This window comes from Vidua macroura, chromosome 2 (genome assembly GCF_024509145.1).
Source record: "Vidua macroura isolate BioBank_ID:100142 chromosome 2, ASM2450914v1, whole genome shotgun sequence".
Lineage (NCBI taxonomy): Eukaryota > Metazoa > Chordata > Aves > Passeriformes > Viduidae > Vidua > Vidua macroura.
Genome location: NC_071572.1, coordinates 105,581,056 through 105,653,144, shown reverse-complemented (window position 1 = coordinate 105,653,144; position 72,089 = coordinate 105,581,056). Strand labels below are relative to the sequence as shown.

Here is a 72,089-nt window from a genome sequence, read left to right as displayed (position 1 = left end):
AGAGCTGCAGTTTTCAAACAAACCCAGCTGGGTCTGGGTCTCAGAAAGTTTTTGACTTTGCAAGAATTTAGTCACTGAACTTGACTGAGCATAAGACCACTAAATCTAAATGTATAGAATGAAATTCAGACACCCTAAAAGCACACAATACTCTGACACCTTCCAATAATGTGACCTTTCTAATTGATTAAGTCAGAATATTGCCATGAATCCTCTATAATGTTTTTTTTTTTTTTGGTATGTGTTGGTATTATGGTATATGTTTTTTGCATTTCTTTTGTGTTACATATAAATGAAAAAAGGTCTGTATGTTTTATAAATTAAATATGAAGCCTTTAGTCTCATGTTCCTTTTTTCATGTCCATTTCTCAACAGATCTTTTCAATGAAGGCCTTGTTATTTATGTTCTTCAAGTGCTCGTTTGCTCCAGCTTTTATTTTCCCTCTGCCCAAGAAAAAAAGGGAATTTCTGCTAAGCAGCATAATTAAAGTTTGATTGTCTGTAAATTTTGCTCCTTGTCTTTTGGGTACAGTGGAATTCTATGTACCTTTTTGCTGATGCTTGCTGTGACTGAACGTATCTAACAGATCTACCAAAAATTATACATTTATGCATAAGAAAATTCTTTATTTTGGCATTACAAGGCACTGGAACTCACATCCAAGCCATGAAATATGGCAAGAGATAACAGATCAGTTTTGAGCTTATTTGACTATGATAACAAACTTCAGCTACATTTTTAGGATTGTATGGCATACAACGTTCAGCTGAATGGGATCAATGTCAGAGGCAGCTTGAGGCCCTGTCTCAGAGCCCTTCCAGTGTAAAGATACAATATATATGTTCCCTGGGCCTCTGTGTCATCCTCCTTGTACCAGCACCATTAATATAAGTGGGTAAATATATAACTTGCACATCAAATGGAGTCACCAGGGACAACGGCCAGATGGGGTCTTAGCTGAATAAACTCTCCTTCTCCTATGACTTGAAATAAAGCAAAATAAACAGCAAAGGTTACTTAGGGCTTTCAGATGGGATTCATCAACCTTACTTTAGCTTGTCCAGAAGTTAAACACCTGGTCGTAGATAGTTTTTCAGCCTGTTCAGGGCTAAAATGAATCACTGTCAAGAGGTACACGCACCTCCGGCAGGTGATTCATCCCTTGCCAAGGTAAGTATGTGATACAGATGTGATGAAGTGCTGCTGAGAGGTTCCTGACTTTCCACAGGCTCTCAAGGGAGCCCAGAGAACTCATGTTCTCTCATTTTCACTGCACCTTTGGATGTCTAAAGTTAGTGAGATGAATCTCTGCCAAACTAGCTTAAGAAAAGCACAGTAATGATATTAAATTGCACAGGGTAACTCTTTTCCTATGAAACCCAGAGGTAACAAGAAAATGTGATGTTCACCAAAGTTTGTCTTTTGCAATGACGCTGGGCTCTGCAGGGAGCTGTTAAGCACCTCCAGTCTCAGGGTTTCCAAGATCATCAAACCCAAATGAGCCAGAAATAAGCACAGCTTCAGAATCAAAATGATTCATCTATGTAGTCAATGTTCACAGTGGACAATGGGGTTAACATAATAAAATCTCTATGACTGTTGAAATGAGAAGAGAAATCTCTGTCTGTGTATTTCAGCCCTATTTATTAATAATTCACAATCCTTTAAAGTACTTTTATTCTACTTTGTTCTACTATTCCATGCTTAAGCAGAATGTAAAAGCATGTTCTTATGAAGAAAATTTGCTGAAATTAGACTAAGGGTATTATTTCTGACAGTTCACTAGAGTAAGGAAATGTGGAGTTAAGGTTGAAACGACATAGTTGATGCACTGTGTTCTGCTCAGGTACTGAGGCTCTTTTGGGGGTGGTTCCCTGATTGACCACAATGGCTGTAAAGAGAGAGAAATAGGGAAAATGAACAATCAGTTACATAGATGTAGTCCTCATTTGACTTTCAGATACCAGTTTTCTGTCCTGTTACTGTTATTCCCATTTGGAAACTGTTTGTATTATTTTAACATGCTTTAAATTTTGATACATATCCTTGAAATAAAATAAAAGAGTCATCTGGATTGTCAGAGAATTCCCAAGCCCAGTCAACATGGAAGGTCAGATCAATTTGAACAAATATTATTAATGCAACAAGCCAAGATTTATTGAACCCATGAAGCTGAAAAGACCTGCTGTGTTCTCCTGTGGTCTGTGGTGTCAAGCAGAGGTTAGATTTGTCCAGCATTCTGCTGTCAAACATGCAGCCCAGAAGTATGATACAAGAGGTGATGGTTTTGTCACTGGAACAGAACCAAAATCTCTGTTTCTTCACCAGTACAGAGAGGACTGAGATAGAATTCCTGTGAAAGACAATGGTTGATTTTTGTGACATTTAGATGAAAAAGCTGGTTGGTATTTTTAAAAAATTATTAGTTTCATTTTGGAAAATGGTGTTTTAGATGGATTTGTTAATCATCTTTTGGAAAATGTGTCTTTTGAGGGGCACCCCATAACTGTTTGACTCAGCATATTTTCTCTAAACATTTTCATTTAGTTTTGAGTTTTTTAAAATGAAATTTGAAAATGGTTTGCCATTAATTAAAATGGTGCTGTCATAACAGTTGGAATGGCAGCTATCATATATCTCCTCCTTTTTCTTCATTATGTGGTGTAGTTTTTCTTTTCCTTGTAGCTCCTGGATTTCATGGCATTCTAGCATGGACAGGTCCCTTCACGTCTACACTTTTTGTGACAAAGCAAACCGTCCTTGTGGTGAGTGAACCTTCTGAGCAGCTGACACCAGCTTACAACCTGTCTTGTGTTTCCAGCAAACATAATCTGAGCAAGCCTCTTTGAAACGACAGCATTTTATGACCTTAATAATTTAATCACATCCTTTAAGCTTGAATGGATCTGGAGTTGATAACTCGGAAATAACAAATTGCTCCACTGTTTCTGAAAGGACAACAGGGCACAAGTATGAGAAAAATCCAAGCAATTCAGTTGGTACATTCACTTTCATATTGACAGGCCAAAACACACTCAGGCTGCTTGCTGGCACCTAGAGAGGGAGGTTTTTGTGCCCTTTGCATCCTGCTCCTCAAGCCGGGTCCTCTGTGTGGTCTTCAGTGACCTGAGAGCCTCCATCACAACCCTGAGAGCTCAGCATCCTTCCCCTCTACATCAATTTGCTGCACCCTTTGTTAAGAGAACTGCTTACAATTCAAACCATAAAACAATTTGAATCATAAGCATAAACTGTCTGGATGTTTGTTCTTTAAGTGTAAAATCCTCATTCTTTATGGTTTTAGACCAAAGATGGTGGGGAGAAATGTTCTTTACAACAATGTTTTTTTACCTTACATTTCCCTGTAGAGATTTTTACCAGTACAATCCGTTTACAATCTCTTCATGCTGGTTCTTGTCAACTGACAGGTGTTTGGAAACATTCTCTGTGCTCTTATTTGAAATGAAAGCGACACATCCATGAAACATCTGTGACCAACTGGCTGCTGTGGGACGCAGGCTGACAGTGCTCCTTGTTGCCATTTTACCTCTCTGTAACACCAGCCTGAATTTTGCTGATCACACTCAGGGGTGGCAGAAAATCCTGTTACCCAGGAGCTTTGGGAGAGCTGCAGCCTTCAGCTCCTCATCCTCCTTCCCCTCTGGATGCACACGTGGCCTTGGCCAGAGACACGGACACTGCCGCTGCACACTGTGGATCTGGCTTCAGTGGGTTTTCTCCTAAACATATCAACCTCTCTAAAAACAACAACAACAAAAAAAGACCAATGTTGGCCATCTCTTGGAAACCATTACTATTTTAACTGTTGCTTCTCTAATTGTACATGAAGTGAGGTGAACTGTTGCCTTTTGGGGTATATTATTCCTCACAGGCTCTCAATGTATATTAATTTTCTCATTCTTTGTTGCCCCACCCAGAAGCCTTTTAGACAGCAAGAGTAGGGTGTATGTTAAGAAGAAAAAACACCGAGACAGACACAGACACAGACACTGTTTTGGTGTCTGTGTTAAAAAAGTAATGTTCTTTAGCTTTTTCATAGCTAAAAGAAACAGGCCTTTGTTTCACTAGAGTTTTATTTTCAGAGGACTCATCCATTTATTAAAATATTTACTATCTATGGGTACCCTTTAATGCTTTTTTTGTATTTTATTTCCAGTCTGATCTTAAGATTTGAGTCATAAAGATTATGTAAAAGGTAGGAATGACAAAATTGATTAATGTCAAAGTCCAATTATAAAAGGATGAACTTCCATGAGAGGAACAAGATACACATTATTTTGTGGATTTCTCCAGTTTATTTGATTTGGATATCTGATAGCAATAAATTCATTTTTGTTATGTTTTTTTTTTCCACACAAGCAGATGAGAAATGTTACAATAACCCTTCCTCAAGTATAGCCAGGCTTCTGTTCACAAGCAACACTGAAAGCAGGATCTCAGAAGCTACAGCCATGGAAGATTCATTCTGTCACACCAATGTTGAAGGATTTTTCCTGAGTCTAATTTTAATTAGTTAACTTCTCACAGAAGAGAGTCTGAAGTCATGTGACTACATGTTTTATAGGTCTTTTTAAATCTTTTTTTTTTTTTAATGTAAGCTTCTAACCTTAATAATTATTATTGATAGCTTGACCAAAGTGAACCCCAAAAATATAAGTAGCAATAGCCAATTTCATGCCTTTGCAACCAGACTTCTGATTTTTGGTTGCTAAAGATGAGCAAGAAGGGAAGCTAACTGAAGGCCAACTATAATATCATCTAATCAAAACTAATCTTGCAGACCTGGCACAGTCTGGATTTGGGCCAAAACACAAAAAATAAAAAGCTTTACTGGCAGTGATAGATGACCTCAGCTGTCAGTGTGCAGAGGGCAGACATTTCCTCTCATCATTTTTGATTTCTTGAAACATTTCTTTCTGAAGGCCATTAGATAATGCCATTTCACCTGAGAGGAAAGGCAGGGCCTCTGACTACAGCAAAAAATGGATGAAAACCTATTGACAATGTAAAATTTAAGAAGTAGTGAAGGGCAACCAAGTCCACATTATTGGCTTTTTGTTATCTGAGTCTCAGAAAGTGATCTTTTTTCATTATTTGGATGAGAAATGTCCAGGGATGTATTGAATTCCATCACCATGACTGAGATAATTCTGAGTGAGTCAAGAGAAAGATTCAGAAGAGTTTTTAAAAATGCTGAAATTTGCTTTTTTATGAAAACAACTCCATATTCACAGTTGGTACTAAGGCCTCCATAGCACTGTATATGAGTAATGCTTTCTCTCATCTTTAATTGTTTCAGAAATTCAGCACCATTCTGAAACTGTTTAGATTAAATTATTTATTGATTTATTTAGTTAATTAATTTTGTGTGTTCTAGAGCTATGAAAAATCTATACATAAGAAATCCCCAGTACTGCATGGAACTGTGACAAATGTGGAATGTTTTAGTGTTTCTTCTTAATACCTGATGTAGTGCTGCTTCCCACAAATAGAACATGCAAAACCTGTCAGGATCCAACGAGCTGTCTGTGATGTGACAGGCTCCTGTCAAAAGAGCATGTCCTACAAGAAGAGTAAGAATCCACCTATTCAGGATGCAAAAATCTTCTGGAGGGCCAGCTCAGGCCTGTGGACTGAACTTCTTCAGGGCCATAAGCATCCTCATCATCTTCAGCAAAACTGCATTTTGTGACTTCCTTTCTTTGGAGAATATAAGAAACTGACAAAGACGTGACAAGAAAGAATTCCATCACTGAATATCATACTGAAAATACAGACATAAAGAAGAATGTTGTGGTTTTGCTAACCAGTTTTTAACTTCCCAATGGATATTTAACCAATGTTCTAGATAGACATTCACTTCTCGCACAGTGCCTCATTCCTTCCTTTTAAAATAATTGCTAGAAAGATGAGACAAAATTTTTATTTTTTTCAACCCAGAGTTAAAATAACTGCAGAGTATTTGAACTGAAGTACAAAATGCTGGCTGAACTAGAAGAGCTATTAATTTATTTGCCATGATGGCTGAACAAATCTTTGATGAAGCCTATGAACTAACATCTGAGGTGAATTTGGACCATTTCCACCTTTTATTTTTTTTTATGCAAAATAATGTATGCTTTCAAATCTGATGAGGAGTTAATAGCAGATACTTAAGGTCTTGGCAGTGGATTGGTATTGTTTTCTTACTAAGATATTTTGTGCAATCTCATTCAGGAAGGCTTTTCCCAGCTCTGAGAAACAACTGAAATCCATGAACCTATAAAGAATAAAATTTATCATTACTGTATTAAGGATATGTTAAAGTGCAGGGCCAATTAAATATGTTTGAATAGGGGCAACAGCAGGTTGAAAGAGCAGTTTGGTATTTTGGAGTCCAGATGATGGAAGACTTACACATTTAAATTGGGGTGGTTTTAATATTTAACTGTGTAACTGTACATAGCCTCAAAGCTTTGCCTTTCAGGATAAAAAGTGTAAAGAAAAGACCAGTTTATTTTCTTGTGCTGTAACTACTTAAATAAGCCTGCAGCAGAGCAGGCTCTGGGGAGATCTTGTAGTAGCCTTCCACTTCCTGAAGGGAGCCCACAAGAAAGAGGGAGAGAGGCTATTTATGAGTGCCTGGAGTGGCAGGACGAGGGGGAATGGCTTCAAACTAACAAAAAGTAGGTTTAGACTGTATATTCGGAAAAATTCTTTCCTGTGAGGATGGTGAGGCACTGGCACAGGTTGCCCAGAGAAGCTGGGATGCTCCATCCCTGGAAGTGTTGAAGACCAGGCTGGATGGGGCTCTGAGCAAGCTGGGATAGTGGGAGGTGTCCCTGCCCATGGCAGCGGGATTGGAACAAGATGATGTTTAAGGTCCCTTCTAACCCATTCCATTCTAGGCTTCTATGACTCACATTAAGAGAAGGCACATGATTCATGAAGTCAGAATGCCATGTTCAATAACTACTGAATCATAGTTGGAGAATATATATATATACACACACACACACATATATATACCCCAATAAAAAAAAAAAAAAAAAAAAAAAGAGCCTGAAACTGGTGGCAAATATACATTTTTTATTAGACCTCACTTACAGGCTTTCTTGTTCAAAGATATTTACTTTGGATATGCCTTTATTACAGGTTTAGTATGAAATTTAGTATGAACTTCTTCTATACGCTGCTGAATGACAACTGTAACTGTGAAAAATAGTCTTCAAATAATTCTAAAAGTCACTACAATATTTCAATTCAGGAAAAATTCCTATCTGGCTGAAAACAGGAACTGATGTTACTTACAATATTGAAATTACTTTCTTCTTAATTTCGTTTTTTTTCTTCCTGTTTTTTCTTAGCTGTACTGCATCAATGCAACCTGAGATGTTCTATTAATTTTCTGAGATGTTGTGATGGCAATGCAAAGTTGATTTTAGGTTGGTATGAAAAAATATTAATAATTTCAGTAGAATATTCTGAACATAAGAAGAACATCTCATGTGGAAAACTGTGCTTTAGTGAGATGACCATGTTCTTAATTAATTACAATTTTTAACTTTTAACTTTTTATAAAGTATTAAATTTTTCCCCGTACTTTTACTTTTTTGATCAGTGCTAGATATATTTTTAGTTTTCTCCTCATGTATTGAAAAGAAGTATTACATGGAAAAAATTACAGTATAACACATTTTTGAAAATGGAAATGATAAGCATTAAAATTTTATCAGAGCTGTAACAAATGGTAGTGGTGCCCCCTAGCCAGTGGTTGGCTGTGTAAAGCAAGAAGCATAATCAAAACTGAAGTGTATTTAATCTCTGCTGCTGATCACTGCACAGCTTTAGCCTGTTTTCATCAAACTAATTGATGGCAAATGGAACAGATGCATGATGAGATTATATCCCCAATTTATGGCACAGTTATAAGAAAATATTACTCTTTTTAAATTTTCCATTACAAGTATTGGAAATTTAGAAAATGCACGGGGTTGGAATTCAAGCAATCTCTCCTGTCTGTCTAATGTATTGTGGATTTTTCTTATTATTAGCCTAAGCACTTAATTTATCATGACCCATTTCAGAAAAAAAAATAGTTTTGTTTGATGTATTTTATAATCAAATCCTTGGCATTGACACTTCTTAGGTTTGTTTCCAGGCTATGATTACACATTTAGCATATCTGAGTTACTATAACTAGAGCAGAAACAGCAGATCCAGAATATTGCTCACACTGCAAGAGGAGAGGGAAATTATGCAAGGAAGAACTACACACAGGTGTGATAACGTCCACTACATTCAGTCATTCATTATAATACCCTTTGTTCAACATCTGAAATAGTGACAACACCTTTAACATTTTGCATTACTCATGAAAACAAGTTATCTTCAGGCAACACGCCTTCAGTTTTTGAGCCCTTAATGGGAAATATATCTGCAGTATGTCCATGGCAACCAACTCCAAACAAAATAATGCAAGGGACAAAATTTTACTTCTGTAACATCAGGGGGTGGATTTGTGAACAACTATAGCCCCAGGGGAGATGGGGAATGTTAGAGCAGGAATACCTGAGATGAAAACTTGTGAGGGATCAGTGGCCTGCAGAGGGAAATACTTGAATGGGAACAGACAAAGCAATTCCAGAAGAAGGAGCTCCCATCAGGAATGATCCAGCCTAGGGAAGAAGGAGACATGGCCAAGCATAAGAAACTGGCCAGAGAGTAATTTTTTGGTGAGGATGAGGGAGAAATGGCAGTAGGGGAACAGTACTGCTGGGAGCTTGGGTATAGCAGCTGAATCCAGGAGCGATGCTGCACAGGGAGCTTGAGATGAGCAAGAACGTGCTGTGACACAGTGGGGAAAGGAACACAGGCTGAACTGGCTGAGCTAAACCTGCCTGCAATTATGGTTTGGACCATGAGCAGGGCAGGAAGACTGAGGCTACAGGAAAAAAAAATAACATAAAGGGCTAGAAAGGCAAGGCAAACAGCTTTGAAGTACAGAGTTAGGTGACAGGCAGAATTAGGAGTGGTGACGTGAAAGGAAAAATAAAGAAATTATCAAGTCCAGGGAGGCAGAAACTTGGTAAAGCAGGTCTGTTTACCACAAAAACAGATTTATCAGAAAATTAAATATGTGCTCTTCTCTGACATATATTCTTCACTTTTCTTTAAGCTAACTTTGTTTTAGCACATTCCCCAACTAACAACAGGCAGAAATACAAAATTTCCGTATCTCAGCAACTTTCAGATCCCAGGGAGTATCAGTAAAACCCACTGCTGAAGAAAATGTTTACTCACAGGATAAACAGCTGACTGCTACTATCTCTTTCTCTACTGTTTAAGTGGCAGAAATCTGTGCATGAGAAGGTTCCAGAACTGCTTAATACTCAGGTATTAAAGTGCTGCTCAAAAGTAGAATTTGTTTTAAATTTGCCATTATTAACAAGCTGTCTCTCTCACACATGTGCACATACTCTACACTGCAGAGAAATTTGAATCTTGCAAATTAATCTCCAAAACTGTATGTAAACTTCAGCACTGAGATTGCCCACATATGAAAAGCCTCTAGAAGGTGACTATACTGAGGCAAAAGTACTTGGCAAATCTTTGTTCAATTTAAACTGAAATAGCTGGAACTATTCATCAAAAAAAAAAAAAAAAACTTCACAGCTTATTGATTAAGGTGTATTAATAGCCATTTGCCTGAAAGACAGACAAAGTCCAGACTGAAAATACAGCATATTGCAGTTTTAATAAGGTTACACTCACTAGTGATTTCACATTTTTCCCCTTCTCCATGGAACCTGTCAGCTTCTGCTCTCAAAACCCTTATCCTTTCACACATTGTTATATATATAAAGGGGATAAGACAATATATAAAATCCACTTTAGTAAAGGTCTCCCTTCATCCAGCATTACTGCTGAGATCCTTACACTGGCAGCAGTTTACCAAAGCACAGGCAAAAATCAATTTTAATTAGTGTTTTTGGCTTTAATGAAAAGTGATTACAGAACTGGCATTTTAGTTAATACTGTTGAGATTTATAGTGGGCTGATGCTAATTAATTTTCTGTTGAATTGCTGTGGGCAATGAATAACTGCAATAAAATGGCAGACATGCTGATAGCAAAACTCTATCAGCACTTCAGAGCTTCTTAACAAAAGGGAGCTTAATGGGTTGCAGGTATAATTTACATTGCTTCTCATAAACTGCACATTATTGCTTCTTTGTAAAAGTGTTATGAAGAGCCAATTTTATGTATTTTATAATGAGAGCAATGTCTTTTCCGACAATTTGGTGTCAGCATATGCAAGCCTTCTGTAGAGTGTGATAATAGTTGAAGAACCTCTGGATAGGAAAGATATTATCAAGTCAGAAAATTAATCTTCCCTTTAATACTTTCCTGTTATATATTGTTGTTATTCTACCATTAATTTTAGTGTTTTTCTCTGTAGAAAGATACAATTGAATAAGACGCTTGCCTTTAGACTTTGAGCAATGTCAGAAGGACTACAATTTGTTGTGGGCTTCAACAATGCCCTCTTTAGAGGGATCTGATTCTACTTCAAGCCTCCAGGTACTATCCTAAAGCCTATGGCTTTGGGAGTGTTGGACTTCAGCTAATTTTTTTCCAAGCCACAGTAGAACCGTCACATCCTCTCCAACTTCAGTGCAGTCATTATTTGTGACATGTACACATCCCCCTCCTGAGTCAGGAGACAACTCTTCAGACACCCTGCATCAAATTCCAGCTGCCCAGAGGAGCTCATGTGCAAACCTAGGAACCCTGTTTGTTTTCCCTGGAGCTGGAGCAGTGGAATGAGCAAATACTGATGGAGCACTTGTGTGACTGACTTCCAGGAAGGGCTAAGCCATGGTGGGGTGGCAATGTGAGCAATGGGGCATGCATCTGCTTGTAAGTGCAGGACAAAATAATTGCTCAGGAAGGAAGGAATGGTTTCTACTCCAGACTTTATGGAGATATTATGATGCAGGCCTCTGTCCCTGGTGAAGGAAGTGCTGCCAAAAGTATTAAGAAAGTAATGACTTCCTCAAATAGTGAAAGCAGGTGGAAACCCTTTTGTTTTCCTGGTCAAAAACACAGGCAAATCTCTCTTTTAGGTTTGTACTAGCATTAAGCTTTTTCTGGTAAGTATAAGGAATGGAAACTTTCATAATTTCAAACAAAATCTAAAATGTTCCTTTGAACTTTTTGGCTCTAGTGTCTGAGACCTTATAAAATGCACTCAAAAAGAAAAGTTTCAGAGGGAAGTCATGGGAATTGCCACCAAATAGAGAGAATTATTTTCCCACCTTCAAAGGCAGGTCCAGCTGGAAATGCCTGTCCCGGACACCATTTAACCCTTCTAACACATATGAAGGAATATGATGAAATTGCATCATGTACTGCTTACCACAGACTGTTTCAGACAGGAACACTGGACATTTTTCACGTCTAACAGAACTAGCAAAAATGGTTGCATCTTGTCTAAGGTAGGTAGCTTTTTATTAATGGTAGTTAAAGTTTTAATAAAACAATATATGATTTAATTATGATACTTATAAGAACATCCTAAACATATTTCCTTATTCTTTCTTGTAAGTATCAGAAAGAATAAAATAATACAAGCTGCTAAAGCTATAAGGTGTAGCTTTAGATATTGTGATACATGTGATGGTAAAATCTTGGAGACGATAAGGATACTAAATAGTGACTTCTAACAGAATTAAGAAGGTACCTAAGCATATTGGAAAATCTTTCTGCAAGCCCTAGATTTGAAGCAGAAGCAGATGAGATATGTCTTATATGCAGTTTTTTACAGTGATGACTGGTTTTATTCTGGTGTAATAAGGAAATGACATTTATGTGATTACTCTCTGTGTGCAGGCATATGTGTGTCTATTACTACTTTCCTTTTAAATATCTTCAGAATCTCCTGTTCAATTCTGATCAAATATGACAGACAAGAAGATATGAAGCTATTAAGTTCCTACAAGAGGCTGAATAGGGACAGGAGATGCTACTTGTCTACAATCAGTAACCCTGCTGAGGAAAAGGCTTAAGCGTGAGCTCACCCTTCAACAGGCATCACAGCATCATAGTGGAGAGACTTTGAGATAAAAACCCATCAGGCATCATTAGTTTTAATGCTCACACACTGACTTGGTTCTCCCCTTCTCCCTGCCTGCCCAAATACGTGAAAATTGGCTGTGGGCTGTTTTCTGCTTTGTTTAAATAATATCCATTTGCAGGCCAGATGACACATTAGGCGCTACATTAGTCTCCATGACTGCCACTATAATCTTGAGGGCCAGATTGTTGCTCGCTCAGGATGGATGCACAAATGGGGAAAGGTTGTGTGCCACTCTTCCAGTATGTCCCTTGCTACAGGGAGGTGGCAAAACAGCTTTTATTTGGTCATGCAAAGCTGCTCATTGCTAGCATACCCATGGCAAAAAAAAAGTAGGAAGAGGCTAAATCCAACATCCCAGCCATACTGACTCACATTCAGATTGTTCACTATTTCATTATTAAGCTGGTGTGAAATGAAACAGTTTTGTCTTTCATCTGAACAATGCTATCAATGCATTTGTTTTCAGCAGTAGAGAATCATGCAGTAGCAAAAAATGCAAACTGTCTAAAGGTTGTGATGGTACTTGTGATGTGGGGATGCTCAGTCACCTTTTTCACAGGAAAAATAACATTCACTAGCATATTAGTGGGCTTTAGTTAAGAGGTATAGTCTCTAAGAAAGGTGTGAAAACTGGAATCTTCCTTACAGACTGAGTAACAAGCAACTCAATGTATTAAAATTGTCACATAAACATGAAAATGAAAGACTCAGCCCACGGTAACATTGTCACTTGAAGCTGAATGTTAGATTTGATTAACATCCACTGCATCACTAACAAGCTTTCTAAGTACTGAAGCTACTTTCATATGGTAGGAGATAGCACAAAGCTGGTGTGCTTAATGGTTTAGATTGAAATCCATTACCTCATGCATTATTCCAGAAACTACAGGCTGTCAGTCTCTCACTGGCCTGGTACAGTTATGGAGGAGATTATTCTGGGAGGCATTGAAAAACACCTGGAAGACAACACAGCCATTGATCACAGCTGGCACAGATTCATGAGGGGAAAGTCCTGCTTATCAAACCTGCCTTCCTTTTGTGGCAAGGTAACCAACCCAGCTGACCAAGGGAAGACAGTTGATGTGATCTTTCTGGATTTCAGTAAAGTTTTGATCCTGTCTCTCCCAGGATCCTTCTGGGTAAAATGGCCATCCCAGAGCTGGATAGACACAGCATGGCATGGGTGAGTGACTGCCTCACAGGTCGGGCACAAAGGGTTACAGTGACTGGGGGGACATCAGACTGGTGACCTGTCACTGGTGGGGTTCCATCCTCAGCCCTGTGCTCTTCAACATCATAATGAATAACCTGGTCACAGAACTGGAAGGGATACTGAGCAACTTCACAGATGATGCAAAACTGTGAGGAGTTGTTGACTCTCTCCCAGGCAGAGAGGCCCTGAAAAAGGATCTTGACAAATTAGAGAGATGGCCAATCACCATCAATGAGTGAAAATGCTGGATTCTGCATCTGGGACAGGGCAATCCTGGTTGTGAGTACAGTCTGGGGAACGAGTGGCTGGAGAGCAGCACCATGAAGGGGAACTGGGGGCCTTTGCTGGCCTGTAGAAAGTTGAATGTGAGTCAGCAGTGCCCTGGCAGCCAGGAGGGCCAAGCATGTCCTGGGGCATCAGGCACAGCATCAGGCACAGCCGGGCAAGGGAGGGGATTGTCCTGCTCTTCTCTGGGCTGGGGCGGCCTCACCTCGAGTCCTGGTGAAAGATATTAAACTATTAGGGAGTGTCAAAGGAGAGTCACAGGATGGTGAAGGGCCTTGAAGGGAAGCCATATGAGGAGCAGCTGACAGCACTTGGTCTGTTCTGCCTGAGCAAGAGGAGACTGAGGGGAGACCTCTTCAGTTACAACTTCCTTGTGAGGGGAAGAGGAGGGACAGGCACTGGTCTCTGTTGACCAGTGGTGGGACTAAGGGAATAGCCTGAAATTGTGTCAGGGGAGGTTTAGTTTGGATATCAGGAAAGGGTTCTTCACCCAAAGGGTGGTTGGGCACTGGAAGAGGCTCCCCAGGAAAGTGGCCACAGTATCAAACCTGACAGAGTTCAACAGGTATTTTGGACAGCACTTTCAGGTACATGGCAGCATCCTTGTCCTGTGCAGGACTAAGAGTGGGACTCAATGATCTTTGTAAGTCTCTTCCAACTCAACATATTCTGTGATTTTGTAATCTAGAGTTCCAGACATGCATCATCCAGGAAACTATTTAAGTTTTCAAAATATTTTTACTCTCTGGTAGGTGTTGGTCCTCTAGCAAACACATTGTTCTTGTTTTGGCTGGGATAGGGTTAATTTTCTTCATATTGACTGGTATGGGTCTATGTTTTCCATTTGTGCTGGAACAGTGTTGATAACACAGGGATATTTTCATTATCACTGAGCAGTGCTTGCACAGCACAGAGTCATTTTCTGCCTCTCATACCACCCCAGCAGCAAGGATTTGTGACAGCTGACCCCAGCTGACCGGAGGGATATTCCACATCCTAAGGTATCGTGCTCAGCATATAAAGATGAGGGAAGAAGAAGGAACTAGTTTACTCATGATGGAGCCCTGCTGTCCTGAACATGGCTGAACACCTACCAGTCCATGGGAAGTGGTGAAGGAATTCCTTGTTTTGTTTTGCATTTTTTTTTTAATCAAAAATGACAAATGTTTGAATATTTTGGGCAGTTTTCCACTTGGTCAGCAAACAGTTTAATATGCCTAACACCCACAAGAAATCAGATTGTGTGGAGCAGCTCTCAATCAAACCCTAAGTAGTCACTGGGATGGAATTCACAGCAGGCTCAAAACCATCCTCTCCACACCCCTGTGAAAGAGGCTGGAGAGGAAAATAACTGCTGGGTGCTCACCTCATACAAAGCTGTTGAGGTTTCCAGTTGCTTTACAGCAGACTCCATCTGAAGAGACTTTAAGTTTGACACCTTAAAGATGCTGATTTTAAGCACAACTTTGTGTTTGGCCCATACAAGAGGTTGTTCCCACTGCACCAAGTCCACAATTTAAAAAGGCAACTCTTACAAGCCATGCCTCTCTGTGGTTTTCTAGTCACCCTTTAGCCATCCTCCTCCTGTGGTGGCATTTTCCTGGCTCTGAAAAACAACATTATGTTCCAATATATTTCCTGCCTGAGAAAATGCCACCCCACTTGCCAGTTTTGCTGCCCTCCAGCTGGCCATGTTTCTCCACGCCTGTCACTGTCTACTGTTGTGCGGGAACGGCCGGATTTGAAGGGGAGGGAGAACCATTTGGCATTAGCTTCCACTCCAACTTCCCATTTTCCCGATGAGCAAGCCTGTGAGAGCAGCCTTTTGCTCTTCTCTAATGTGCAGCATGTAAAGGACCACAAGACTCAGAAGACAGGTGGAAAAAAGCCTTGGCAATGGGATTTCATTAAGCATATGCCCAAACCAAAAGTGATGAGAGTTGGTGCACCTTTTTCTGGGCTTTTGTGAGATGGACCCTTGGCCTGGTGAGTTCTTTCTCACTTCTTTATGGTTTCACAACCCTTAACTTAGTACCTTCCCTGAAGTCCTGAGTGAGTGGTTTTTTAGAAACTAAATGGTGGCTCTGGAGTTGAACCCTGGAGTTGTACAAAGAAGAAAACTCCTTCACTCTCTACTTTGTATTCAGCACGATGATTTCTCATACACAACCCTTTGTTTATAGCCCTTCAGCTAATTCTTGACCCACATGATTCTGTTCCTATCTAAGGCAATTAAAATAATTCTTAAAACAGGGTATCATGACACACTGATTAAATGCTTCTCTTCAGCTGAAAAAGCCCCACTTTGCCTTCCCTACTAATTTCATAATTCTGGCAAAGAAAGCAATCAAGATTTCCTGGCAAGATTGAAGCTTTACAGATTGACACGAATGTTTCCAGCAGTCCTGTTATCCTGTTACATATAGGGACAACCTGAATCCAATATAAATGTTTTGCATGGATGGCTTGTAGCTGTGCAAAACACACTGGAGTGTCTCAGGAGAGGAACCAACCCTCAAGTGGAAATGCTCACTTGTAAGTGGTAGCAGACGGTGGGTCTCACTATGTGCCATCTGCCCAATTTGGATGAATGAACTGGAGGATAAAAAGGTTGAGCCTAGTCCTCCAGCCATGCTTTGTCTCTGGCTCACCTGTCTCAGAGGAAGGACCAGCAGTGCCCACGACTCTTGCAGGTGTCAGAAACTGCTGTTCAATGAGAGTGGCAACATCTCCACTGGCAAAGATCAAAAGTGACAACCAATTCACTAAGTACAGGGGGAAAGAAAATGTCCTCTCCAGGAACTGGACAGGAATCCAAGATCATTAATGAAATGTGTAAAAATATCACTACACCCAAGAAATTTTTTTTTGCACCTCTCCTTGGCCCACAGCAGATGGCCAGGTACTGTCCAAGGAGGTGCATGTTTGAAGCAGTGGCCTGGCTGGTACCAGACCCAAATGTTCTTCCTCTCTGGGCTGACACCATGAAATGTTGATGTTGGGTGCCAGCAGCATTTAGAAACACACAGCTTGGTGCAGTGCCATCAGAATATTTGGCCTCCATGCTGGTCTTTATGCACTGAGGTCATGTTGCTGCTGAATCTTCATGCGGCCATCAAAACTATATCACTGTCCATTTCTGAGTCTAAATTTATTAAAATGTTTTATGTATCTCCTACCATCCTACCCCATATATGTCAGTTCTGTCCTGCAAACTTCAGTTCACTGATCTCCACTTGTACCAATACAATTTTTTAATTGATCTATTAATCACATCAGGTCATGGAAGTGAATTTCACCTAAAACCAAAAACACAACCAGTATGTTGGAACATGCCAAGTAAAGAATTACTAGTGTAATCAGCTTCTAAGTCTGTACATTATCCAGTCTCAGCTACTTATCTGATTCCAGCATCTGGAAGCAAATGTTATTTATGTTAATGACTTAACTTGTCTTTAATTATATTAATAATTTATAGTAAGAAAGCAGTAGGTCATGCAAAAAAAAAAAAAAAAAAAAAAAAAAAAAAAAAAAAAAGAAGTAAGGGGTATTTATAAGTCATCCAAAATGAAGCAGTTGTTTATAATTCTTCCAAATTTGATATTTGCATTATAATACTGTACAAAACATTACCCAGGCTTGAACCATGCAAAATACCTAATGAGAACTCCCTTAATTTTTTTAATAAACTTAAAAGAGGTGAAAACCAAATTCTTAGCTTTGAAGATTCTCAAGCTTTGCTGTATTTCCAATGGAGATTTAAATTTTGCAGCATCATACAAAATGAAATGACAAAGTAGTCAGCTAGTGACCCGCTCTGTTTCATCTATTTAAGTTCATATTTACCTCAGAAAGAAAGTTTAATTACTTTATATATATATATTTATAGTAGAGAAGATGGCAGCATCCCTTGTATTTCCATGACATATGAAAGTAATTTCATTATTTAAAAATTAATGTCGTGTTTTAAAGTGCATTTCTACCCTCAGCAAGACTAAATGGCCATTGTTCAATTTTTGGTAGTAAAACTGGTTTTATAGATGAAAAGAGGTTTTTCAGTGCAAATGACCCTTTCTGCTCACAACAGTGCAATGAAACTGCCTAAATACAATTATTCATGGACTTCCGGCAGCAGAAAAAGTTGTGGACATAGAAGTGAGGGGGATTTATTAATCCTAACCCCAACATTTTAAACTGGTAGAGGGTGTTTGATATCAGAAAATGCTGACTTTTAAGTAATATCAGGCAAATGTGAACATCAAATTAGCTCACTGAGACAGCACGGGTCCTGACAGAGCAGCGTCACATGACGAAGCAGCACAGCACTCTGACTTCTCCACAACAAAGCTAAAATCTAACGGGTCTATCCACCACATCTGCATGTGTGTGGATGGGCACTCAGCCACTGTGCTGCTTTTCTCCTTCTTGGCTCAGGAACAGGGCTCACAGGTGCCTCTGCTGTTTTTCCCAAGCAGATCCACAAAGCTGCTCATTTTCCCTGTGCAACTGCTGCTTTATGCAAGCTTTAAATTTGCAGATCTGTAGCTCCCCTCTGTAAGATTTTTCTAGCCCTTCCAAAGAAAATGTTTTTCACTCCTCTCTTTCTCTTTGTCCCACGTGGTCTGTACTCCTGCTTTATCACTTACTGCCCTCTGGAGATGAGAGATAAGCAGAGATGACAGATATTTTTTGCTTAGCACTTTTCTTCCCTTGCTCACTCCCTCTTGCCTCTCCTTTCTTCCATGTACAAGGTGAGAGTCTGGACTCTGAAATTCATTGGACTTGGGATTTTACACTCATGGAAATCAACACAGCCAAGGTGTCTTACTGGAAAAACCTGCCTGTGATGCACCTATTGTTATTAGCTATTTCTGACAAACATTTATTTTATTACAAAATCCTTGCACAATGAGAACATGAATTACATAAAAATGGGAAAACCTGAAATACAAACTAACCTTCAATATTGTATCAACCATCACTAAAGCCTGAAAATTTAACGTAGTCTACTGGCAAAATTAAATTTTAGTTGTAGTGTGTTCGTCATGATTTAAAATTTCCTCTGCATGCACCACACCTGGTTTGAATGTATTTCTAATCCTGTCTCTAAAATGTTGGGAGATAGTCTCCAGAACCAGCTAAATTGTACATATTTAAATAATAATTTTAAATAGTAAATTGTCTGATCTATAGAAAGGACAATCTACAATAAGGACAAGATCAGTATCAGCCCACCACTGAAAATGGAAAACTACTTGGATGCATCAGCTCTGGGGTCACATATTTGGAAATTTGTACAAGCCACTAAGGTAAAGAAACCATTTATGGACTCTGTCTGCCCTGTGTGTACTGTGGGAAGCCCACTACTACCTGTGCGAAAGCTTATCACTGATGTGAATGTGAATCATCCTATCTGAAATGCCAGATTTCTCCATAGAAGAATTGAGGCTCCCAGGGAGCTGTTCAGTATAATTCAAGGTAGTACCGCAATAGTTAATCAAATCAAAATTAATCAAAACCTCCCTTAGTTTCCAATTTCTTTGCTTTGATCCCAGCAAAATTCTTAGGGTCTGATTTTGCCTGCATAAATATGACAAGATTTGTAATATGTTTTTGATGACTTGGTATTTTCATATTCAGCCGCTTAATTTCAGTTTTTGAAATCTGTCTAAATTATTGGAGTGATAATGGGTTAGGATGAGAAATTATTTCTTTAAAATAGAGGAAATAAACCTGTTTGAAAGTATGGATGTTTGCAGGATGTTTGTTTGGTTTGGTTTTTTTGTTGCTTAGCCTCTGAGTTTTAGAGTTTGTTTTTTTTTTTTTAATTGAAAAAGTCATGGTGCAATAGACTGGATGTTTTATGAACATATCAAAATCTTAAGCACTGGCAGCAATTCCATTTATTGAGCAAAACATAAAGATGTATTCAATTGTCTACTGCCACAGCTCTCAGAGAACTGAGAAATAGGAGCAATATGTAATTAATCTTTTGTGCTGCAGTTTAGAATAGGCTATGCAATTTAATTTTTATTTTGTTTATTTTCTTTTTCTCTTTTTTTTTTTCTCTAAAGTGTAAATTTGTACATCACCTAAATTAATGTAAAGCCTGTTTACAAGATGGGTTTTATCAGCTGGAGGGGTTATTGATGTTTCATTATTGTGGGACTTACAACCTGCAAAATACTTTATCATTCTGTTTCAGTAAATCAAAGCAAGTTATTTCTGGAAACATCCCTTTGTGGAGCAAAGGAGGAAATTACCTCTCTGCTTCTACCTCTGTATTTCCCATCCTGATCTTCTGGCAGGTGAGGTTTGCTCTCTGAGCTGCCTGTCAGTGCTAACTCATCTGGACAGATGGCTGCAGTGCTATGTCAAACATTCCCTTCCTCCTGGTATTTCTAGTCCTTGCTGGCTGAAAATTTGAGGAAGCTGCAATTGGATGACCATGCCAAGAGATTGGGAGCTTATGCCTGTATAGCTAAATCTGATTGCTAGCAAACCCCTATGAAATAAGTGAAGGGAGAGACTGAACAGCTCTTTTAAATAATGCTGTGACAGCTTCAAGCACAGAGAGCTGTGCTTGAAGTAAAGGAACTTTCTGGGAATTAAATGGCACAGTAGAGAAGATGAACACTGCTCACCTAATTGTATCCCCTGCATACTTGGAGATAAATCCTATAGATTGCAGCTGAAAGCTCCTTTTCAGAACTTAGCATCTCCATGTTGAGAACAGGATTATATCAAAGTGTAATCACATTAGAGTTACTATTTAGTTATTCTACAGTTTTTCAACAAATTTATGGGAGATGAGTAAAATTTGAGTCAATACCCACTATAATAAAGCAAAAAGATCACTCAGAAGAAGATAAACAATTAAGAATAATATCTGAGCCAAGAGCATCTGGAATGTATTAATAAATACAGTTGATATTCTATCCCATCTCCATTTCCTGGCCTCTTAATCTGTAGCCCCTATTTTTATTGATTTTATAGGAGAGATAATTGGTTCTGTAATAAAGGGTAACAGTATAAGCTGTTGCTGCACAGAATTACCAGAAAATGGGTGAGTAGCAACCCAGTTGAATCTCTCAGCAATAGACCAGCTAAAGCTGCCTGGAAAAGGTCGGAAGAGCACAAAACCCCAGCCTGAGTCACACAAAAGCCGGCACTAGAGCAGCGTAGGATTGTGACTTGGGGGTGAAAAGCTACTGTAGGCAGAGGAGGCTGAGTGGGAAGTTTACATCCTGGATCAAAATCAGCCAGGAGACTATTTACAGGAGATGTTCTCTCTGCAGAGCAGGATGAGGATCTGAGGCTGAGAACCATCTAGATGCATGTGTGTGGGTGTACAACTGCATATTAGGACAGAGGAAGTGAACAAGAAGCCAATATGGATACAAAAAGGATCAAATTTTAGGGTACTGAGCACATAGACAGGTCTTTCCAACTATAGTGGTTGTATCCTCTTGGTGTTTCTTTGTGCCTACAATGCACTGTCTCCTACCAGAAATTGCACTCAAGAGGCTAAGAGAAGGTAGGAATTGGGGTGAAGAGGGAGGAGGACACCAGGTGCACTTAATGCTCCTCAAATTCCATCTCTGTTCAGCTGGATACAACAGCAATAGGATGTGGCTGAATGCAGGTCCATGGAAATTACAATGACAAAGCTAAATTGATCATACAGGCAAATACCAGGGTATTTATGAGAGCTATCTTATACACAGATCTTACAGTGATTTAATTACTGCTCCAGCTTTAGGGACCAGTCACTCAGAAGGGAACACTGCTGCTGCAGAATGCAGTAATTTCTCTAACAGGCTATCATTTGTCCTTTTAATGTTGTCTGAGAAGCTCATCTTTAGTCAACATTTGAGTAGAAAAGCAGCTGTGGGAACTGTGGGGTTTATATTGGCAAGCAGTCACTTCTTAATGCTGATGGGGGTAGAGGTTAAAATTGAAACATCTATTCCAATTCCAACCATCTATTAGGGGACAGAATTTATTGCTCCTATATACTGTGAAATTTGGCTTGGCAGAAATCACAAAAGTCAAGAACTGCTGTAAAGATGTGCCAACTCTCCTATAAGGAGAGAAATACCATTTGTGGAAAAAAAAAAAAACCTACCAGAAGGTATAAAGAAAAATGATGGTAAAGTTACTTAAGCTGACAATTATAAAACAGCTCCCTTCTACCTGAAACTGTCCATACCAGAAATGGCATACCAGGAAAAAAAAATCCCCAGAAAACAGTACTTTAGTAGTAAGGATCAAAACAAATGGCAAAGGAAGAGTTGCTATGCTTCTCATATGTCTCTGCTATGAAAAACCAAACATTTAATGTTCATAATTGCTCATACAGAGCAGAGAGAGAGGCACCTTTAGCAAGAAGGGGAAGAAGCATCCTACATTCCCAGCATACCAGTGGGGTACATGCTGATGACATCTAAGAAGGGGGAGATGTCCAGAACCTGCTCCACGCTTCTCTTCCCCAAAAGTGAGTCTGGACCTATAAAAGCCTTTCAAGAACAAAAAGCCTCCATTAGGAACAGGTCACCAGAGCTATCTCGACAAAACCCTATTGTCTTCTTTAAATCATTGTACACCTTGTTATCCACAGGATCCCAAAGGCAAGTCAGACAGGACCACTGAAACTAAAGCAATCTTTCTCATCAATAATTTTATCTCCATTTCTCAGTGTCACAATTTATATAACTTTTTTATTTTGGTGACTGTTTCACAGCCTTTAATAAGCTTTAATTCTACTCATATGAGCAAAGGTGCTCCTATTAGTCTCATTTTTTTTAGACGAGACAATTGAGACTGAGGAGGAAATTGATTGTTAATTTTAGTTTTTAGCATGAGATACATAACCTGACTTTTCAGGAAACTTGGCATTGTTAAGCCCTTTGTGTATAGGTCTGTATAACATCCTGAGGTAGGCCCAGGGTTAGAAATGTAGTTGCACACTGCTGTCAGCATGACATGGTCCATTAGCATTTAAGATCTGTATCCCACCAATTTCTCTGTATGTTGATACTAAAATTATTTATCCCACCAACTACAGTTGCAAAAGTGAGTGATCAGCACTTTGCAAAGCTTATATCCACACTGCAAGCTGACCAGCTGGAAAATGAGAAGGTCTCAACTGGTCAAGGCTTGTAAAAATACTCCTTGGAGTAATGCACCGAACATCATGCAGAAACACTTAGGACGGATATTGTTCATTCCCTTCCTGAAGTCTGCTCTGCTTATTATACTCCTTTCAACAGATGCAGAAAGATTGTCCAGTGTTTTGCAGACATTACTGCATATCACTTCGTTACTCAGGAGATCTGTTCTGCACAATTTAAAGGGGAAACTACCTATGGAAAAAGGTTCTGTCTGAGCAATTGAAACATATGGACAATGAGTGGATTAAGGCTGCATGAGCAAACTTAATTGTGGCATTCTCTCACTTGCATCCTTGATTCTCCAGCTGCTTTCAAACCTTGGCTGAGATAATTTTTTTTTTGTTTTTCCTTTAATCCCTTCATTCCCTTGGGATACTCAGTAAGGGAGGATTATGCTGACACCAGCCATGTCTGCCTATAAGCTCGTATATGATCAGCAGCAAGTGGCCTCGATCACACCAATACCCTCTTCCCCCATGCCACATCAGTGAATTGGTGTGCTGGTGTGGGCTCTGCCAGGTGTTGGATCATGGATGAGGGCACCTTGGCTGTCACAGCTGTCATTTCTATCTTTTACTACTCACGCATCCCACATGTCGATTAACTGGGAAAAGGTTGGTGACCAGTCACTTTGTTTACATCCTATGTGGAATTTTTGCTGGTGTGGGAAGTCCTGCCCTATTGAGGACAGCAAACATCAGTGGCCTTTAAAATGCAAAAGATTTTCTTGTGTGTAATGACCTGCCTCTGAGGCAGGGCAGCTGAGCTTCCTGTTAATAAATCCGTTGAGGTGATTAGAGTGAAACAACATGGATTGACTGGTGTCAGTGAGGAGGATTTGTTTTAAAACAATTTGATTGCAATGGAAAGGAGGCAGCAGCAGTTTTGGTTCTTTCCTGGAAAAGTATGAGAATACCATGAAGAAAATAGATAAGTTAAAAAAAGAAAGAAGAAGGAAAGGACAGAGATAGATCGATAGATAATGGAGGAGAAGGATGTCATCAGCCATGGGTAAAGAGACAAGACTCGATCACTGCAATTTTGACGTCTGTGGTCGGACTGGTCACAGTCTTGATTTGTTGGGGGTGGAGGCCCATGAAAAAAAGAATTCATCAGGTTGTATATATTAAAATTATTATTGGAACATCTAGATGCCTCCTCAGGAAAGAGATTCTTTGGGTCTTGTACAACACTACGGGGCACGTGAAATCATCTGGTGGAGAGTTCCCAAAAGAGTCGGGGGCTGCTTTGGGGTCCTTGCTGGTCCACAGTCCCCTCTAGAGATATGACTGCCATTGGACCCTGCTTCTCTGCAGCTGTGTCTCATGGGGAAAGGGGGAAGTTGGCCTCAAAACAGCATTGGCCCACCTCTGTAGGATTTGCTTCTTATCAGACATTCCCCTTGATTGATTTGAAACATCTCGTGTAAGACATCATGTTCCTGATTGTCCTGGATGCAATCAAACCTGGGGAAACCCAGAAAATGGTTAGGATGCCACACTTGTGAAATTACTTTCCCAGAATCCAGGGTAGGGCACAAAGTAGCCTATAGTTGAGAAGCTTTTTCCTCCCACACTCTCACAGGCCCAAGTATCTATCACACTGACCAGCAAATTCAGAGGACAACAATGACAACAAAACCTGGGTCATGCTAAAAAAATACACAGTAGAACTGTGATTTTGTGAAGAATAGTAGAATATGTGACATACAATGAATTGCTAGAGATCTCAGCCACAGATTTCATTTTGTGGAAAGACATGTGCCTCTTAAAATATATCCTTGTTGGACAGAGAGAGATGGATACCAAAGTTTCAGCAGAGATAAAAGACATTTATCACAGAAACCCACCTGACTGAGAGGAGAAGAGCAATATTTGCAGATGAACTTGATCAGATGGAGGAGTGAATAATACTTGGAGTTCTTTGGATTGAAAAAAAGCAGGCATTGGTAAATTGTTTGAAAGAATTCTAATTTTTAACTGGAGTGCAGTGATAACTTTTTAGAATAGATGCAAGTAAGTAGTTGTTGTTTCATTTTGGTCAGATTCTGTGACTTCAGATAACTTAACAGAGAAGTGTTCAAGAAAGCTGCTGCTAAATTCAGTACAGGAAGGAAAAGGTATTCATTCTGTAAAGAAATTGTGAGGGCTTGACCACCCACTAAACAAAACCTTTAAATGCAGGTTTTTTTTTGTTTTATTTTTAGGCTTTTGGCTTCTGTTTTTAAAGAAAGCTATGATAACAACAAGCTGTGATGGGTGAAACAAAATCCAGGCTCATTAGAAAGGTTCAGAAGGTTTCATGCTAGTGTAAAAAATCCTTCAAAACCTGAACAGGACTATTTTAATTCCTAAATCACAGCTGATCTCACCCTGTGAAAATGTTACAAATCTTGCATACGGAGAAGTATCATGGCCTGAGAATTTCCAAATGTTTTCCTGGTCTTTATCAGTTATTTCCAAAATCTAGAAATGACTTGTTTACTGGGTTGCAAAACTCTGTTTGTTGGTACTGTGCACATCTCTAGCACTAACCAACACGATACCAGCAAACATTAGACAAAATTGCAATAGGGCCAGGATATCACAGATTTCTGGGGAATTTCAGCATTTATTTTCTGAAGCAGATGACCAGCATGTGATTTCTGGCCCCTGCTCTGTCTACATCAAGAAAAGAAGCATAGACGCTTCTGGGCCTCACTCACACAGCCCTTATTATTACCTCTTGCTATCAGTGGAGCAATTCCTATTGAATTCCCACTGGGTTGAGTCCCAGTGTCCAACAACTTTAGGAGAAACTTTCTTGGGCTTGTTTTTCTCTTCCCTGTCACTGGCACTGACTGTATTTGGGGTTGGTTTCTGAAGGAGTGCAAGGAATTGGCACCTGTCAAGATCTGTGAGGAACTTTTACTGCAGCCTTGCAAAGGCCAGGAGGAGTGGAGGATAGCAGCTGTGTCAGAGTAGAAAGCACCACTGAAATGTGGCTGATTTGTGTGTTGCTAGAACTGGAAGAATTTTTAAGAAGAATTGTATTGCAGCATTTTCCTAACACTGTAGTAGGAAAAAGGAATGGGATTAGAACCAGGAGAGAAATTCTGAGCAAACCTGTTGTGATGCAGTAGGGTCTTTAATGAACAGGGCAATTAGTGATTAAAGGTGATATTCAGTCAAAAGGTTTATTTTCAGCTCAGTGGCCCCTAGAAAGAGGCAGTGGAACTGACTCAGGAGAATCACTACTTCTTGTGGCACTTTGAGAGGACACAGGTCAGCCTAAATTTTCCCTACTCTGCATTTGAGGTTTGGTAATAGGCTTTAGTAGGGTTAGAGGCTAGCAACAGATTGTGCTGTTTCTGCTGTAATGTTTTTTCTAACTGAGCACAGAGGAAAGTTCAGTAAAAAAATCTAGCTAAAAGGAAATGATTAACTATAACAAAAGATAAATCACTGTTGCATTCACTTTAAAAAGTCAGGAAGGTGGAGATTTCTCTGCACTAGAATCAGATAACCAAGGCAGTAAAATGAGGAATTAGGAACAGAATAGATAAGAGTTGAAGAGACTATTAAAAGATTACAGAGTCTAGAAACTGATAGAATAGAACAATGACTACTCAACCTATATTTCACACTCCTAAAGCAAACTAGGAAAGCATGCAAGAAACCTTTCATGGATGACCCCAGTCTTAGAATATTCAATGAAATAAAATTCAAAAAAAAAAAAAAAAAAATTAATCTGATCAAAACCACTTTGCACTCCAGGAACAAAAGTTCTAAATATAATCTTTAGGCTATGAAGGAGAGAATTTTGGACACTTCAAGAAAACAGGCGTGTACTCACAATGTCCAGTGAACACAGGCAATCATTAGTCATTCATATATGTATGTATGTATACATGTTCCACATATAAATGTGTGTTATTTTTTGCAGCATTCAGAAAATATTAATTTGTACAAAGGCTTTATTAAAAAAAAAATCCCTTGATATTATTATGTGCCCTGCAATACAGAACATTTTTCTTTAAGTCCAGGCTATGGGGTCAAATATTGCAGAAAATAACAGTGGAAAATGAAGAAAAAAGGATTGCAACCCTTTTGGCTATAAGTGAAAAGTTCAAAGCATGAAAGGAATGCAGAATAAAAGCTTAGAATGTCAAAATAATCCTCCTTAAATTCAAATATCTCATCACTTCAGTTCTAATATGATTATTTTTGCAGGGCTTGCCCTATTTTTTTTTAACTTTAGGATTAGTTATAGTGCAATGTGTTCACCCTTAGAGCCATTTTGATGACATAAAATGCAAATGAGATTAAAGCACTTTTGTGTTTGCCTCTCTGTGACCCACTGAGGGTTCAACAGAGAGATGACTGTTTCAATTCTGCTCTAAGTACTTCCTGGGTTTACAGATTCTTGTTTCTCCTGAAGAGGAGGGAATGGGAAAAGGATGACACTCAAGTCAGAGCAGGCTGAGCTATCTTTCCATCTGATGGTCTTTGAGAAATATCAGTGTCTCCAGGGACAGTATGTGTTGTCACACTGGCTATAACCACAGATAATCTATACCTACCACACCCAGCATATTCACATTAGGTAACAACAAAAATGCAATCATTAAAATAATTTTTTTTGTATTTTACCCTTCCAGGTTATGGCATTTATTTGTGAATGGATTCAAGGAAGTATTTTGAGATATCCCTGATGATAAGAACATTTGGGGCACCAGCACTGTAGATCATGCCCAGGGTCATGAGTTTTCTTCATGAGCTGTAAAACCTCACCACAGAATCAGAGACTCACAGAACATCCTGAATTGAAAGGGACCCACAAGGATCTTTAAATCCAGCTCTTGGCCCTGCACAGAACAACCCCAAGAATCACACCATATCTGGAACTTGTGAGAGTATTTTTTTAAAAAGAGAGCTTTTTCCTTGTGCTTATTAAAACATAGCCCAGTCTGAGATCCCAATTTTCATAATGAACAAACTCTCTACTAGCATAAATTAATGATACATATTTGTAATCAATTTCTCTCTGATGTATTGACTAGGACTAGCCTGCTGATTTCTCTTGCTATACCAGAATTATCATGAATTATGATAGGGTATCTCTTGTGGAAATGGTCCACAGTTCATGTTTTTTTTGTGCAATGCAAAAATCCCTACCAGGATTGGAAAATTTCAAAACAATTCTAACAGTAATACTAAAACATTATCTATAAAATACAGGAAAAAAACAAGGATTAATTAAAAACTTAAAGAAGAGAAGGAAATCTTAAAACCAATTGAAATGTGAAGAAATCCTGCAAATATGAAATCTGCTTAACTGCATGTTTCATTTGAAATGCCATTAAGGTTAAATGCACACTACTTACAGAAAACCCTGTTACTTTCCTTGCTGCTGCACTGGGGAGTGGGCAAGGAGTGGGTTGAGAGAGCTCTTAAACAGAGTATCTTAATGGATCAGGGTCTAATTGCTAAGCCCCTGGGCTAAGCCATCGTTTTTGAAGCTGACACCTCCAGATGCTGAATAAGCAAAGCTTTCCAGCAGGCACAAAGCCTGGAAAAATATATTTAAAAACCCTACAAAGTTTCTATGAGACATCCTTCAGGGAATATAGAGATCAGGGATCTTGACTCCCATCTCCAAAGAGCCTGTCCATTACAGGCTGTATCAGTAACATATCTTAGATGGTGCAAATCATCAGACTACCCTCCCAGTCTCTGTGGTGAATCACTGCTTAAGTTTTAGGCATTTACTTTCTGTCAGGGTGTACTTCATTCTTAAACCTCTCTCCATAACATAGGGAATTATTTCAGGCTTGTTATTCAACAAAATGGCTTAGAGCTTCCTTTACTGTAATGTATATTTTTATTAAAAACAGGTATATCGGTTGCATGCTAAAGAGAGAGCAAGGCTTCGACAGGTGCTTAGGGTCAGTTGTGTCTGGAGCTCATGGAAGAGAATGGATATGCCCTGGTTTGTTGGAGTAGGTGGAGAGCTGTGGTATTCTACTACTTCTAGTAAACCCCCTTGGCAAAGCTATGTGGGCTTTGGGGCTCACATCCCAGCTCATCATATTGCCCGTTCTACAGGACAAGGGCACTGAGCTCGTGCTGGACACAACTCACTCAAGTTTGGTAAAATCAGCTGGAGTTTGGTAAAATCCTAATCACAGCCCATCCCCCAGGCATGGTTGATGTTATTTTCCATATCTTCCTTCTCCTGCTCCCCCATTCTCCTCTCTCTGCCTGCTGAGCTCTGCACAGGCCTTACAGAGATAATGTCAAGCTGAGGGAGAGGAACTCGCCTGAATTACACAGGGCATGTTGCACATATGGACACATTTTGAAAATGCATTTGCACACATTGAAAGTGCATGTGCATTTTCAAATATGAGCTTGAAAATCATAGAATCACAGAATGACTTGGATTGGAAGGGACCTTAATTTTTTTTAAAGGAAAAAGCAATACCACCTCCCCATTCCTATCAACTATCAACATTTGAATGCAATAGATACACTAGAAAGCAGCTCTAGACAAGACAGTTGTAGTGTAGAGGTTCCACCCCTCCAAACGTGCTATGATGCCTGTTTTTTTGTCATAAGTTAATGTTATTAGATTTTACAACCTTATCAGAATGGGAATCAAAGAATTAAGCCAGATGTTACTGTTCCTCCAGTGTATTCTTATTGTAAATAATTTCTTCATTGAGAATTAATTTTCAGTAGCAATTCTTGAGCATCATGGACATTACTTATTAAAAATGCTAATATTAATACTGGTAAGTTATTCTGTACTGTTAAAATATTAAGACTTTTCTTCTATGAAAACACTACAGCACTAAACACTGTATGGATTTTGTAATGCTAAATATAAAAGACAAAGAATGAGACAGCCTTGTTTTTCCATAGTTATATTAAAACCTCTCAGTAAATCTTGAAAAGTAAGCCAAAGCTTATGTGAATCTAATACTGTCTTTGCAAATGCTTTAATTTGGGATAAATCCTGCACTGTTATAGAGCACTACCAAAAAGGGAATCAGTAAGAGCACAGGAAGGAACTAGAACAATTTCTGTAAAACACTGATCAGGCAGAAATGAGGAGTAAGAGCTTTAAGCCACTTACAGAGGTAAAAAAAGTAATAATCTCTTACTTTCATCTTAGAAAAAAACACTTCAACATCTTATCAACCTCCCTGGATATTTTCAAAATATTTTGGATTTACCCAGTATCTTTCCTGCTCTTCTCATGCTTTCCCTTCTCTTTTGCTAAACCGAAATAAAATACTCTTCCTGGAAGAAGGCAAGCCTCCTGCCAGCACTGACACTCATCTATTTAAAATTTTGACAAGCTCAATGTAAGCTTGTAACCATATATTACAAAGTTATCTGACATCATTCCTTCAAAGGTCTGTTAAGGTGATCTCGCTCAAAATAATTATGCATTTTCAGAATATGCTGATTCTAACTGTGCCAAGCATCACAATCAAATAGAGAACCATAACAGACTTAAATATAGCATTAAATCAAATTCCCAGAAAGAGGGATACAGAATTTCTTTTGTTCTTTCAGTCTCAATAAATGAGACATGTTTTCCCTGTTGATGGTCATTGTTAGGTGCTTTGTAAAAATCCCATCTGCTTCTACAGAGAAAAACACCCACTCAAAATGGTTGATGTAGTAATAGAGCCTCATTTTATGGAAAAATCTGGCAGTTACTCTATGATGTTCGAGTTCATAAGACCCGTATTTGAGATGTTCAAATGAGAAACTTCCAGCTATAACAAAAATCTGTGTTCTTTTTGAATACCAGATGCCAGAGACTAAAATAAAACAAAACAAAAAAAAAAAAAACCAAACCAAAAAAACCACAAAAAAAACCAAAAACAAAAACACAAAAACAACAAACCAAACCAAACCAAAAAAAACCAACCCTGTGAATTCATTGGTATAATAATTTTTTGGGCATCTGAGCTGCAAGGGCCTGTTGCTTGCTCTCACACTGATGTGCTTGGTGGGCTTAAAGAGATCACTTCAACCTCAGAGAGGTTCAGAGAGGTTGAAGAGAGACTGTGTGTGCCAGTGTGTGTGTCTGTTGTTGGAACGCATGAAATAGAAGCCTCTCAGAGAGATAAAAGAATGCAGGGTTTGAGTTAGAACCTCTAGAGAAGCTGAATAATATTAAGCCACACAGATATGAAATAGAAGTAGAAGTTTTAGTTTTAAGTAATTAGAAATTTATCTTAAGTGCCTTCAGAGATTTTGTTAGCTAGTAAAAGCCCTAAAGCTGAGTTTAACTTAGCTCCAGACATAACAAAAACTTAGCAGAACATTGCTTGCCTTTCTAGATAGAACAGATAGAACTATTCACGTAAATACATAAAATTATGTATGTAGATTTTGGGTAAGAACTGACACTACTTTCACACATTAGAATTAAGCTCGGATAGGTGTAGGAAGAATGTTTTAGAATTGTGTTTTTAGCTGATTGGATGATTTATGAATAAAAATCCCCCTGTATTGGGGTGCAAAAAAGGGAAGAAGAAAAAAGCTGGGGGAGCTGTTGCTGCTGCTGCTTCTGCTCGGGACTTTATGCCAGAAAGCTTTTAGCACGGACTTTAATACTCTGAACTCTTTGCCTTCGAGGCTGATGCATTCATGCAATAAACACCCTTACAACAACCAAAAACTGCTTCTGTCTCTTTGAAGACCCAAGACCCACAACAGTGTCAACAGTCTATAACATACCTTTATTTTTACAGCTGTATTGTGATGCAACTATGACTGCTGCCTTTGTAAGGCATTTTGACATCTAATGATACAGAAAGAGGTCACTTAGGTTCCCAAGTTCCTAGTGTTGTTCTGCACCTTCAAAATCCTGTGGACTGAAGACTCCAGTGTGCAGCACAGAAACGGCAGAGGAAGCTTCTGGGTAAGAATGCAAGAACGCAGTCCACAACAGTTGCTTTCTATAATAGAATTACAGACACAAGCACAGAGAGTTTATCTTGTTCCTATTGCCATCCACACAGCAGCATGTGGAAAGAATATTTGCGTTTTTATCTACAGATAATGCCTTGACCATTTGCTCCAACCTTTCATTGGAAGCACTATACATCAGGGACTTATCTCCAGCCCTGTTTTGTCTTAAGAAGCATTAAGGGGAGGTGATGAGGAGCAGAGAGGTTTCTGATGGGCCACTAGGGAAAGAAGTTACTGAGTGAAAATGTCAAGGTAGAAATTCTTGGCACCGTAATCAAGACAGGCTCCCAGGACCTTTTAAAATATGTCTTTACATCTACTTACAGTCTGGCTGAAACCAGATTTACAGTCTATTTTTGCAGCTGCCAGTCTCCACTTAGAAAAGCTTTAGCATTGGATATGGATAGTGCACTTCAAAAGGTAGACAGAAACCTTTGAAGTGCACACAGGCTGATGTGAAGGGTTGCTTGAAAGTACAGTTTTCCTCTGACAGCAGAGGTATTTAGAAATGTTAGGATCCCAAAGGTGCGCAAGATTTCATCTGTCTAGGTGGACAAAGCATTAGATTTTACATCTAAGTCTATTAATGTATTTAGAAAGCGCATTTTCCATATTTATCTTGTTTCTGTGTGTGCATAGGTGAGGGAAAGAAGCCACCTATTTATACTGTGATGTTTTTCCATTTAAGAATTTGTTAAAAATATCTTTGAACTTCAAAGGGGACACTCTTTGAAAATATCTGCAAGGGCCAGCTCCTGAATCAGCATAAATCAGTTGTGGTTAACAAAGCACACCTTTTAACATGAAAATTTTGAAAATGTGCAAAATCTGGCCTTTCATTGTCTACTTTTGCATAACTTTTTAGAAAGTTTATAGTATTTATCAAAGCACACGTGTTGAACACGTTTCAATGGAGTAGGTTATTGTGTAAAATATTTAGGTATAATAAGAACACAGAAAAGGATAAAAATATCTTCAAACTACTTATTGACAAAATCCACTTCTTGTATTTATAGAGGGGCCTTTTTTCACTTAGGTCAAATAGCTATCACAAAAAAAATATTCAGATACAAGCAAATCTCCTTGAATATAACAATTAATGGTAAAATTTTATTTCAGGAGTATTTATCTTGACACATATGAAGGTAGCTAACTGAATAGATTTAAGCACTCTTGATGCTGCTGTTCTGTACTGCTGGCTATTGTATTTTTACTAAAAGTGAGAATTTGAAATAGAAAGTGAAAAGTTGCAGGAACAGCATTTAAAAAATACATCTTTACTTGCATTTTTTTTTTTTTTTTTTTTTTTTTTTTTTGCCAGAGCTCTACCAACACATTTAATGTACATGCTTGAGAAAAAAAAGCAAAAAAAAGTGGTTTTACTGGAGGCCTGCAGAAGGTTTATTGCAAAAAGATGATATTTGGACAAATATGCTTTGAAACAATTTCACCACCTTAGCTACAATCGTGTAATTTATCAGGTGATTTACTAAGAATCTGCTGAACTATACACAACTGCCTGTTTAAATTTTGTTTTGATGTAAGTCTGCTGAAAATTGTCATATTGACCTATAGCTACTTTGTAATATCTTTTAGTGTGAGAATGTCACTTTTAACAATAACGGGAAAACCATATTTAAGTGTGCTTATTAAACTAGAAAAGAGTTGGTTTTTTTTTTTTTTCCTCCAAAATGTGACATTCAAAAGGAAAAACACTTTGACCCTTAAGATAACCTCACATATTGTTAAGGAAGCACTACAAGTACCCTTCTGCTGATTTTATTCCCTGGATTGAAAGGAAGTTAAACATACATGTAGAAAACAAAATTTAAGTTGATTTGATTTTAGAAAGTAAACAAATATATTGGGGGCTTTTTTTTTTTCCTTACAGCCAACTACTTTTTGACTCCAATATAACAAGATAAGGGAAAAAGAAATGTAAAGAAGCTCACACACATGGAGCAAGATCCACCAAAGAAAGAGGACAGTTTTGCACCAGTTTGCTGGGTTAAAGCTGACCTTAAAACTAGAGTGGCTGGCAGCTGCTGGTTTTCTGCCCCATTTCAGGAATCTTTGAGCAGTTGCTGCAGTAGTTTGTGCGCCTCCTTCCACTGCTATCAGCACAGGGGCTGGTGGCCAGGGCCACTTTACTCCTGGCTGGTCTCCAGCTGCCAAAGTAGCTGGCCCCTGGAGGTTGCTGGCAATCAGTGAAAATCAAATCAGCCCTGTGCTGTGAACTGGTGCTGGAGTGAACTGATGCTGGGAAAGCACAGAACTGGTATATTGCTCCTCCTTAGCCAGAAATGTAGATCAGCATTTTCAGACGACTGCTTTCTGTCTCAAAAGGGGTTTCAGTCTGCTTTAGTGCTTTAGACACGTATATACATTTAGACACATATATTTAGCCTTATTATACTGAAACTGGACAGATTAAAAACTTGTAAGAGAAATCAGGCAGCTTGGTTCCAGTAAAATTGTTCTGAATCAAAATTTAACCTAAGGATGTACAAAGGCAGCAATATTTACATGGCAGGCAAGCAAAGGAGAATGTAGCTGTGCATACACATCCTTGCTCTAGTGCTGGTCAAATTTGGTTTCTTTTTCACATGAACAATAATAGAATAGATATGGGATCATAGTGTCAAATCACACAAATAGGATTTTGTCTCATAAAGCCAATTCTGATCTGACTTTCATTTACCTAGAAAGTCTGTCAGAATCCAGCTGAATGGCAGAGCTGATCACAACCTGGTTGATAGGTAGGAATTCCAGACTTGTCTCACTGTCTCTCCAGGCCACTTGACAGATGAGAGATTCCCTTTTCCTCTTTTGTCCCCTGCCAGACTTGAAGGCCAGGGAAAGAGAAAAAGAGTGTTTTGTATCAGTTTTCTATCTCCATCCATTCCTATTTTACAGAGCCCTGCTGTTCACTCTGCTTTATGGCAGCTTTTGTTGGTTCCCTGCCCTATCTCTGTAAATCTAAGTCAACATTTCCAGAGAAAATGCTGCTTAATAACTTCAAAGAGTTATTGCTTCTGTCTTTGTCTGTGCATGGTATAGCAGAGTAAAGAATAAAGAACCGACACGAAGTGACCCGACCCCCATATTTGTATTGAAGACTATAAAGAGATGCTTGTCCAAGAAAATGCAGTTTCTTTGGCAAGCATGCTGCTGCAAGGAGTACATGTGAATATTAAAATCCCCAGAGAGACAAGACACTTTCTAAGGAACAGATTTCCATATCACGTTCAGGTGGTGAGAACCTGGTTCTTTGCCTTGTGCATGAGCTGGGAGTGCAAATTCACTGTGAATTGATTTAGTGGTCTGTCAGCAAATTTAACTAGAGCAACACCAGTTTCACTGCACCTCCACAACTTGTTTCACTTTCCATCTTCTGAGCTTACCAAGCGCTTGCTGCTATGAGATTCATCTTCACCATCCCCAATTCTTCCTCTCCAGTTAAATTTTCTCAGTTGAGGTAAGCAGATATCCTACACATGGCACTCTATTTTTGAGGATTGGCTGGCGTGGTGAAGTATGGCAGTGTGAAGCAGTAATTTCTTTTTAACTGATGAAGCTGAAAGGGAATTGCAGGTATTTCCCCCTGATTGCATTCCTCTTTGTGAGATGGGTTAGACTTCTCTAGAAAGGCAAAGAAAAAGGCCTTATAACCAAGATGCCATGCACAGAAGAACTAACACAGGCCACTGGATCCAAATGGGGAGTTCTTGCTAAGGTAATCACAAAGCACTCCTGTGCATGTTGCCTAGGCAGACCCAATGGCTGGAGATACTGACTTCTGCTGAGTCACTCAGTGACTGAGAGGGGACCTCATCAGTGTCTGTCAGTGTCTGCAGGGAGGGCTCAGAGCTGGGACCAGGCTCTGCTTAGTGGTGCCCAGCAATGGAACAAGAGACAATGGGCAGGAATTGATGCAGAGGAAGTTCTACCGGAACATGAGGAAGAACAACTTCACTGTGCAGTGACCAAACACGTGAACAGACCCCCAGAGAGGCTGTGGAATCTTCCTCACTGGAGATATCCCAGAACCAGCTGGATGCAATCCTGTCCCATGTGCTCTGGGATGACCCTGCTTGAGCAGGGAGGTGGGACCAGATGACCTGACCCACTGTGCTCCCTTACAAGTGGACCCATTATAGAATTTTGTGATCATCATAGCAGGTGACTGTGGCATCTTTGGTTTGTGCACAGGCTCTACCTGTTCAATTCTGTGCTGTGTTTGAAAACAATAAAGGGCTTGGTTCTGTCCTCTAAAAACTCCCATTACACCTGTGATGGCTCAGTGACCTTCCACAAGGTTCCCCCACTTTCTTCTCCATCCAGCAGTAACCAAATTCCCAAATGTATTATATTCATCCAGCATCCTTCAATACTGTTCATGCTGCCCTAGCAACCAGTGTCACCTTCTCTGATCTGAGCCACAAGGCTCTCATTTTGACCATTTGCTGCTGGTTTAGAAATTGGCCTTTGTGCAAGCATGGATGACAGCTTTGCTACTTGCAGCTTGTTTTACACATACTGGCATGGTGCACATCATAACAATGAAGCAAATGTCATTGTCACAGAATTCAACAGGTTTTTTTTTTTTCCCCTTTGAGAAACTGCTGTTCTTGTTAACATGATTTTAACTACTGGAATTAAAACACTAGAAGAAGAAACAGGGCCTTGGTAGTTCTGCAGATATGGGGAAATTCCCCCTGTCTCAGCATTTAGCACAGGCCAAAGAGAAGTACCGTATTTGGATGGGATTCCTAATCAGTTAACTGCACAATCCAGTAGCTTTAATACATTTCTACTTCTCAGCATCACATTTACCTTATTCACAGATGTATCACACTGACAATCTTCCAACAGTTGAATTTGAGACAGGAGAAAGAGAGAGAGAGAGAGAGAATCCTCAGCCTCATCTTACCCCTGCCCAGAAAATTCAATACAAACATTACATTTGGAGTGCCTTGCCTTGAATGCTGATTGATTGCTAAATTCACTACTGGCATCTCTACCTAAACACATGCAGGGAATACTCTGGCCCTCTATTTTGAAGGCTTACCCAACTGTGCATCCATAAAATTGGAACAGCAGCAGTAATTTGGCTTCCTCTGGCTCTTTCAATTTTTTTCTGGGTAGACCCCAACTGCCTTTTAGAGAGATTTGCTGCTGCTAATTTGTTTTAACAGACCATCTGTCTCATTTTGTATTCTAGAACATTCTTCCCCTTTACTTGTCATGCTTCCAGCAGAGTGAGAAGTTAGTTGGACTGCTCGTGCTGCAGATAGTTACCAGGCTGCTGTTCTCTTGCTGGTGAAGCAGAAAAGAGAAAAGGCCACCCTGTCTGCACTCCCTTTCCCTGGGCAGGAAATCCTCCACTCCTCTCAGCAGGGAAGAGTCTTGGCACCTTCATGCTTCCTCCAACAAGTTCATTTACACTGAAGACTTTGCAAACCCCTCCTGTAAAGACTTAGCACCAGACTGGAAATAGCAAAGGTAGACAAAAGGGGTCAGGGACTTTTTTGCTCCCCAGTGAGAGTGTAGCTCTTACTGTTGCCATGCCCAGTTAGCTGGACCACATCCAGGACAATATATTTGCTGCAGATCTCTTAGAATTACAGAATCATGGAATGGCCTGGGTTGAAAGGGACCTTACAGGTCATCTGGTTCTGTCCTCCTGCCATGGGCAGGGACACCTTCCACTGGACCAGGTTGCTCAGAGCTCCATACAACCTGGCCTTGGACACTTCCAGGGATGGGGCACCACAGCTGCTCTGGGAATCCTCTGCCAGGACTTACCACCCTCCTAGCAAAGAATTTCTTTGTAATTTCTGATCTAAACCTACTCTCTGTCAGTTTGAAGCTGTTCCCCCTTGTTCTATCACTCCAGGCCCATGTAAATAGTCTCTTTCCATCTTCCCTTGAGGTACTGGAAGGCCACAATTAGGTTACCACAAAATTTTTTCTCTTCCAGGATAATCACTGAACACCAGACATAGCAGGGATGCAACAAAATACTCTCTGAAGTGTGAAGTACGGATAGATTTTAAACAGTGCTTTATGCTGCCCCTTCAAGCCACAGGCATAATCAAAACAGAAGATAGGCAGAAAACAATTTTATTTGTCTGCATATCCAGTCCTGACACTCATATATTCAACTGTTTTCACCTAAAGTGGGTAGGAAAGCTGCTTATTATACAAAACCTGTGGATTTTGCATCCCATGTTAAAAAATTGAAACATACAAGACTTGAGAGAAGTGAAAGCACAAAAGAACTTACAACTGATATAAGACTATGGCATACCTTGGCTGTGAGTTCATCACAGAAATCTGGAAATACTAATAATCCTCGTTTGGTTTCAGATACCTAGGTTGTTGCTGTTTCCCTGAATGGTTTACACAGCCATTGGAGAGAAAGATTAAAGGAATCCACCTTAGAGTAAGCTGAAGTACACCCTAGAAGTGTGCATTTTCTGTAATTGCTCAGTCTAAATCACTAACACTGTTTTAGATATCTTTGCTGCAGTGTTCTCATTTGACCGGAGAAGTCCCCCCTTAAAGAAACTGTTGGAAGAGTTCAGGAATAATCACTTAGGAAGCCATTAGAATTTGGCAAGGAAAGGAAGGCACACTGATGTTAATGGCAGTGATTAGTGCTCTAATTCATAGGGCAGCAGGATTTATCCCATCTGTGATATCTGCTTGTGAGGCAGGGCTCCATCACCGGGTCACCACTGTCTGACTCTGGCCCTGATTTCTGAACTCCCACCTCACAGAATTATAGAATCATGGAATGGCCTGGGTTGAAAGGAACCTAAAGATTGTCTTGTTCCAACCCTTCTGCTGTGGACAGGGACAACTTCCTCTAGACCAGGCTGCTCAGAGCCCCATCCAACCCTATGCTGAACACTTCTAGGGATAAGGCATCCACAACTTCTCCAGGCAACCTGCTGCAGTGCCTCACCACTCTCACAAAAAAGATTTTTTTTTCCTAACATCTAATCTAAACCTACTCTCAGTCAGTCTGAATCCATTCCCTCTTGTCCTGTCACTATTTGCACTTATTTCCCTGAGGAAATTCTGAGCCCACCTGGTCTGTCATGAGGCTTTGGAAAACCACAATAAACAGGACACAAGACAACTACAAATAAAGGAGGTGTGTGGCAGCAAGGATGAAAATGAGTCCTATAGAGGACTGTAGAAAACCCTACAAACAGCAAATATCAGGCCTTTGTGCATCATATGAATAAAGATGCCAAAACAAGAACTATAGTTCATTGCTTTGCAAATGTTTGCAAAGACAATGTAGCATGCACAGACAACAGCTGAGGGATTCTTTACAGGAGCAATGGAAAGTGTTTCTGATGGGCAGTTCAGCCTGGAGAAAAGGAGGTCCAAGGGAGACTTTATCACTCCCTGAAAAGAGGGTGTAGCCAGGTGGGGCTGGCCTCTTCTCCCAGGCGACAAGTGACAGAAAAAGAATAAATGCCCTCAAGTTGTACCAGGGGAGGTTCAAGTTTGACATCAGGAGGAATTTCTTCACGGAAAGGGTTGTTTAACTTTGGAATTCTCAGGGAAGTGGGGGATTTATCACCCCTGGAGGTGTTCAAGACTGGGTTTGGCACTTAGTGCTATGGTCTAGTTGACAAGGTGGTGATTGGTCAAATTTTGGACTTGATGATCTTGGAGGCTTTTCCAGCCTAAGTGATTTTGTGACTCTGTGATCATATTAATGTTAAAATTGAAAAAACCTGAAGCATTCACTGATTTACACCGAGCACAGAAAATGGCATATGGTGCCAAAAGTGATGCTTACAAATAATTTATTTTTATTGCAGGGTCTCAAGATAAAACAAACATTGTCTTGTTTCTCTGAAGTATAGGCAATGGGACAAAAATCCTGGAGAGGTATTAAATAAGAACCATTGTGAGAGAAGCTGAACATTACCAGGTTCAAGTGTACCTGTCTGCTCTTTATGATCAGAAGGTGCACTGCTGGAAGGGTAGTTTATACTTTTCAGGACACAGGTGAATTTTCAAAGGACTAATACCAGAGAAACTGTAATCCTACTACAAGTTCATAACTTATGCCTATAAAAATCTTCTGCTTTTTTTTTTACTTTTTCTAAGAAAGAAGACATCAAAAGAAAATAGTTCCTAATGCTGGGTTTGGGCCATATAAACTCCAAACCCAAGTAACCCTGCAACTTAATCTATCCTATATTTCTACACTCCTGGCAGGGGAAAAATTACTGAGGATTTAGCTTGTTCCATTTTTGCTGCCTAAATTATTGCCAGGGCTCTGAAATCAGAGCACAGGTTGAGTTATGCTTTTTCAATCTCTTTGGAAAGAACCTTTTCAAGGAACTACCATTTGGGCTTTTTTATTTTACTGAGAAACTTAACAACTTGATAACATGGATTGAACATGATGAATACAGAAATAATCTGCTTTCCTGTCTGGAGAATGTAGTGAAAATGTACCAGTAACAACTGGTAGCTTTGAGAATGTGAGTGATACTGAGAGGTCAGGTGTAAAACAATCAGACCCATAGCTGAAAAAATAGGTTTAAATACTGTGTAGTGGAAATTATATGCCACAGGAGAGAAATGAAGCCAGCAAGTTATTTCTCTGTGATGTGGCTAACCATAGTACCTTAAAAGCATTGATGTGTAAAACTGTTCAGCATTCAGGGGTTTTAAGTCTTAATAGACAGCTTGAGACTTTAACTTTGCTGAAATTCTATAGCAGAAAGCACAGAATTAAACTGGCTGAAAACAATTCAGTGGGCAGTTTGGAGCCAATGCTTTAACAAAATAGGGTTAACACTGAGGATTGGTGGCTTGTATTTCTGTGGGTATGAGCAAAACCAAAATGCCACTTGCCCAAGGAAAGGAGGTGGTTTTGGCCTTCGTCCATTTATATAAAAACTGTATAACTTCATCTGTGACTAGCCAGCCTTAGCTGATACTTGCCATAAACTGATTAATGCCATGGTCTAGAGGCACCTGGCAAACTTATCATCTACTGAAAACACAGAGATAATTTTTTCTTTGGCTACAAATGGATGCAAATTGAATGTTAAACTGGAAGAGTCACTGGGGACTTGCAGAGTGAAAAATAGATAAGAGAAGCTAAAATAATAGTGTCTGACAGGATTTTTCATTTCTAAGAGAGACCAGTACTTCATGATTGGTGACAAAGGAACAGATGTGTTTTAATAGGTTGCTTCATGGTTGCAAGACATTAATACCTTGGCTGGACACACTAGTGAGGAACTGGCAGCATTTTTTGTGAAGTTAAGAAAGAAGAATCAAAAGCAGCATTGAATCAAAGTGGCGACAAGAGCTGGGACAGACAGAGGCAATGAACAGCTCAGCATAGCTGGTGGTCTGGTCAGAGCTCTGGGCACTGGTAGGGGCAACAAGCACACACCCCATAAACTGCCTGAACACCACAGGCAGCTTTTGGATAGCATTCCATGGAAAGGTGTTCCACTGAAGCATGCCTAACTTTGGGCTTGGAAAAACAGGACAAGTCTTCAGTCTGCAAGGACTAAGCTTCTTCTATAGAAAATGAGGGCCAGTAAAGCTGCAGCTCTTTGGCTGAATGCTGGGCTTAGGGTGCAGAGCTGAGCTCAGAGAGATCCACACTCCTGTAGCATGGGACAATCCGGGATAGCATAAACCCAGACACATCTGCCCACAGCTGCAGCCACAGGTGACTGCCTGTGACCCTGCTCATTCATAGGTTCCTAGGCCTTTTTTCAACATGGCTAAAATGTAACTATAACAACACTAAAACACATTTAGAAAACAGCCAAATGTAAAAGCAAAACCCTCTCTTAGCAGTAAATGATAACAGATTTGTTTGGAATTTAAAGATCGTCTACTTCCAAACATTACAAAATATTTGTTTTCATAGGTTTTTTATTTTCTTCCAAGTTAAATGTGGCCATGGAGATATAATTGCCAATATAAAGATATGTATTTTATTAAGGTGTTATTAGTTTAAATTTTACCACTTTTTATCAAATTTATAACCACACAGATATAGTTCACATTTTATTTACAGAAACATATTGATTTTGCTGGTTCCTAAAAGGTGCTTGGAAGACATGGCAATGGAATGGGAGATGTTTTTTCTTTCAGATCAATTAGCATGAATTTCATGGACTGTGTAAAATGGATTCATTTACAGAACTCAGCATATTCCTGTGGCTTCTCATGCAGCAGCAGCAGCACCCAAGCCACTTAGCACTAGAGACGCACTTGCTGGAAATGCTCATGAAGAAGTGAACCATCAAGCACAGGTTTTTGGCAGGCTCTGGCACAGTCTAACTGAATTAATTCTGCTGATTATACCCCCTGCAGTATTTACTTGATGAATTACAAGGGGCGAGAGCTGCTGCACGTATTCCTGCTCCGAAGGCGGCGCTCACTGGAATTGGTGCCCAGGTTTAGCCATTGCCATAGGTCAGCCAGCTCTGCAGAGGTGGGGATTCATTTGCTTAATTGTTCTTCCTCGTTTTCTCCAGCCTTGCCTATATTCTGTGCAAAAACTGGCTGAATTATTCTTGTGAAATAGCAGCTAATAATTTTATATCCCTTCCTTCGTTGCTGTTTACCAGATTGTCCGACCAGATTGGTTCACACAAATCAATTGCATCTTTTGTTTGTTCAATGAATGTTAATATCCATGGCCTTTATGGTGACTTTGTGTTACCGTTTTGTGATTGATCATTACAATTGCACTGTGACATTTTGGATGCTTGGCTAACAGACTGATAATTTTCTGAACAAAATTATAAAAAATGAGATTTTACAATTGAATTACTCAACTTGATAGCTGCTAAATATTTTTAAACATTGATCACAACAAAACTTTTGGGAATTGGGCATTTTCAGAAGTTTGTGTTTTTCTCAGTTTTTTTGAATGAAATTAAAAATACAAGACAGATTTTCATTAAAAAAAAAAAAAAAAAAAGGAAAATAAACCCCCCAGAATGAAAATTCTGATTCAGAAGGGAAACTCTGATGCTTCATGGAAATTTTGGTTCATTCTGCTGCCTGTTCTTTGAAGTGATCACCTCAAACTGTATCTGTTTTCATGCAGCCTGAACAGGACTTGAACATGAACATAGCAAATGTTAAGACTCCAATATTTGATAGGAAATAAAAGATAGAGAGACTAGCAAAAAAAAAGAAAACTACAATGTTGGGAAAACAAACAGGAACAGTTAAAGCAGCATTTTCTAAAATAAATTCAGTATCTACATTTTAACATTTCCTAAACTGTCAATATTTTATTATTATTTTCTATTTTTGAGCAGCCCTGAGAGTGATATTAGTTGCATATTTTGCTTTCACAATCCTGTGAATCTTGGCATTTGGCCAATGAGGTGATTTAATTTTAATAGTGCTTATTGATTACAAGTCAGACCAGAGAACAAAAGAGAAGACCTAAGTCTGCTTGGATACGTACAAATTTCTTGAAATAGAGGCTGAGAGACTAACGTGCTGCCATACCTCTGTTTTTTCATTCACCTGGACAATCTTCAGGCACACCCACAACCTTCTCAAGGCAGTGTGGAATTTCTCATCCCACCTGCCTGCTGCTTCAATGTGTGTTGGCACCTGACAACTGCACAAACACAGGTGTGGTCATAGAAGCATGGAATCACAGAGTCATAGAATGGGCCTGGGTTGGAAGGGACCTTAAAAATCACCGTGTTGCTGGAGCAGCAGAAAGCAGACAGGGACACCCTGTCTACTCTCCCTTTCCCTGGGCAGGAAATCCTCCACTCCTCTCAGCAGGGAAGAGTCTTGGCACCTTCATGCCTCCTCCAACAAGTTCATTTACACTGAAGACTTTGCAAACCCCTCCTGTAAAGACTTAGCACCAGACTGGAAATAGCAAAGGTAGACAAAAGGGGCCAGGGGCTTTTCTTCCCCCCTCCCCAGCGAGAGTGTAGCTCTTACTGTTGTCATGCCCATTTAGCTAGACCACATCCAGGACAATATATTTGCTGCAGATCTATTAGAATTATAGAATTATGGAATGGCCTGGGTTGAAAGGGACCTTACAGGTCATCTGGTTCTGTCCTCCTGCCATGGGCAGGGACACCTTCCACTGGACCAGGTTGCTCAGAGCTCCATCCAACCTGGCCTTGGATACTTCCAGGGATGGGGCAGCCACAGCTGCTCTGGGAAACCTCTGCCAGGACCTACCACCCTCACAGGGAAGATTTTTTTCCTAGTCTAATCTAAACCTACTCTCTGTCAGTTTGAAGCTGTTCCCCCTTGTTCTATCACTCCAGGCCCTTGTAAATAGTCTCTCTCCATCTTTCCTGTGGGTTCCCTTGAGGTACTGGAAGGCCACAATCAGGTCACCATGAAGCTTTCTCTTTTCTAGGCTAAACAATCCCAGTTCTCTCAGCCTTTCCTCATAGGAGAGGTACTCCAGTCCTTTGTTCATCTTGGTGGCTTGTAAGTTTAATATACCTTTTAAATTATATGACATATAGTTTATTTAATAGTTATTTCACAAGTTTAATTTATCTTTTCTGAGACACAACAGAGAGGAAAAATTTGATAATCTATTTTTCTAACATTTTTGTCTATAAATGAAAGTAAAAGATTGCTCATATGTCAAAGTGATGCTTTATTTGCTATTATCTTTTAACATTTTTAAATTGCTGGAATTATGTACAGGCCTATTTTGTCTTGATTTCAACAGATCAAGAGGATGAGTGCTTTTGAAGAGATGATAGTCTTAAAGTGCTCTTGTTTGTCCCAATTATATTTATGTGCATTTGGCTTTTCAAATTGTGCGTGAGCAATATTATTGCTATCTAACCTCAAACAAATTTCATAGAATTAAGAGACAATTTATTAGCATTCTGAGGTGCTAACAATCTCTTTCATGTGGCTTTTTAAGGTGCATCTACCACAATTCTGCTGAACATAACTAAGATTTTTGAGGGTGTGAATTTGGCAAAAAAAATTTTAAATACAAATTTTACTTTATCCTGTTGAACTCCTGAAGGTGTTTTCCTTTTCTTTCCTTCTTCCTCTTCCTCATCTTGGTCACATGATCTTAGCAATCAATTTTTGCAAATCTTTCTCAATAAATATTCTCAGCCTCAACATGTATGAGCTACACATTAGTGTGATGGTGTGATGGGAAGCATTGAGTTAGAAATTAAGGAGGTTGAGATGCGTATGTTTCCTTAGAATTTACCAAAGGCTAATCTTGGTACTGAAATAGATGTCAAATAAACATTTCTCTGCTGAACTGTTGATCAGTTTGGCAAAAATACTTCCTTCATATGAAAATACACTCAGAATACTTTGTCTGAGACAAGTCCAACCAGAATTGTTGCACTTTTTGCCATTTGACTGCTGAAGCAAAATCTTCAGATTTAAGTAGGAGAGACTTTCGTGTCTAGTTTGCTATTTCATTTCTTTTAATTTCACTGAATTACAAGTCAACATTTTTGAAGGACTGGTGGTTTGTTTAGTTTTTCAAACCAGATTTGATACTTTGAAAGGCACCAGCTATGTCTGAACAAAGACATTCTTACAGAGGGTGGCATTAAAAAGTCAGTAAATTTAGTTTCCTTTATAGTGTCATGTTTCTTCATAGTGAGCAATATTATGTCTTTTTATTTTGAATTTTTTTTGAGAAAGGAAATCAAAATTTTGAAAAACCCTTGATCTTTTGTCTTATGAACTTACAGCCAAGATAGCCAAGCAAAAGGTCCAAGTAAATTGCTGGAAGTGCAACTGGACAGCATGCTATATGTAATAATATATTTTCTGTAATTATGATAATATTGGAGAACAATAATGAATTTCATATACTAATTTTATTCTTGTCCAAAAGCAAAGCTCCTCTGGTAATAAATTAGCAAAAGCTCACTACAGTTAAAAAGTAACTGGGTATTACAGGATTTGCTGTCTTTTTTTCTTCTATTCTGCCCTCTTGCATGATTTCAATTGGTATGATAGAGGATTAGCAGAAGAATTCCTAAGAAAACTCCTAAGCTTTCTCTATCTACTTAAAGTTTCACAATGCTGCATTTTTAAGGAGATTAATTCATATTAGTGGAATAAATATTATTCAGATTTATATTGCAATGCAAATAGTTTATGCATGGGGAGAAATATCTAATATTAAAATACTCAAAGCTGTTTCTTGTGATGGCAGTGGGGCAGAGAGAAGGAAGGAAAGCTGTTGCTTATCATTACTTAAAGTAAACTTCTTGGATGTTTAGATATCCCTTGTCCTGATCTTTGTATTATGATTAAGTCTCTCTGAAGTGATTCTTTGGAAGAATGTTTAAAGCAGAGTTAATTGTCACACCAATTTTCACACAGTGTCTTGCACATGATTTTTTCTTTTAAATTCTGTCCAAATTTGCACGTGTGGGTGAAATAATTATAGCTAAAAAGTAAAGTAGTTCAGTGAGAATAACAAATCAGAATATTTTTTCCTTTGAAATTTAGAGAAATCCCAATTCTTATTCACTTCCTCTATAACCTTTCTTCCAGAACTGATTGGTGCATTTACCTAATTTTATTGGTGTATCATTAATGTACTGCTCTTAATTTATGCCCCTCATCTTCTCTCACATTTTGCACCACAATTTTGCTTAGGAAAACTATAAAATTGATATTTGGATTGTTTTGAGGTGCTGAGTTAACCCACTCTGAAGAGTCTCTGGATCCCATGACTGAGCTTTGGATAGCACAGCACAGCTGTCAATCTTAGACTGATAGCTTAATTTGCTGATTTAAGGTAACTGTTTCTTAACCTGAAGAAACCGCCTTCCCCCCCCCCTGAAAATTTTTGTTATTTCACTCCATTTATATTGTTTAGTCTCAGCTTGTTCTACTTGACATAGGCCAGCCTAAGCCCTGCTCAGTGGTTATGGAATAATCCCTATGATAAAAATTGAGACAGTTTTGTCTGGTGAAAGGATTCCTTTGTTTGTTATGTATTGGAGCAAAAAAAAAAAAAAAAAATCATCCCTTCTTTGTAGGTACTGCTCTTCTCTCAGTGTTTCACTTGGTTAGAAAGTGAATGCAGATAGGTTTGTCTTTTTAAACTTTATTCCTCTCTGGCTATTCCCACACTGTGGCCTGAAAACATTTGTAGCCCCATCTTGCTGGAAGCCAGAGGAGTCAGGTGTGATTCCTGATGATCCAGGAAGTGAGGCAGAAAGCACACACTTTTCCCTGCCCGCACTCCTCGATGGATTGCTTTATCCCAGGAGAGAATGTGTACATATACAACTTGTGGATATTCTCAGTTCAGTCAGAGAGAAAAGGAGAAAGATTTCTGCCAGGCTAAGCCTGGGAAAAAGTCCAGGAGGAATGTAAACCATCTGTTATCTTGTTTTCTGTTCATACTGTTTATAGATATGTTCTACCACACTGACCTAAGTCCAGTGGACCAATCAGGTGAAATGGTTTTACTTTAAGACCAATGGAATTAATGTTCATGATGTTCTCTATAAAAGAGCGATGTACTTTGAATAAACGATCATTCTTTGCCTTCTGAACATGAAGTCATTTCATTCCCATCCCTGCCTCAACAGCGACACAACTCTTGGTTTTGTGGCCTTGCTTTCAGTTCTTCCCATTATCCGACTTGTGACTTGAAGAAGGCACTGGCTAGAAAACAGAACTCATCCTCTTCTATGAATTTACCTAAAATTATATCCAAAATAAGAAATTCAAAATACTCTTGTCATTCTGCTTTCCATCCAAATAACTATGATCTCAAGATGAACTTCAACGTACTTCCAGGGGTCCAAAGGAGCATATATCATGCATTTTATTTTCATCTAAAAGCTGTGCCAATTCCTTCCAGCTCCTAAACAGAGCAGGAAACAAAAGGAGCATGAGAAAGTTAAAAGGGATATCTGAAGAAAAACTCTCTCCTCCAAAGAGCTTCACCTGCCCAGTGGAGCCCAGTGGAGCAAAACAGCACCCAGATTTTCCCTGTCAGATCCTGAACTCAAAGACCTGGGCCCAGATTTTCAGAGGTATTCAATAACTCTGAGAGTACTATGAAGGGCCTGGATTTCTACAAAGTGCTGAGTGCTATTCCTCTGAAAATCAATTGCCTCTACAGTGCTTCAAGCCAGGCATATAAAACACAAGAACTCCAAATCACTAGTTGGTCTTAAAAAGTCTTGGCTCTGAAGCCTGCCAAGTCAGCACCTTCTTTGCCTACTTGTAAAGGGAGCCAAAGAAAGGAAATAGATGAGCCATCAGCTCTGAGCATAATTTCTACTGATTCAGTTCTTAGTTCATGAGTTAGTTGGAAGGAGAAAAGGGAAGCATATGAAGAGAATGTTTTAATTCTCATAAGACAAAATCCAAATGCCTTTAAAACAATAAATAAAGCACTTGTTAGAGGAGTAGTTACCCCTTCTGTACACTTATAAGGAAAATGAATTAATTAAATTTTAATTACTAAACGCATAAAACTAGTATATTAATTAAGTGGTTTCCAGTTGCAGTTAAATGATGCATCAGCATTTTTTCCCTATATCTTATTTCACTGATGACAGCCAGTAATGGGCTTTCAGGCTCAATGAGGGCTCCAAGCACTGGGAGCAGCAGGTTGGGAAAAGCAGCCAACAAATCTTTTGACATTAAAAAGCAGAGCTCTGCCACTAATTATGTTAAAAGTCAAGTTTGCAATTACAAGTAGATGGTCCAGGCAGCAAAGTGAATGTGTCAAAAACCATAACCCAAGACGCCAGGTACTGAGACTCTGCTATAAGCCCAGTCTTTCTTGGACTAAAGCAGGTGCTCCAGTTTGAAATTGTGACTACCTGACAGGGGTTTGGTGGAAGATTAGCTTGCCCAGGCTCAGAGAGAATAAGGAAGTGATACAAGCTGGATGCAAACCCCAAAGGACACACTGCTTTGTGTGTTGAAACATCCCCATCTCTGCACAAAGATTTCTTGGTGACAGCTTTTTCTGGTTTGCCAGAGGATGGTGGATTTCTCTGGTAATATTATAACTGTAGTTCAAAAAGGAGATTTGTCTCTCTCTACCCTGTGGTACAACCACTTTTTAAAACTTTCATATACATACCCATCAGAGGAGTTTTACTTCAGCAATGAATCTTGCTTTTGTTTTTTTTTTTTTTTTTTCTTTTTTTTTTTTTTTTTCCATACACCTTTTTTCTTTATCTGCAGCCCAAGTAAAGCCTTAAAAAATGTTCTCCAGTAAACTCACTATCTGACATTGAACTCAGAAATCAAGTGGAATTCTTTCCCAACTTCTCTCCACAAGGACTTGGAGTTACCCAGGCAGAGTGGAAGCAAACTCCTGATCATGCAGAAATGTGCCAGTTCAATTGCTATACCTCAGCCTATAGCACATCAGAACATCACAGAGCTCCCTCAGCTTCTGCTTGGTCCTGACATGCTGCTCCAAATCACTGCTTTAATCCCTGTATGTCTAGAGAGTTTGGGCTTTCAACATTTCATTTTGTGTCCAGTCTGTCAGTTAGAGTGCCTGGAACACCAGCAAGGAGCCTTTTTCAGACCTTTTTCTGTGCTTGAGTTCTGACAGATGGGCATTTCCTGAATTTCTTTATTCCCTTTCCTTGCTGTTTTACCAGAATATAGGACCACTAGGGAATTCTGGCCTGAGAGTGTCCAACTTTTCCTCACTTGTCCACAAGTACAGTCTGGCTACTTTATGCAGGCAAATGGATCTGCTGGGCAGACACTTGTTCAGACACTTGGGACTGAAACACACAAATGCAGGATGGCTGAGTAAGGAGACATTTAATTAAATTAAACAAAAATGCTTGGAAGGAGTATTTGAACTCCAATTCCATTTGAGGAGCATGTGACTTGGAACTCCTGGGTCATAAATACATCTGCAGCTGGTGACAGCACTTACAGTGACTATTTTTTCCAAAATATCATAGTCATTGGCACATTTGTTCCTTAGCCAGAGGTAATTTAAACCTACAGATTTCAGAAGAGTATTCTGGACAATACCAAAAGATTAATTCTGTGGGGTTACTCTGCCAGTTGTTGCTGCTTATTGATCTGCTGTCTGTTTTGCCAGTTGACTTTTTTTTTTTTTTTTGCACAGTCCCAAAGCTGATAAGAAATTTTCAGAAAACAAGAAAACAAATTAAAATTAATCATAACTGCAGCTCCATGGTATAAACAGCTCCTAGGAGGTGGCAAGCAACTGGCTTGTGGCCATCATTGTTTTTACAGAAACAGAAATTAGATTTTTTGAATATTGTCCAGGGATGTCAATTAGACCACAGTAAAATGTAAATTCTGTATCCCCTTTTTCCTTCAACAGCTCATCCAACAATGGTCCCAGCATGTTTTTCTTTTCTCTGCTCTGTGACTACTTCTTAAAGTAATTCAGACAGTGGAAACCTAGACTGACTGAGCTAATAGCTTTCTCTCTCTCTTCATTCTACAGTCTGACATGTGCCAGAAACCCCTCAATTAAATATAAAAGCTGAACTGTACAATTATATTGAAACAACAAAGCACATTTTATGTGGATAGGGAGATCAATTTATTTGAATGGTAAACAGAAATTTTATCTTTAGCTCATGGTCTTGATTTTATAAAATGTAATTTTGGAAACAAAGGACATTTCTGAGTTTTCAAAAAAAAAAAAAAAAAAAAACCCAAAAGTTTCAAAGGTTTTTCAGTATGAATCCAGTATATGGCAAAAGGTTTGTAATCAGCTTTCTCAGGAAGGGGACATACAAACATCAAGTCAATGGCCTGCAGAAGCACGTGAAAGCAGTAGCATGATGTGATCCAATCTCCAGTGCACACGATAATCACTGCACCAGGACAGGCTGGGGTCTGCCACAGCACAGCCTGTGGGGGATCACCTGCTCCTTGTGGCAATGGCCAGTCCTCACCCTCTGCTTGGATCAAAACCTGTGCCCACATCCCCTGCTGGGGTGTGTAGCCGTGTGTGGGGTCTCAGAACAGGTGGCACGTTGGGTCATATGCCAGATTTACTTCCAGTCATGCCACACCTGCAACAACAGGTGAGGAACACGTGGCTGCCCTCAGCAAAGGTCCCAGGTACCTGTGCACTGCTGAGGTTTAGTTGTCACTCCAAAAAGTCCCCAAGGCTTTACAGTATCCAGTGCACTGCCAGGGCTGCTGCAGAGCTCTCACCCTACACTCAGCACAGCTTTCTGAGGAGCTCTTGTAGCCTGCCCAGTGCATCACATCAGGCACTGTTTTACCTCCCTTTCTTCTTGTAGCTGAAATATGTGGTCAGTAAGACATTGGCAAGGATATGCTGCTATGTTTCCCTCCTGCTTTCCCCTACACCTTCCAGGAAAGTGAGAAATATGTGTAAGGTCTCTGAAAAAAAAAACCACTATCAAGCACTGGATAGGAATTAGACCTGTTATAGAAACAAAGCTTCTACACTGCACTTGTATCAATGTAGCTGTCAAAATCTGAAAGGATTCCAGCTGATGGTAGAGATGAAAGTACAACAGCTGGAGTGCCTGATACACCTGCTGCCATGTGAACACCTCGTCATCATGCCACACTTTGATGAATGTTTTCATGACATAAGAGGGAGTAAAAATAAAACAGAGCTTCTGCTAGCATTCAACTCACTAGAAGTGAGACTACAGTTGGTGTGGGACTTCTCCAGTCCTGAGGGGAAACTGGATTTGAAAGGAAATCTGGGAATAGGCCAAAGATATGTTAAGGTAATGTATTGTGAGAAGAAAGTGGTCATCTTTCCAACACACTCATTACCCTATTCTGTCTTATTCAGACAAGGTGAAGAGACTTGTCCATCTCTAATCAATACCATACCTCTCACTGTCTTGAATGGTTTGGACTATATTTAGAATTTCTGTATGGGTCCCACACTATATTTTTTCAGAAACACCATCCTCTATATCAACAGGCAACATGTCAATTGAAAACACAGGGTTATGACAAACCTGGCATGCCTGGCAAGGTTACAGGTGAATGATACACTAAATATGGTGCTTCTTTGTTCTCAGGAGTCTGTGACCACAAAGCTCCTGGGGGGAGGAAGAACATTATCAGCTTAACAAGTGATGCTTATCTCTGATGAAGTTGCTGCCAGAGTTTTTAGGTCACATTTTCAAATGCTTTTCCTTTCAGATGAAGCACAAAGTATTAAAATACACATAAAAGAGTTGACTTGTTTTCATGTCTCACTTTAAACAATGGCCAAATCCTGCTCCTCTTGTCCTGGATTTCCTGTGTTTCCTGTGTTTAGTCCATACCTGGTCCTTACTTGCTTTCCCTTTTCATTGGGACTTAATGGAGAAATCAAATGGAATGGATCACTAAATCCCTAAAATGGTCTTCCAGAAGAAAGAGCTTCTTAAAGAGACTTTATGAGGAGTGTGACCATCACTGCTGGGCAAAGTGAGCTAGAATTATGGAGTGTTGTCTTAATGCTGTAAAAAGGGGGCATCAGCTGCCCTCAGTGCTCTCTACTAACAGAGTTATGCCAGGGAATTCCAAGAGAAATGGAGATATGAATTTTCCAAGAGGATATAGATTGACACTACTTAGCTGGTGAGAATTTGTAGATTGGAAGGGGAACCAACATCCTGCAGAAGTGCACGTGGGTAGGTGTTTCATTCGTTCTTCCTGCCCCTGAGAGGTGCAGCAAGGCCTGTGCTTTCCCTGGTGGGCTCAGGGGAACTACCAAGGAGAATGCAGTGCCTTAGAATCTACTTTCACTGCATTCAATTAATTTCTCACTTGAGAAACCTAAGTCCCTGGCACAGGGGAGTGTCTTTCAGGAGGCAGGATGCCCTCAAGTGTCTTAACTTCTCCTGTAGGCAATATTTTCCGACCAGTTATCAACTTCTTCCTTCAGGACTGGAAATCACTAGCAGAATATGAAGCTTTGGCCAGTCCAACAGTTTCTGAGAAGTCACTCACTAAGTACTCCACCTGCAGGATTACCTCATCTAATATAAGATGAAGAGCAGGTCCAATAGCCTTAAATAAATTTCAGTCCAATGATGTCTCACGCTCAGCATGACTCTGTGATGGGCATCATTCTTGTGGAATGCAACTGCAACTTATTTCTAGCCTGTGCAAGGAGTTAGGGCTTTGTGGGCTTGCAGAGAAGATAAATATGAGCTATTCAAACAGTACTGAAAAAAACCCTGTTGATAAATTACAGGAGCCTTCAGACATGATTGTCCCAAATTAGTGAACAAATTGACTTATAGCAATTTAGATAACAATGTCCAGCTGGTCACATGAACATGGTCTATGTCACTAGGGGAGGTCATGCTTCATGCTGAGGGTTATTTTAAGCTCTTCCATAATAAAAACACAGTGTCTTTGTTACGTGAAAACCATAAATACACTGCTGGCTTTTTTCAGTTTCCATGAATCACCAGCCCACCACGCTGCATACAGAATTATCTCTTATCTTCCCTCCTCAGAGGATGATGCCAAAACATGGTCTATCATATTCTGGATCTAATATTCATTTGTTTGAAGTGAATTGCCTGGCTTGTATCAATTCCAGCATTTCCCATGTTTGTTACCCATAGAAAGACCCAAACTTTGGCACCCATGGAAATGGAAGTTGGAATCTGAGATCTGAACTAAACTAACTCAGGAAACCCCAGTATTTCTATGTACTGTTTGTAGTTTCTATATGTCTTTAATGTATTTCTTTCTGTGTTTTGCCCATTTTCATCTTGAACTCATCTACAATTTAAAAAAACAAGCCCTTCAAAGACAAAGCCATCCACGAACATACCAATCACTGAACAAAGATTATGTCCTTTCATTTTGAACACACTGAGATTAAAAATGGCTTCATAGCAATGCTCCTATACCTGATGAAGCTTTCTAAATATGACTCAATTTAAAATCTAAATTTCTTTTTCTTCTTTTTCATAACTGTCAGTATCATGGGTTTATTTATAATATATTTTAAAAGTTACTTCCTCGGGGGATATTTTCTTTTTAGAGGCTCAATTCCTATTTTTTTTTTTTTTTTGAGGATTAAGTTTGAATGGAAACACCTGAGGAGAGTGTGCACTGAACGTCATTAATGTCATTGCAGCCACAAGAACGATACTTCAGTCACCTATGTGACTCACTGCTTTTTGTAAAGGCATGAATAATTTGAATATACAGTTGGATGAGCTTTAAACTGATCAGCTTGTGTGGTACATATGTATACAGGAGAAAAATTATCCTTTGGAAAAATATGACTGAAAGGGAAGGAGTGAAACTGTACTAATTTACATATGATGAATACCTGATTTATGCACAGTACTTGGATCAAAACCAGCTTTGATTTTCAGCCCAGACAGGAAATTGATTTGCATCAGTTTTACATATGTTGGAATTTGACTCTATTTGTTTTCTGCTGGAAAATTTCAATGCTCATTCACCATGATGCTGCACTAGGTATACTTACTAACAATGCTGCAAAATGCTTTTTAAATGCTACAAATATAAAATCTAATGTTTTACTCTCATATAGGAGAGCCTATAATTCAAAGTGCATCCCTGAATCTAGTCTTTTCTTCTATTTTGTTTGTTTTACTTTTACTGCATTATTCCTGTGTTAAACGCCAAAAATTTTAGTAAAAGCAAAATGCTGTGAGAATGTTTTCAGATTCTAATTTGATAACAGATATTCAAACAAATATTTTCAAATCCATAAAATTGTATTAAACAGCATCTTCTTTTTATTTACATTTTTAATATGGTGCAAAATTTCTTTTGGTACCTGAAACAGTTGCCAATAGTACTCTGAACTTAAAATCCCACAGTCTTTGAGTTTCCAGTTCTGTAGTTATTGATTTTGAGGCAGCAATGACTTTTAAATAGATGTATGCACAATGTAGCCCTGATATCTTATTAAAATTTCTAGATTCAGCTGAATAACTTTAGGATGACATATCCCCATCTTCTTGGATCCTGTATTCTGGGTGTAGCAGAGCTACAACTCTCTCTCTTTCTCTCTTTCTCTCTTTCTGTGAGATTTAAACTAAAATAAAACTCTAAGAAGTTAGGCCTCTCCAGTTTTCCACTAAACCCCACCTGCTTTCTTCCATTTACTGACTGTCTGCAATGTAAGTAAAAGTGGTCATTTGAAATTAACAGGCACAGCACTGCCAGCTGCCAATGATGAGACGTTTTTCCCAGTGCTGTTATCGGAGTTTCAGTGGAAAAAGGAGATTTTTTGTGCCTATTTTCCTCTAGTACAGTATACTGCATTTTTAAATTTTTTTTTGAGTCTGGGAACAGTAGCATACATCTTTGTTCCTTAAGTTCCTAAAATTAATTTTAAAAGCAATTTTCCGACTTTAGATGGGACCTTCCCTTTGATAGTATCACTTTTCCTCTGAAAAGACCGATTTTCATTTATATGTATTTTAACCCCACTATTGACCCAGATATTAGATTTGTGAAAAATCATTCTATAGTAACTTGTTGCAGGAAACTTCTGGGAATCTGGAGCTTAGAACTGTGACCTGGAATGAGATGAATGTTGAAAGTCCTGTGTTCCTAAAACACAGTGATGGGAATAGGACTCTGAGCCAGAGCTTTGGCCATTTCCTTATAGCAATCACTGAAGAAATGCATAAGTTATATATATTCATGTTATTAGGGACTCTGCAGTCTTTCTTTGTACTCTTTCCTTTTCTGTATTTCCCTTTGTTTTTACAGAAACAGAAATCAGATTTTTTTCTTTCCCTGCCTCACTCTGCACCGCAGCAGCTTCTCTCCCCAAATCATCACTGACTCCTGCCAGGGAAGGAACAATCAGCTCCTGCTGAGAGGAATCACCTCAGCCAGTGCACAAGGAAGGGACTAGGGGGAAGAGGCAGAGTTCCTCCTGTTCCCAAACACTCCCCTTCATATAACACAGAGCAAGCAGAGCAACAGCACGGGCTCTGTCCAACACAGATGCATAGCTCTGCAGTTCCAAATGATATTCCTTGCCTGCCCTCTCTGCTGAGACCTCTGCACAAACAGTTTTTCTTTCAAATACAGATTCATCAATATTTAACAGCCAGGCTACTGCCAAAGCAAACCTCGAAATAAAGTTTAGCCAGATGATCCAATTGCCTTAAGTTAGCAGTGAGCTCAAACACACATCTGTTCAAAAACTAAAAGGTATTTTCAGCAAGGCTATAATTTAGGCAGCATTATCTTAAGGGATTTTTAAGCTCATGAGAAGCATGATTTGTGTTCATAGCACAAGGGATTTGCATAGATAACACATAAATCTATTAGGAAGCAGCAATAGCTGCAGCACTCACAGCCAATTGTGCACTGCTGTAAAACCTGGGTAGCAGGAAGCGAGCACAGTATTCACATTTTAACTGGGGAGAGGTGGCTTCATGAGGGAGGTGGAAAAAGTATAAATCAGTCAGTTATTCTAAGATCTGCTTGAAGAAATTAGGGTACGAAGATGTGATAAAATTTCTTTTCTTCATTTTCAGCTAGCAAGGTTTTATTTCAGTCTCTTGCATGTTTGTGTGGTAATTAAGTTGAAGTAGAGCCTGGCACATCTAGCTGGCAGAAACAGATTATTTGTTTGGAAGATGCATTCACAAAATCAATATGAATCCATTTGTGAAAGTGGAGTAATTTAGAAAAATACCCAGTATCCTCATTTCAGTTCTGCCTGTTTACTGAAAACAGTGTGAAAAGAATTGGAAAGGCAATGTACACTTAAACACCTACATTTAAGGACTTGCCAGACAAAAGATTGTGTAATTATTAAGTAAATTTTTTTCCTGGATCCAATAACTTCCCTGTTTTATACCAAGAAAGACTTTCAAAGATTTTAACCAAAAATACTTTATGTGAAATCGTGTCATAAATCTTTTGATGAATTAAAGTTTATTTTTAAACTTGTATTCCTCCAATTTTAACTCTCTTTGTGGGGGACATTTGACTTCAAGTCTGATACCTAGTTCATCCTAGAAGTTTTCAGAACAGTGAATTACATTAAAAAACACCAAAAAGCCCAAAAATCCTTTGCAAGAGCCACAAATTTACAAATGCAAATTAGCATGGTGCAAAGTTTCATTGGTATATATAAACATGTTCTTTCACTAGTCATAGTCCTTGCCATTAGACAGGTCCAGCCTTATTTTCTGTAGGGCACATAAGGATAAGGGCACAGCTATACCATCAAAAAAATTGTTTTAAAAAATAGTACCTGGAAAAATTTGGCCACATGAAGCATTATGTGAAGTCCTCCTGATCACACAAAACCTGGAGCTTTCAGTTCGCTTAACATTCACTTGAAAGCAACTGGCATTTGGTCTACTGTAATTAGTAGGTAAGGGTAATATAATAAAGGAAATATAATAAAGGTAATATAATTATGTGGTAAAGGGTCTGGAGCACAAAGTCTGGTGAGGAGCAGCTGTGGGAGCTGGGGGGTGTTCAGCTGGAGAAAAGGAGGCTCAGGGAAGACCTTATCACTCTCTGCAATACTGGACAGGGGGTTGGAGCTGGCACAAGAGGAAGCTGCCTGAAGTTACACCAGGTAAGGTTGAGATTGGATGTTAGCAAAAAAATTCTTCATTGAAAGGGCTGTCAAGCATTTGAACTGCCCAGGGAATTTGTGGAGTCACCAGCAATGGATGTATTTAGATGAGTAGATATGGCACCGAGGGACATGGTGGACTTGGCAGTGCTGGGTTAATGCTTTGACCTGATGATTCAGAGTTCTTTTCCAATCTAAATGATGCTATGATTTTGATTCAAAGCCCTCGGGTATTACCTGTTAACCATGGCTTAACTTTGTTGGTTCACAATAACTTGTCTTCAGCTATGAAATCATCATAAGAAGCCTCTATTTTGAGGTTTTTTGCCTCATTTTCCTCTGCCTTCCTTGGTTGTGCACCCAGACAACTGCACTTAGCAGCCATCATAATTGCAGCTGGTGAAATGACCTGAGCACTGTATCAAAAGTAACCTGTCCTGCTAAATCAGTAATATTTCACAGAAGTCTGTGAGTCAGTTCACTCTGTGGACCTGAAAAGCTACAGTGGGACAACACCCAGCACAGAAAGGCAGCTGGGGCACACAGCCAGGGCATGGATTTGTTCCTTTGCCCCAAAAGACACTTAGGCAGCACATGGAGCAATACCTGACACAGGCATTCCAGCGGCCGTATGAGAACTCTGTTTCAAGGAATTCTTCAGCCTTCCTGTTTTTGGCTTTATGGGCAGATTATCCCATTAACGTTCAGCTGGGGTAGTAGGAATCCACCAGAGATGATGTAAAGGCTTAGTAATTCCCTAGAATGTACACAGCTTACCTTCCCTGTAGCAGCATAGCCCTCCTGATCTGTTTTTTCTTTACTACATACCTCCCATGGCTTTGAAACACATTCCCTGAGCAGGCAGATGTTTGAGCTATGACTGTTAGCTGGTTGTACAACCCCTATGTCAGAGGTTGTGGATAATTCCAGGGATAGAGCAGCCACAGCTTCTCTGGGAAACCTGTCCCAGTGACTCATCAACCTCTCAGTAAAGACTTTCTTCATAATATCCAACCTAAACCTATTTCAGTTTGAAGCAATTCTCCCTTGTCCTGTCACTACATGCTCTTGTCAATAGTATATGAAGGGAGTTTTCAGCTGTCTTTTTTTTTGGAGAGTTTAAATAAGGTAAGTGGAGCATGTAGTGAAAGACCGTTGCAAAAGAGTTAATGTTCACACATTTTATATGAACTCACATAAATGATCATGACAGGAATGTACCAGCTTTTCCTTTTAGGTTCTGGAGTTAAAATGTTTTGAACTATTCTGAAGTGTACTGCCTCTATTCAAGTGAGCATGGAGACTTGGAAGCAAGGATACATGGGGAAAACAAATCCTCTTTTATCTCTTTCAGCTACTTACACGTTGTGTGGTGCTTCAGCTCTTTGGACAACCTGGTCTTTGACAAAGTCACACTCTGATCTGAAAACAGAAATTTTCCTAACTGCTTCAAAAGCTGCCTGCAAAGCAATGGCAATAAGCTGTACATTTGTTCAAGCTCTTATCCCATATGGGCAGGAAATGAGACCATTCTTTCAGCCCCATCAGTAAGAGACAAATGATGTGGAAAGCAATTTCTTATGTACCCTTCAAGAGTTGTCTGAGCTGTGACCTCTTCTCTTGCTATTTTATTTTGCAACTTGTAAATAAACAAAAGTTTTCCTAAGCAATTAACTTTGCAGCACATTCTGTGCATTCTCCTTAATTTATCCCTCTGTGGAACAAGTGCCTGAAATGGGATGGTCCAGCTGGGGGGAATCACAGAACAGACCTGAGCATCTGTGTTCTGAGAAAAGGTTGTTATCTTCCTTTTTCTTGTTGTGATCAATCTTATGGAACTTCATTTTATCTGAAAAATGTTTTGGTTTAGTCCCATTTAGTCCCATTAACATTACCTTGACATCCCACATTTCTTCATTGCTGATACACTCCAGTCCTTTACCTAAAAATGAAAATCAATATGATTCTGAAAAATTAATTTGATCTAGCTTTAGTACTCATAAAGCATCTTTGGTAATGCAGCTGATCACAAATTATTCAGTTGCTGATCACAGGTAAATTTAAGACAGCTCTTGACACAGGAATCAGGCTTAAGTTTTCAGCTTACACAATTTTTTTTTTCCAGTCTTTTCTGATGTTTCTAGTTATACACATGTTATTGTCCTAGAGCAAAGCAAACAACCATCCCAGTAGGGTTAAGGACAAAAGCTGACCTTGTTCTTTGGAAAAAGATGTCTAGCAGGAGCAAGTGGATTCACTAGTGCATAGATTTAAAGAAATCTAAATTGTAGAGCAATTTTGACAAGGCAAAACAGTGGAATTAATTCAGGATGGTTTTGACCAAATGTTTCATTTGCATATTCTTTAGTTCTTTCACAGCTCCACTCAGGAGTGCAGAGATGAGTGGAGTAGCTTCTCAATAGGGCCTGGGATATTATCTAATTTTGCATTTAATGCTCTGCTCTCCCTTTGCTCTGTGAGGCAACTGTGAGCTACTCTTTCATCTTTCTGTGACTCAGCTTCTCCCTCCATCATCTCAATTTTGAAAAGATCACCTCCTTTTTATGGATTTATGAATATTCTACATGTGTGAACCTTGAATTTTGACCTTCATTTCTGCATGATGGCTTTTAATCTATTTTATCACAGAAGTGCAAATAATTTACAGTTAAAATAGAGTGACTTTTTATCCCTTCATAAAGAACAGGATTATGAATGATACCTGGGTTCCTCAGTGGATTTTTAGAGAGATTTCAATGAAATAAGACCCAAAAGTAAAGTAATGCTACTTTTGTTATTAATCCAGAATTATGCTTATTGTATATTAAAACAAGAGTTGCTACCACATAAAAATACTACCATTTGAAATGGAATCTATTTATTCAGAGATTAGCAAAAACTAAGTCATTAGTGTTCCAAAAAATTACAAATGAAACTTAAGATAAATGCAGGGTTATAATTTAAATCTCATGGATTATTTCAGTAGGATTACTGAAATTTTAAGAAGAATTTCCTTCCCATTATGTAGAAAGCTACTCTGAGCTACACAGTGCAGTTTAATGGATGTGATGAGAACTGGATGTGATGGGCTTGTGGATGAGGAAGGTGTGATTAAAAGAAGAAGAAAGGCAGGATCTTGCTTGGGCGAAGAGGCAATAGATTAGCATGTGGTCTAGATGGTTTTAAGTGGTTGATAAAAAGCCTACAAGAGTAGAAATATCTGCCAGGCAAAAGGTTGAAATTATAATTGTAGGAGTACTAGCTCATCTTTACCTTACACAGATGCTTTTCAAATCAATTAATTATCAGCAAAATAATCCACAGAGAACTTCTATGAAAAATTGCAGATGAAGCCTCTTTTTCTTGTGCTGTGCAATAATTTATACAGCCAATGTAAATTCTTTTGGCCAATCAGAGAGGAATTAAATGAGCGGGGTTCCTTCAATTTTTTTGCTAGAGTAAAACGGATGACTATCTTGCATTCTGCTTTCAAACAGAAACATAGCAATTAACACATCTGAAAAACAATGACATTACCTTAGACTACTGCAAAAATATATTCTGATTAACTCATGGCTTATATGTAAAAAATCTACTTCAATTGTAAATAAAATTGATGTATCAAAATAGATGAAGACTAAAAGTCAATACCAATCAATACCCTGGAATGAGTTGATCACAGGACTACATGAAATCTGAAAGGATCTGCCATGTTTAAATCCAGCTATGGCCAATGTGTTCCTTGAATTGTTTGTAATAACCATACTTTTACTTTAAAGTGTTAAGCTTGGCCAGTGTTTGATTAATTCATCCCATAGCTATACTATTTTCACCTGTGGCTTCCTTAGCTAAAAAGCAAAGATTCTACAATACTACAGTGAGACTAAAAATCTAGTCCTTGGTTTCCAAACTCAGGTATTGTCTGTTGTCATGCATAAAGCCGAGTGAACTCATCATATATGAACACAATAAGGTTTCCAAAGATGAGTTTAAATGTGTAATTAAAGTTCAGCTTTACTAAGCTGAAGAGCTGAAAAAGAGGGCAGGGGACTTTGTGCTTCCAAAGATTTACAGGGACATCTATACTGAGCAAAGAAGAGTTGAGAAAACCTATTCATTGATACCAAATGGGATGGGGACAATAATCTATTGCAGACTGATTCTACCCAGAGGCATATGCTTCCCAAAGCATCCTGCCATATTGCTGTGGTCTGGGATGGACTGAGCACCTATGGCTCACTGCTCTACTGATCCAGCTATATTGCTTCTGGCTCTTCTGGAGGATGGAAATGATCCCACTGCCTGTCATTTCAATTTCTGTCAAATTGCCAGCCTCTTCTTCAGTGCATGGAATTGTTTTCCCAATCTCTGCTGAAAGACAGTGAAACTAGGACTTGTGGGAATCAGCAGAAACATTTATGAAAAGCAGGACACAGAAATTCTTGTAACTGATACATGAGAAGATTCCCTGAGAATACTAAATAAATGGTGCAAAAGTAAGCAATATGGGTATTTATCATATTTATGCTAGAGCTCATAGAACCATTTCAGTTAGGAAGTCAGGAATTTGTTCACTTTTTAAAGAAGATATTCTGTTTCTGCTTAAGTCATTAGCATAGGACATGCTATTCTAATCACCTTTGGCAGAATGCAAATAAAACATGCTGTTTCCTATTCTTTCTCTCAAGTTCCACCAATACTGATTTGCTAATTCACTCTGGCAGAATACCAGGTGTCCCATTGTGTAAAAATGCTTTTACTCATAACGTGAATGAAAAGTTCAATTTCCCATTACTATTTGTTTGTAGTATCATATTTTGCTTTATACTGCTCTTTCCCACAGCAATAGCCCATCTGCAATGCGCAACTAAGGACAGGCAAGGTGTTTCATTTGAGTGTGCTTTAGAATATCCTTGCTTAGGAAACAGAAATGCCCTATTTTATCAATAGCTTTACTGATACTGATTGCTTAACTAGACACAATTAATGGAAGATGCAATCTCCTGTATCCCTCTTACAGGAGATACCAGTCCTGTGACATCTGAAAGATTCCTCGATACTGTACAATAAAAGGCACAGTGATTATACTCCCTTCCAAATTCTCAGATACACATTTCTCATCATGAGATCACACAACTGCTGGTGGAAAGCCCTAATTTCCTTTGTATGAATCTTCTGCTTCTTCCCCCATTCCTCTCCAGAACAGCTTCCCCTCTTATAAACAGCATGGTTACAACAGCAATGTTGCTACCCAGTGATGTTAACGATGTTGCTAACCAGGTTCACTAAAAATGTAGCTAGGAGGTTAACCAGGCTTTGATAAATAATTTTTAAAAAGATTTGTAATAAAACTCTTTAGTGGAAAAGTTCTCCCCAAGTCAAACACAAACAAAATTTCCTTTCTGTCTCTTGTCTTACTGTGTTAAACTGGATTGTGTGAAGGAAGGAGATAGATTTTAAATTACAAACTTCAACACCTTTCTGGGAGATAGAGATGCCCAAGGCTTTAGTTAACATGTCCATTCATTTTGCAATTTGTCAAACTGAAAAGAGTGACTTAGGCACTCAAGCTGAGCTCCCTGCACCAGACAGAAAGAAGGGATGGGAACTGCAGATAGAGACACACAATGCCATTTATTGCAGCCCTGTAATCCCATTCCCTTCCACAAGCATGGCAGGAATCACAAAAGACCAACACCTTATTGCATACTTAAATATAATTATAGAGTGGCAATATCTAAGATATCTGCCATCATCAAAAGTTTTGTGAGTGCAGTAATAGGAATTGCATTCAGTGAAATTATTTCATATTGCTAGGAAGTGAACCTTGATCTTTAATGCCACATGGGACACAAATGCCCTGACCATGTTTTTTGACCCAAACACTTGTGAAAACTTCTTGCAGTGCATTCATAGGTTGAAGAACAGTGGAGGAACAGGGCCACTGCCTGAAATTATGCAAATACTGCCTGGATCTCTGTAACTGGAAACGTGTTTGCAAAGCTGCAATGTCATTTATAGTGCAAGGAGACCTCACTACTCAGGTTTCCATTAGAAGGCAATGCTAGGTAGATAGTCATGGGAGGGACATGCAGTCTTCTCAGGCTGCGTGATCCAGGAACCAGGGTGTCTGGCTCCATCATACACCTGCCCTACAGAAGACATCAATCACCCTTCTTCTGGATTCCTTCAATGCACAGTTCCCCTCTTCCTTTCACTAACTGGGAAGAAAAAACCCAACAAACTAAACTATGCTGTCACTTCTCTGTTTCCAAGACTTTTTATTTGTTTTCGGGTACCTGGATTGTTAAAACTTCTTTTTCATTTCTCTGCAATTTCTTAGACAGAAATGCCAATACAAACCTGGGCTTATTCTTAAAGAAGCTTTATTGATCTCTGCCCAGGCAATTCTAGGAAACTACTTAGAAATAGCTGGAAATGGTGGAAAATGGCATCATAGTGGCTGTATTGGCCTGCTCTTAACTGCCCACCCACCAACCCAGCCAACGTAAGGGGAAAAAGGGAGATGGAGAGCACAGTGCAAAGGTTCCTCATCCAGGTCATATCTGCTGTCCAAAGACAGCAACTTGCTTGTTCTCTTGTTTAGTGTGAGGCATTTTGCTAAGTGTATTTCAACATGACAAGTATCTCAAGAGACTCAAAACACACATCATCATCTTGCTCTGGGAATCCAACAACCTTACTCTTGCATTTGTAAGGGTAGATGGATAACATTTCCAGCATTTTTCCCTGAAGAAAGAAGACAAAAGACATATTAGAAGTCTTAGGGACATTGCAGGCGAGCTGCAAGCTGAGAAATGTTTATAAAAATGAGTCAGTTTAGTAGTCACTCCAGGCAGCACCTTTCCCATGGACTGTTAGGGATTAAGTGAGAGAAAAACATGGTCAGGAAATAGTTCTGGTCTTACACCATGTGTTACTGCAATACATTCATTAGAAAGGCTATTTAATACTAGAAAACTTGTTCAAATTTACATCATTTATTATGAATATTTTCATGAACTTCATTGTTAATACTGTATTGCATATTATCTGTATGGCTTGGCTTGCTTATCCCTAATAATTAGCAAAGTGACCTGGCTTCTACTTCATAAAGATCAGGCACCAAAGAGTGTTGACAGTCAACTTCTGAAATGACCAAGTAACAAAGTTGCACAGCAAGTGTGTACACTGAAATGGTGATGATTTTTACAGCTTGCAAGTCGCACAGGCAAAAAACCAAACCAAAACAACAAATAGGGAAAAACAGAAAAAGAAACTAACAATCCATCAGTTTTTCCATCAGCTGAGGATGAGGAACTCAGACTTGACCTACAGCTTGTCTAAATTTACAGACTTTGTCCTATAACTAAAATTTTGCAAGCACAAAGTGATAAATGGATTTGTTACAGTGTCAGAAATTGTCTTTCACTTAAGAGGTCAAAGAACCAGGATGATTATCTCACGACAACTTAGTTAATGAAAAACGTTTGTCATTAACTGAGGCCAATCCTTATTTGGAACAGCAAACAATGTCTTTCAGAGGCCAAGAGTTGAAAGAAACTGCCCGAAAATTAAAAGCACTTAAAAGTCCTTTGGGGCCAGTTGGAGTTCATTACATTTTTGTTTCAGATGCTGTTTACTTTGGCATGTTAAGCTATCCAGAATATTCCATCAGTTTGAAAGTGTGCCTTAGCAGCCTTTACATCTTGGTTCTTGTTTGATCCACAGGGAGGCTGATGGTGCTGCACATGATAGTGCTCCAGAATTGGCACCATTTTTGCACCAAACGCTGCCAAAAAGAGCAACAAACATCTACTCAGTCTTCAAGTACTGATATCTTACACAGTTCTGGATGAAGTAACTACTATTTCATTGGAGAGAACAAAGGCTACTATGCCAAACCCAGCTAACACTTTCATTTATAATATATGCTTGCAACCTGCTCTTGACATTGATATTACTCTCTATAGTTTACTGCAAAGCCTCAGTATGTAAAAAGAGCATCACCCATGCTTGAATCATTCTGCTGTTCATGTGGAAATCCAGAGTCAAATTTCAGAGTCAAAAATCACCCTTTTCCAAACAGGATTTATCATGTACGAGATAGAATTATACTCACACTCCAGCCCAATGAGCAGGTACAGTCCTGCTGTGTGGCTTCAGCACATCTTCCCAGGCTCAGACCATGGCTAGAGCAAAAACCATGTAAATGATCCCATCCATGGCAAATATGCAGAAACAAATCTCACCTCCTGCATTTAAGAAATTGTGTTTTCTGCAGTCTACACAGGTCATCCCTATTAATACACTGTTGTGGCTGTCATATCACATACTGTTTTTTCAGTCAATATCACGACTTGTTTGTTAGGTAGGCTCAGTTCATAATTTTGGAAGCCTGATACTATAGAAACCTACAGGGGATTAGGATTAATTTAAAACCACCTGTGGAAAAAATATTGGTCTTTAAGACCTTTGATGTTAGGTCAAATATTGCTCATCACTAAAGATTTTTCCTGCATAAAGGAGAAAAGACTCACCTGATTAAGCAAAGAGCAGATCAGCATGACTGAGGAGGGGAATGAACGTGCCAGAGAAATTCGGGTACTGTGAAGAAAATGAACAAATCAGTGCAGAATGGAGCAAAACAGCCACCCTGTCACCTTGGAGAACAGGTGGCTCTTTAGAAAGAATGAAAAAAGACATAAATGATCTTCAGGAAGGAAGGGATATAGGGAACAGGTGTACCTGCTCCACAAAATACCTAAGTGGAATTGTAACCAGACTAAAAGCTGGAAAGACCTATGAACTGAGTGAGAGACAAGAAACATGATATTTGCACAGGAGACTAACAGCTAATAACAGATCTGTCAACAGAAAAGCTATGGACAGAAAAGTTTTAGAGGGAGAGAAGTTTGACAGTGAGTTTAGTTGGGACACAGGGAGACAAAATTCACTGATTGGAATTATTACTTCTCATGGAAGATTTCACTTTGAGTGTAAAAATACAAAGCAAAACCTATTAGTCAGATCTCAGACAGGACATTTTAACACAGTGCCCACATCAATATACATGTAAATAACTGGAAATAATGTCTAGCACCTATTACTTTATCTAAGACATTAAAAATCACCACTACTTATGAAAGATCTATGCCATTTATTCTGGGACAACATAGAATTAAAAGGCCTCTCCTCTTGTCAGTAAAATTTATGCTAACTAAGCATCATTTATCAAATCACCAAACTAATGCTGAAGTGAAAAAAAACAACCAACCTCCTTCATTTCACTTTCAATGAAAGTGGGATTGAGAAAAGAAAACCTGAAAATGGAAAACTGATAATTGCCAGGGGAAAAAAATTACCATGACAATGCTTCTGAAATAACCTTGTGAACAAAGTAGTTTAAAGCAGAGAAGCCAAGATATTTAGCTCTTGGAAGCAATGTTGATTTACACCACCTGAGAATCTGCACTGTCCACAAGACAACAGTCAGAGTCTTCCAAGCACTGAATAGTTCTTTCTACAGTACTGTTGTATTATAATATGACTAGGAAATGTTGCAAATGGATCTAATTATTATTATAATCTTAACAATATAATCTTGAAGTCCTTGTCAAATGCTATTTCCAAGACATAGAGAGATGTCCTACAGGCAGAAGAATTAAAATAAATAGATTAAATAATTTCCTACTGGCGAGATATTCTAAAAAGCTAATAGGTTTAGATTCTGTATTGGATTCTGTAGCAAAGATATTTGATTTACTTGTCAAAATTTAAAGATATTGCAGTCCTCCATCAATCACTATGAACAAGATGGGTTAATTAGAAAACCCAAACTTAACAATTACAATTCAGGCAATATTTTGGCAATGTGTATTAACTAGAGGTCAAGTGGGACCGAGCCTTCAGTCTAATATTTTATATCTAGTTAGTACTAGTCTGTGTGCTCCACTGTTTGAGATCCACAGTAGTAATTCTGGTTTTTAAAAAATGGTGGCTTCCAGATCCAGGAAACACTGAAATCCTCCAAAATTTGGATAACTGGCTTTCATTTGTGGCTGCTTGAGTGATGAATAATGAAACCAAGGAGGCAAAGTAAGTGAATCCATGTCTGCACCGACAAGATTTTCCCAACTCTCTCAACCTGCTTTCACCTGTTTTTAGAAAACTCTTCCAATAATTCTTTATCAAAAATCCACCCTCTGTAAGAAAAGGTTCATAATTGCTTCAGCTGTGAAGGGATCTTATGGTTTGAAGTAGATCACTCTGGAAATAAGGCCAGTCATTTAATTTGAACATTACAATATTTGAATAGTTTTCAGATGACTTCCAGACAACAGCACTGCCTCTTTGGAAGTAACTCTTGCTGATAAAGGGAATCAAGATATTAAAAATGAAAAAAAAAAAAAAATCTCCAAGTGCATAAATAGTATCAAGCAGGTCAGTAGTATTCAAGTATGAGCCAACATCCCTTATCTTACATTACATTGATAGTGCTGCCATCTGTTCCACTTAAAAGCTTCCAAGCCAAAAGAGAAGTAGTATTTTATTAGCAAATACTTTCTGCTAATGCACCATCTTCACCTCTGCTGGTGAGTCCTGTAAAAAAATCACCTTTGATACCCTTTATCTGGCAGATGTTTCTCTGAGAGATGGACTTTGGTGGTGCTAAAGAGACAGTGATTCCTGTGAAATCTGCTCTCTTCCCTGCCAGAGCACCTCTCACTGTGAGGGGGAAGAGAAGGAAAACATCCACTCCTTTCTGTGCCACTGGGAGAGAGAAATGGTGGAAAACAGAAGAGAGGCCATGAGAGCTGTGGAGTTGGACTCTGTCAGCTGTGAAGTCTTGCACAACCACCACTGATCTTGTCAGAGTGAGGATACTGTGATAAATCAACAATGATTTAACACTTCTGTGCATGCAAGATGTTTTTGCAGCTCTGTAGAGCATTAACTACAAAACCTACTCCTGCCCAGTGCACAAAACCCTGCTGCCCAGAAGCAGATGAATCTTTGGATATGAACCTGAAGACAGATCTTGAGTTTTTAAGTGACCAGATACAATTCCAGACCATGAACTCTTCTGAGCAGCCAGTAATCCGAAAGCAGGATCATTTTGCTGTCTCTGCTCCTGTCCATAGCTCCTAATCAGTGTTATGGTCACTTCTATTTTTAGGAATCAGTAGAATTATGGATAAGCTTTGCTGTTACTGGCAGTAGGTACCTGAACCTTGAGCCTTGCAGTGCCAATGTTTAACTCCCCAATCCAAAAACCACTATTAAGTCACTGTCTCTATGCCTTGGGTGGTGAGTTATGCAGAAGTTTTCCTGTTTCTCAAGACTTTTGTAAGGATATTGCCCTGAAGTCAGCGAGAAAGTCAGGTATTTGAGATGCTCAACCGAAATATGGCTTGCTGCAGTTCACATGAAATGAGAACAGGCAGCAAATTATATCTGAAGAGTCCTTGATGCACAAATTAACTGAGGGACAAGGTTGCTTTAACTATTTGTCATACAAGAGGAAAAGTTAATTACTTGTGCACTTTCCAGCACAAATTTTAAAACAAATTAATTTTTAATTATTTTAATTAGCATCTAACATAAATTAGAGGTATTGTCTATATGCCTTGGCGTGCTTTATGGTGACAATGTATTCCCTGATCCTCTGCTTCATGCCCAAAATGGTTGCTATATCTTTGAGGTGGGTCCAGAGCAGGGATGAGCCTTGGCCTTGTTGGTGTTTTTTTCCAAGGCCTTGCTCCCCAGGTGTCCGGGCTGTGGTGTGGTCTGGGTTTTGTTTGGCTAGCTTGCTTTTGTTAGACCAGGCAAGAAGCTTTTCCTTTCCCTGGCCTTGGAGAAGCTGCAGCAGCAATCCTTGGGCAATCTTTCGAGGTGAACTGGACGCCTTGCTTAGTCCAGGACCAGAGAAAGAAAGCAGGACCTGCGGGAGAGGGGCCGGTCAGGACCGGCAGGAGAGAGGGGCTGCTCCATCCCGGCCCCAAACCTTGGGAAAGCTGAGCCCGGGACAGAGAGCACACCAAGCCCACCTGCTTCATCTGCTGGTGGAGAGGAGGCCAATGCCAGAGACTTTCATCTGTTTGCCCGAACTGCTGTGTGAAGCTCCTGTTTGTTTGTCTTCCTGAGAGAGAAGTCCCCACCATCTTCTATTGCATGGCGTGAGCTGGTATTTTTTCCCTGGCATTTTGGGTTTTTGTTCCACTTTATATTTGGGTGTAAAGTCTGGCAGCTTAATATCTAGCATTTATTTACCTTTTTTTTTTTTTTTTTTTTTTTTTTTTGCCATGCCTTGTGAGCATTCAGTTTGTTAATAAACTGTTGGTTTTTTCTTTTCCACTTTCTTGCACTAGTATTTATTTTATGTTGGTAGAAAGGGATTTAGAGGAGATGACTAATTCCAGAGTGTCTTCTCCTAAATTTGTCACTAAACTGAGACACTGTGGTAAATACTCTTGCACTCCAAATATTTGTATGGGAATAGGCAGTAGGCAGTATACTTGTCCAATTAGCATTTTCACAGTCAAAAACTCCAAATTATTTAATGCAAAAAAAGCCTTATTAATAATACAGTCAAAGTTGTTACATGTACAAAGCCACCTTCCTAGCATTGACCCCTTGCCTATGGTGGTGTCCTAAATCTCATGTCTCCTTCCACTTCATTCCACAGCTTCTCCCCTCAGCTTTCTCCCTACCCCCTGCTCCCTGGGAAGGAGCGAAAGCTGCCCCACAGTCCCCCAGTATTACACAGGGACTGCCTGGGGCTGCCAGCCCCTTTCCTGGCAACATTCCCGGGGCAGGAGCTGGGCAAGGGCATTCTGGGAACCCAGTTCAGCCCCTCTCACGCCCAGGGCAGTCCAGACACCCCTGGGAACCACCCCTGGGAATTACCCCTGGGAATATCTCCCAGCAGTGACAAGTGTAAGACCCTTCCTGGGTGACAATGTAATATTATTAATTAAGAAAAAATGAAGGGCAGCTATTCTGTACTGAGAAACTGACAAAACTGATGGAAAACAGTGTTTTAAAATAATATAGTCTACTGAAATAATTTACTTCCTTCTAATTCCCTTTTTGAGAAAATGAACATTACGCATATTCTCATAATGTATTTCATAAAAGATGAATGATTTATGAAAGACCTGCCTGTGATGAAGAATTAAAAACATGCAGCCACAGATTCAGATCTTAATTGTATTCTTTGTGTTTCCTAGTAATTCAATAATAAATCTTTCATCTTTTAGTGGTATAAGCTAATGTTAACAGAAAAATCATTTGGTTTTCAATAAAGAGGTCAACTACTTTTCTGTTTCATTTCACCACATCCTGCCCTACACAAAGGAGATAGCAAATATTTCTCACTTTTCTGCAGGTCTCCAGCAGCAATCTTTCTAATTCCGATATTCAAATCTGAAAAGGGGCATTATTATGCATGAAAATAACTCACCAATTAAACAATTCTGCTAGTGTTAAAGATTCACCAGCTATACAATAATTTGGTCTGAGAAATACTAATTTCTTTCCTGTATTGTGAATGTAAGCCTTATTTCATCCTTGCAAGCCATTCCCATTGACTTGGCCATGAGACACTTGTTCAAGTTAGCTCAGCCCAGGGTCTGTGGACTTCCAGTAGCAGGTACAAAATCATATTTGTTGGGTAACAAACTGTATTCATCTTTGTGACATCAGTGGGGCGCAGCCTGAGAAGTGCAGCCTTCCCAAGACAAGGGAATTCAGGAAGCCAAGGGGCACCAGGCGAGATTGTGCCACAGTGTTACACTGAGGCATGGCAAAGAGATTGTTGTAGAAGTGTTCTCACATACAAAAATTAAAATATTTCTCCTCCTGTCATGAGGTTCCTGCTAACTACACTGCTAGATGTGCCTGCCACTCAGCATCCCATTACTTTTCCCTAACAAAACAAAAAAATATCCACTAATACAAACATTGGCTGCATCCAAGGGAAATAGTAGCAAACTGTTATTTGTTCTTTGAGTTAAAACCCCTCCTTTTGTTTAAATCTTTGAACTGCTTTGCTTAGTCTAGGACAATTTAATAGCTATTTACATATCATTGATTTTCTTCTAAAGATAAAGTCATCAGACCTTTGGATCACAGCCAGTTTTTCCAAACCTAGATTAATAGAAACCACTGCATAATTTTTAATGGTAGCTAGATTCCAACTCTGAGATTTTCTTCAGTTGTTGGATTGTAAGGATAAATGCTGAACAAACACTCATGTCTCGTATCTTTATATTTATTGTTCAAAATTGCTGGTCGATATTTGCTTGCACATTAACTAATAGCACTGACTATTTCAGTGCCCATACAATATTATAGTTAATAGCAATTTTGATGCCTTGCACCACAATAAAAATTGGCTTCAAAAAAATCAATAGATTCCTTGTTTTGTATCAGGGAAGAGAGACAAACAATAAATCATGAATTTTGAGTTGATCATTTAGTCTGACAACATAGTATTCAGGATTTCTTTGAATGATAGTTATGATTCTCTGTAGAGTCAAATTCTAATCTGAAATGCATCTCTGAGTGCCTTTGCTGTTTCTGTTTGGGGACAAGTCACTGCAATAATGTCTCAACAGATTTTCTCAGGCAAAGTATATAATACAATTTGGAGTTCACACCACCAGTTTTGCCTGGCTGATGTTACTTGTGGATTGTTCAAGTTAGA

General features: G+C 39.1%; 3 long non-coding RNA genes across 5 annotated transcripts; 2 read left to right on the top strand and 1 right to left on the bottom strand.

Moving 5' to 3' along the window:
- Positions 1-13,519: 13,519 nt before the first annotated feature.
- LOC128804209 (uncharacterized) lies at positions 13,520-27,747 on the top strand. Of its 2 annotated transcripts, XR_008435970.1 has the most exons (6): positions 13,520-13,634; positions 14,584-15,626; positions 18,834-18,949; positions 19,846-19,948; positions 22,003-22,137; positions 27,453-27,747. It is a non-coding gene; the product is annotated as an uncharacterized LOC128804209 (long non-coding RNA). The 2 variants fall into 2 exon arrangements; XR_008435969.1 differs by lacking the exon at positions 13,520-13,634 and having other exon boundaries at positions 13,847-15,626.
- Positions 22,103-34,615, bottom strand: LOC128804210 (uncharacterized). Its single transcript, XR_008435972.1, has 3 exons — positions 34,490-34,615; positions 31,555-31,775; positions 22,103-22,159 (listed from the first exon to the last, which is right to left on the bottom strand). It is a non-coding gene; the product is annotated as an uncharacterized LOC128804210 (long non-coding RNA).
- An 8,933-nt stretch (positions 34,616-43,548) lies between these two features.
- Positions 43,549-47,366, top strand: LOC128803532 (uncharacterized). Of its 2 annotated transcripts, XR_008435746.1 has the most exons (3): positions 43,549-43,719; positions 46,494-46,600; positions 47,224-47,366. It is a non-coding gene; the product is annotated as an uncharacterized LOC128803532 (long non-coding RNA). The 2 variants fall into 2 exon arrangements; XR_008435745.1 differs by having other exon boundaries at positions 46,494-47,366.
- The last annotated feature ends 24,723 nt before the right edge of the window (positions 47,367-72,089 follow it).